General features: G+C 34.4%; 5 protein-coding genes across 5 annotated transcripts in view; 2 read left to right on the top strand and 3 right to left on the bottom strand.

Annotated features, from left to right (window-relative positions):
* LOC132041153 (12-oxophytodienoate reductase 3) overlaps positions 1-5,843 on the top strand; it is a 6,233-nt gene extending 390 nt beyond the window's left edge. Inside the window, exons 2-5 of the mRNA XM_059431971.1 lie at positions 926-1,066; positions 2,270-2,400; positions 3,725-3,907; positions 4,744-5,843. Of these exons, the coding sequence (XP_059287954.1) occupies positions 926-1,066; positions 2,270-2,400; positions 3,725-3,907; positions 4,744-5,402 (1,114 nt within the window). The 3' untranslated portion in view covers positions 5,403-5,843. The remainder of the gene's footprint in view (positions 1-925; positions 1,067-2,269; positions 2,401-3,724; positions 3,908-4,743) is intronic.
* A 5,803-nt stretch (positions 5,844-11,646) lies between these two features.
* Positions 11,647-15,063, top strand: LOC132040728 (F-box protein CPR1-like). The gene is made up of 2 exons (XM_059431395.1): positions 11,647-11,887; positions 13,959-15,063. Exon 2 carries the CDS (start codon positions 14,088-14,090, stop codon positions 15,060-15,062), a length of 975 nt encoding a protein of 324 aa, XP_059287378.1. The 5' UTR covers positions 11,647-11,887; positions 13,959-14,087; the 3' UTR covers position 15,063.
* Positions 15,064-20,898: 5,835 nt separating this feature from the next.
* LOC132040918 (large ribosomal subunit protein P2B-like) lies at positions 20,899-21,370 on the bottom strand. The gene has a single exon (XM_059431603.1). The coding sequence runs from the start codon at positions 21,327-21,329 to the stop codon at positions 20,979-20,981; it is 351 nt and encodes a 116-aa protein (XP_059287586.1). The 5' UTR covers positions 21,330-21,370; the 3' UTR covers positions 20,899-20,978.
* Positions 21,371-24,914: 3,544 nt separating this feature from the next.
* On the bottom strand, positions 24,915-25,379 carry LOC132041035 (large ribosomal subunit protein P2A-like). Its single transcript, XM_059431780.1, has one exon. It carries the CDS (start codon positions 25,359-25,361, stop codon positions 25,014-25,016), a length of 348 nt encoding a protein of 115 aa, XP_059287763.1. The 5' UTR covers positions 25,362-25,379; the 3' UTR covers positions 24,915-25,013.
* Positions 25,380-34,129: 8,750 nt separating this feature from the next.
* Positions 34,130-51,296, bottom strand: LOC132039938 (uncharacterized). The gene is made up of 6 exons (XM_059430498.1): positions 50,872-51,296; positions 46,412-46,498; positions 43,626-43,808; positions 43,432-43,518; positions 43,288-43,359; positions 34,130-36,452 (listed from the first exon to the last, which is right to left on the bottom strand). Exons 1-6 carry the CDS (start codon positions 51,043-51,045, stop codon positions 34,500-34,502), a joined length of 2,556 nt encoding a protein of 851 aa, XP_059286481.1. The 5' UTR covers positions 51,046-51,296; the 3' UTR covers positions 34,130-34,499.
* Positions 51,297-72,089: the final 20,793 nt, after the last annotated feature.

Raw genomic sequence — 72,089 nt, 5'->3', positions numbered from 1 at the left:
ATATACAGAAATACCCTTTTAGATTCTTGATCCAAAAAGTTCAGATAAGAAATGTTATAATTTTCAATTCCCATATACAGAAATACCCTTTTAGATTTTGAAATTTGTTAACATGATCCAAATACATATATACACCCTTTTTAATTCTGGGTCCAAAAAGCTTAGCAAAATCAGTAAATTTTAAGCTCTTATAATGGAACTTGACCATGCTAAAATTCTTTTAGTGTTTTGAGATTTATATCAACATATGATTCATATATATATAGAGGTAAATTTGATTTCGTTTATTCGGGAAGTGAGAATGATTAAAAAATCTGGAAGATGAATTCTTAGTGACGATTTTATCCTTGAGAGGGGATCATATTTACTAGGGGCGGAGCTAGAAGCTCGGATACCAGTTCGGCAACATAGTAATTTTTGCTCAAATAGTGTATTTGTGTCTCGAAATTCATTAAATGTAAGACCCAATTATTACTCCTTCCGTCCATTTTTACTTATCTTGTATATTAAATAATCGTCCATTTTTACTGGTCTAGTTTGGAAAATAAAGACATAATTTACCAAAAAACAACAACATACCCTAAGGAAATCCAACAGGTGGGGTCTGGGGTAAAGACATAATTTACCGTCTCATACATATTTCACCCTTATTATTGGAAATCTCAAGGAATTATTAGTGGTTGTATAACTTTTAAAGTATGTGTAATTGATTTCAATCATTAGATTACTTAGTACTCCATAATTAGGGTGATATAGTAAAATTATCATTCTATTATGGCTTCTTAGGATATGTCAAGTTAAATACAAAACTAGTAAAAATGGACGGAGGACATAATACTTGAGGTTGTTGCTGTTTTGAAATTCAGAACTCTTAAAGTTAAAATTCTGAATCCGTCTTTGGCTTTTTTTTTTTGACACGTGGCAGGGTTGTATTGGCTCCGATGACAAGGTGTAGAGCACTGAACAGTATTCCACAAGTGGCACTGGCTGACTATTACGGGCAGAGAGCAACAGATGGTGGATTTCTCATAACTGAAGGCACTATGATTTCTCCTAGTTCTGCTGGGTATGTTTCGTATATTTGTTTAAATTTTAGGGGCTTTTTTGGTAAACAAAATATTCAATTATTGTTGCTCGTGGCCCCTCATTGCACTGTTAGGAATGTCCTGTTAGCACGAGTGACACGAGTAGATTTGTCACTTACTATTTTCTTTTTCTTCTTTTACAATTATTACTTACTTTATTAGTGGAATTTTGTGGGTCCGGTAGTGTCCACTAGTTATTCTTTTACTCCCTTTAGACTTTTACTTGTTCACTATTTTATAAATAGATTTTCACTTTTACTTATTCATTTTCGAATATTAAGAGAAAATAAATATTTCTTTTTGTTTTGTCCTCAGCATTAATTACTCATTCCAATTTTTTTTTTTCAAATCCAATGCAATTATACGGGTATCATGGTAAAATATGCACTTCATTTATTATTTTTTAAGAAGTGTGTAAAGTCCATGGACACGTAAAAGTGAATGGAGGGAGTAGTTGTTTTCCCTACTCTTTGTCATAAAGAGGCAAATATTCTTGAAATTTATGATGTAATACACATTATAGATATTTGTATGACTTTTTCAGAAAAAGAAGATACTTGTATGACTATAAATCATGTCATAAGGATAAAATGAGAAGTTGAGAGTTAATATAGTTTTAATCAAGAAAGTACGCATTTTTTTTAGAATAGAAATGGAAGTAGGATGGGTAAAGTGGCACAGAGGAAGTAATTTTGAGATTGCATAAAAAGCCATACTCTTCAGGGTTACATTTTTTAGTTTAAAATATTTTAAGAATTTATAGTAGAAGAAGAAAATGTTGCTTTTCAAATATATAGTAATGATAAAAGGGAGTATTTGAGGGTTAAATTTACTTTTGCAACTTCAAAGAGTACCAAAAAGAATCATTCATTGGTTATTTGAAGCATTTAATTTTTGTAACAAAGTTATGGGCCTTTCCATACATTATCATTTTGTTTCCATTGAATGCTCATGAATATTTTATTAGTGAGATCAACACATAGTTTAAAGGGTAAAAACTTACCCTTTAACACTTAACCATGTTAAGTGATATATATTTTCACTTTGATTAGTTGACTTTTAAGGTTAATAATTTAGTTAGGTGTGTACACCTAATGCGGATACGTATTTACCGTCTAAAGGGTCATTATCAAATTTGTTTCTTCAGAAATTTTTTCCTGATATATCATGTGGTTGGGTTTCAGGTTTCCGCATGTGCCGGGGATTTTCACAAATGAGCAAGTAGAGGCATGGAAGAAAATAGTTGATGTAGTGCATGCAAAGGGTTCTGTCATATTTTGTCAGCTATGGCATGTTGGTCGTGCATCTCATGAAGGTGATACATTTTGACCCTATGAGAGAAATTGTCTTGTCGGCATCATTTATATTATGTCAAAGTTGTTACATTTACATTAAATTAGGATCGTGAATATTTCTAGATGTATTGCAACTAATTTGGTACTTGTACTAGTGGGAGGTAGAAGCAGGGGCGGATCCAGGATTTTCATCCAGGGTGTTCGGAAAAAAAAAGAAAGCTAAATATAAACTGTAATTTTTTGCCGACGGTGTTCGAAAGTTAATATATGCACATAAATACGTAAAATTTACCCTATATATTCGGATTTTTGCCATGGTGTTTGGGTGAATAATAGATTGTGTAGATGTATGAATACTTGTGTGAAGTATAATAGATTGTATATTTGTGTGAAGTAGAAAGTATTCTGTGAAATAGTCGAGGCGTGTGCAAGTTTGTCCATACATCACCGTAATAAATATGATATTGTCTAGATGCATTGGTAGGTAGAAAGTACTCGATAAAATATTTGAGGTGTGCACAAGTTAGTTGAGATACCACAATTATAAAGAAAAATACCGTCTAAATGCATTGGTGGTCGGTGAAGGTATTCGATAAAATAGTCGAGGTGTGCGCAAGCTAGTTCAGGCACCATAAAAAAATATTGTATAGATGCGACAGTGGGAGGTAAGAAGGTACTCAGTGAGCGGTGGTGGTAGGTAAGAGGTATTCAGTGAAATAGTCGAGGTACACATGCTAATCCAGACACCACTGTTATAAAGAAAATAATTGTCTAGAATTCTAGATGCATTGATGGGAGGTCGAAGTTACTCGGTGAAATAGTCGAGATGTGCGCAAGCTATTACAGACCCAACCTTATAAAGAAAATAATTGTCTAGATGCATTGGTGGGAGGTAGAAGATATTCAGCTAAATAGTCGAGGTGTGTGTAAGTTTATCCAAAAACCACGGTTATAAAGAAAAATATTATCTAGACGCATTGGTGGGAGATAGAAGGTACATGGTGAAATAAACAAGTTGTGGATTTCACCGTTATAAAGATTGGTGGGAAGTAAAAAGGTACTCTGTGAAATAGTCGAGATGTGCGCAACTTAATTCTGAGACTGCCATTATAAAGAAAAATATTGTCTCAGATGCATGATTTATTAGTGCTTGAAAAACCTGTTGATTGGAGCACATGTTTCTTCCCTCATTTCATTTTGCTTGTCTATCAACAAGTTCTTTTTTTCTATCAATACTGCATGTCCATTCCTCTCTTTATCTCCATTTCTCTTAACAGTTCAAACATAGAAGTTAATAGTTTCAGATGAGTTATCTAACAAAGCTCATATTTATCAACTCATTAGTGTATCAACCTGGTGGAGCTGCACCAATATCATCCACTGAGAAGCCAATATCAAAGAGGTGGAGAATACTGATGCCAGATGGAACTTATGGGATTTATCCAAAACCAAGATCTCTTGAAACTTATGAGATCTCACAAGTAGTTGACGATTATCGCAAGGCAGCCTTGAATGCTATTGAAGCAGGTTAGTTCTGGATATCTCAGTTTGATCCTATTCTCTGTTAAGTTATAAGTGATTCAAGATATGTTCCTTACTATGGTCATAATGTTTCATACTCCTTCAGTTTCAATTTGTTTGTCTTAATTTGATTGGGCACGTCGTTTAAGAAAGTAAAAAAGACTTTTGAATCATGTGGTCTTAAACTAAAGATATGTATAATTTACCAAAATGCGCTTTAATCTTGTGATCTTAAACATGCCACGTGAGATGTTGAAACTAAAGAGTTGCCAAATTAGAAAAGAGGCATTCTTTTTGAACGGACTAAAAAAGAAAGTAAGACAAATAAATTGAAACAGAGGGAGTACTAGTATAGCTTGTTTTTTCTTTTGAAGTAAGAACAGGGCAAGATAATAAAGTTTTCTGCCCAAAAACCAAAACAAGAACTGATTGATTCATCCATCCTGTAAAGTAAAAGCTTCAAACAATTAAAATCAGAGATGGTTCTAAGATTGGACCACCACACTCCTGCTAGTGACATTGTTATCCAAACATGACTTAGTGATTAATCCATGAAATGATTTGTTTGCTAAGCTGGTCAATGCATAGCATGGTGGGAACATATGGACGTTGGGTTTAATCAAGTCTGATGTAATGAGCAAAAACAATTTTTTGAAAGGTAACTGTTATATATTGAACATTGAAAAAAAGTCATCAGCACACTTTTGTGGAAAAATAGATTTTGACTCTGGCATCAGCACAGAATACAGTTTCATCCTGGTAGATATCATCTATTGCTACTTTTTTGTTGTTGTCTATCTTGTTGCATTTATCTAACCACCTGATAATCCAAATATTTACAGGTTTTGATGGTATTGAAATCCATGGAGCTCATGGTTACTTGATTGACCAATTCTTGAAAGACGGGATAAATGACCGCACAGATGAGTATGGTGGATCACTAACGAACCGGTGCAAATTCATTACACAGGTGGTTCAAGCAATCGTCACAGCAATAGGTGCTGATCGCGTAGGCGTGAGGGTTTCACCAGCAATAGATCATCTCGACGCCATGGACTCTAATCCACTCAGTTTAGGCTTAGCAGTTGTTGAAAGACTAAACAAAATCCAGCTCCAATTTGGTTCCAAACTTGCCTATCTTCATGTGACACAGCCAAGATATGTTGCCTATGGGCAAACCGAAGCAGGCAGACCTGGCAGTGAAGAGGAGGAGGCACATTTAATGAGGACTTTGAGAAACGCATATCAGGGGACGTTCATTTGCAGTGGCGGATACACTAGGGAGCTAGGAATTGAGGCTGTGGCACAGGGTGATGCTGATCTCGTGTCATATGGTCGTCTTTTCATCTCTAATCCTGATTTGGTAACCAGATTGAAGCTTAATGCACCTCTAAATAAGTATAATAGGAAGACATTCTATACTCAAGATCCGATTGTGGGATACACAGATTACCCTTTCCTTCAAGGAAATGGAAGCAATGTACCGTTGTCTCGTCTGTGAGAAAAACAGTTGGATTTTTTATGAACTGTGAAGCCTGATTTTGTTGGGAATTTATTATTAAAGAAAGTTGTCTCCGTGTGACCTATAGGTATGGGTTCGAGTCGTAGAAGCAGCCACTAATGCTTGCATTAGGGTAGGCTATCTATATCACACCCCTCGGGGTGTGGCCCTTTCCCGGATCCTGCTAACACGGGATGCTTTGTGCACCCTTTTTAACTTATTAGTAAAGAAGGTATTGTTAGTTGTATATGCATCTATTTGAGGTTGTGAAGAAGCTGATTTTAAGGAGAAATTTGTACAATTAAAAGAGACGGTGTGATCAGCTAGATAAGCTCTAAAGTTAGTATTCTTATAAGCATTGGAGTATTGTATTCTGTTTTAGCCTTCAAAGAAATATTCCATGTATTTTGCGGCATGAAAGAATAAGACTTTTTCTTTCTTGTTTTTCCTTTTCTTCTTTACATCTTTTAATTCATTTGCTTATACAGCGCTCCATATTTTTGTCTTAATAAATTTATCAACCTTTGGCAAATTTATCTTGCATTAAAGGAGGAAATCCGACTTTGAACTTGTACACTAATTTTAGTCAAGTGACAAGTCAATAGTATCAACATCAATTATACTTTTTACGAATATAATATCTCAAACGTCTAAATACAAAATAAAATAAAATAGGAGTGATAAAAAACTAACAGCAATATCAGCTTAAGGGACAATAATACACAGAAGTTGCCACAACAATAAGGATTTTTACTTCGGTAAACCGACAATATTTAGAATTTTAACACCATCAGTGTAGTTTAATTGATTATAGCTGGTTATTTGTTCGATTTTCCAATTTAAGATCAGACTTATAATGAACAATTACAAGTTACAAAATCAATTTAATCTGATGATATATTAAGACTGTCAATGTATAGAAGTTAAACTCATACTCATGTCACAAATTCGGCAAATAAAGGATCCGCGTAAAATTGTATTGCAACTGAGGAAACTGATGCGGAATTAAAAACATGCAAGAGTGCACCTTGAATTTGAATATGTGAATTAAAGTAAATTTTGAACTACCCTTGGCATTACACTAGAATCGTCTCAAGAATTCAAAAGGCTTATATATATGCAAAAAAAAACTCTTTTTTGCCTTATTTGCACATCATAGTTTTTTGAGAAAGAGATTCAGTTGAATCCTCTTGCATCCAACTAGTCCTGCCCTCGACTTGTCAAAATTAGCATATATAATGATGGAAGAACTAGGCAAATTTACTCGTCATGATCAAACTAATCAAGAGCGGAGCTAGAGTGCAGGTTACTAGTTCGGCAGAATTACTAACTTTAGTTTAAATTCTGTTTATGTCTTAAGAAACTTGCGGAATATGTATAAATTATTAATTTAAAACTCGGTAACTTAAAAGAATTAGTTGTGTTAAAATCTACGTTCTTTCTATCTTATGATTTACATTAATGATAGAATTAGAATATTTACTTTCCTTTTAGTCTAGGAATATTCTATAATATTTATTTTCATTCTGTCTATAATTGTAACGACCCGTTTAGTCATTACCATAATTCCGAAAGATTCGTAACTATGATATCCTGGACTTGTTCGGTTCGTTACGTACCCCTGGTGAACATCTAGCCAAACTGGACCCGTCGTGGGAGTAGGAATTAAAATATCGAATTTCAGCCCTCGGACCCAGTTAGACCGCTCCAGCGCTAGGATGACCGCCATAGCAGTCACACCTCAGCGACCCATTCCCCGCTAAAGCGAAGGCGGGAAGAATTTCAGTAGACCGCTTCCGCGGTCTCTATGCCACTATAGCGGTAGCCTTACCGCTGAACCGTTAGACGGTCAGTGGTTGACCTATTTAAAGCCCCATTTATAGACTTGACCTAATATTTCATTTCCCCAAAGTTGCAGCCGCCACAGGGAGAATTTTCAGCCCTAGAGACTTGAATGCTTGGGAAGGTAACACCCTTTAATTCTCCATTTCATCTCTCATTAATTCTTCCTCCCTTCTTACATGATTTATGGTTATGGCAAGTCATTAAATGGAGATTCCTTCTCATTCTCTCTAAAAGGCTAATTGAGATAAAAGAAGTAGTCTTGACCTAGAGTAATTGGAACTCAAAGATGGATTTTTATTTCAAAACCTATTTAATTGCAAGTTCTAAGCCTAAATCCTTCTATTTTCCAAATGGGTTAACTTGTTAGGTTTTAATAATGAGGAATGTGAATTAGTGAGGTAACCTTGACTTAGGTAAACCTTGTTTCCTATAAAAAAAAGGTTAGATAGTGTCAAATGAGAAATGACGATTTTACCCCTATGACCCCAATTCCTAAATTGTTGCTTACTTGAAATTATCCATCGTTTCTAGACCTCTCGGATCTACAAATTCCCTACAAGATGGAAGATGGAGTCCAAGTGGATGGTTGCGCACATGTTCGGCCTTGAGGTAGGTTACGGCTTCCCACTCTTGGTAGACTCCGGTTAGACTTTCATATATGCGTGTTAGATGACACGGAGAATGCATGTATAGGATTTCGGAGATTGGGATGGATACTTTAGATTGATAATGTATAAGAAATAGTGGTTGTTATGTATTACTAATATAGTTGTAGATTTATGATTACTTTATGGTGGGACTTCAATTAGCGAAGCGTATGTTTAGATGATATTGTAGGAGAATGCATGAAAACTTTTGGATATGAAGTTGGGTTGGATATTGTCTTAGGTTAGGCCTTGTTGTATGATATGGGGGCTAGCCACCCCATTGCGTTGTTGACTTATTTTGTTCGATTTACTTATTGGCTCGTCGCCACATTGAAACATCGGATATTAGTGATTAGTGATATATCATGACTATGATATTGCGGTACTTTACTTGATTTGGTATTGAAATGTGAATTGTGATTCCGTTGTGGGTTATTGTGTAGCCTAGTTATTGATATTATTTGTATGCCATGTGTGGTACTGTTTGGGATTGAATTGGTTGTTGATATTACATTGGATCGTAATCATACTCATTTCCATGATACATTGATATTGCATTGCTATGGTACTGAGGATGGAAGGTGAGAAGGGGATACTGATTCATTGAAACACATTATATATCGCGTCATCTCTGAGCTGTGCGTGGGATGACTGATACGAGGCGAATAGGTGGGAATGAGTCATCTGGGCTGTGCGCGGAGTGACTGGTACATGGACTTCGCGAGTCCCCCATGGGTTGTGCTGCCGAGATGTGATGTTCCATCGGTCGGAGTACATGTGTACGATCTTGTATGCATTGCATTCATAATTCAGACATTATTGCGTTGGATTTACTTTGGTTTTTTGTATTATGGTTGTGATATTGTTGTGATATACTGGTGCGGATTCGTTAAACTGAAACTTGGCACAATTGGGTTTAGAAGCCTGATAAGGTTGTGATTTATGGATTCAGAGTTGATATACTGAGACTTGGCATACATTTCTATTGCATATTTTATTGTCTCTCTTATGTGCTTAGCGTGATTTGGATTGTTGCTTAGATTTGATACGGATTGTGTAGGGATCTTGGGGGTGACTAAATGGGGATGGGATGCTTAGTTATACTTAGGTCTGGGATGAATACTCTTGAACTTGAAACAATTGGGCTTAGTGCTATAACCATAGGCTGTGATCTTGGATTGGGAAATTGTGGTGTTAAATGAGCTTAATACGGTGTGTATGACTTGCTAGGTTTAGGTGAGTGATGAATATTAAAACGTGAGGAATGGTAAAAGTGAGACGAATGGATTACTAGAAAGGGCTAGAGCGTGGGGAAGGATAAGGGTTAAGGAAATGGTTTACTAACAGTGCGTTAATGTGATGGAAGTCTTTATATCTGTTGGAACGAGTGGTAGGTCATATGTATAAGTGACTTACGATGGGCAATTATGCTTATTTGTGGATTCTATTCCCGTTATGTTATTCTAACCATTGTTGGCCTATGATGCTTACCAGTATTAGTGTAGTACTGATACTACTCTTGCTACTTCCCTCTCGGGGTGTAGAATTGTGCAGGTTATTGGTTGTTTTGGAGTTTCCGGGAGATGTGCGGTGCATATCTTGAAGACCTCCATCACCTTATTCCTAGATGGAGGTTAAGTCTTTTATTTTCATTGTACATTGTCTTCCTCTTGTACTAATCTAGACCAGGTCATGAGGAATGAGTCAGTGTTTTTAAAAGTTGTTGTAAATACTTTTGCTTTAATTATATAAATGAGTTCACTTCCGTATTTGTTTATGTTATAACTTGAAGATTAATGAATCTCGCTAATTCTTTACTTGCAAATGATTTTGGATTGGGTTAAGGGTTCGCCTACCGAGGTGAGAATGGTAGGTGCCCGCGTGATCCTAAAATGGGTTGTGACAATGATCTACATTAATTACATATTATTTAGTTACCTTTTAGTTTAGTATCTATTTTTTTTTTCCTTTTAGTTATGTATAATTAGTGATGTAGTCTTTTATTTTCAATGTAAGAAACAATGCAAGAATCAATACAAAGTGTTTTCATTCTTTTTTCTCTCTTGTTTCTTCCATTCCATAACATTCTGAACCAATATGCTTCAAATTCTTATTCCGCCCGTGAAACTAGCGCGAGTAAATGACACTTTATATTTATACTAACACAATTTCAATTTCAATTTCAATTTGGTACGTAGTACGTACCTATACTAGAACAAATTGTTAAACAACAAAATCCCTGCCTAAAGTAAGGCAAATTAAACTTAAGACTAAAATCGAAATCTTCTTCTCAGTTCAAAAAAAATATGCTTCATCAGATTCTTCCTTATCAACTTTCTTTTCCTCTTTTTTCTCTTCAACAACAACTTGGGCAGCAACACCAACATTATTTTCAGCAACAACATTATGAAGTAGGATGTATAAGAATAGTACTATTTGGACTGTTTGGTTTGTTGGGCTTAGTTATGCTGACATTATTTTTATGGACTGTTTGGTTTGTTGTACTCCCTTCATTCCAAAATAAATGAATTTTTGAGTTATGACACACCCGTTAAGAAAGTTAATTAAAGACACTAATCAAAGGATGATTTGTCAATATTACCCTTTTACTTCTTACCAAAATTTTCTTAAAACTAGAGATAGTCAATATTGGAATTTAATTATAGTTGAAAAACTCATTAAAAAGAAGAGTAATTTTGGGAAAATTAATTAATACATCTTTGGATTTTTAAAAATTCATTCATTTTGGATAATAAAAAAAAAAATGTCAGAAATTCATTTATATTGGAATAGAGCGAGTATTAAATAACATGCATACAAAAATCTTAGCAAGCAATTTCCAAATCAGAAAGGGAAAAGGACACTATGTGTCCAATGGCCCAAAGTAATGTCACATTTGGCCAATATTTGGGCCTAACACCCCCAGGATTTCGCTCGGTCCAAAATAATCCCAAAAAATGGCCTTTCATTTTACCAAAATAATGCTAAAGCTATGTCGGCCCATAAATTGTGTCACACAAAGATATATACATATGTTGAAATTATATATACACTTTATATACAAAAATTATACATTTTATATACATATGCTGGAATTAATCATACATTTATTTTACATAAATTATACGTTAATTATACATTTATTATACACATATTATGCAATAATGATATGATATTTTTTTATATATACATACATATTATATACCACAATGATACGATTTCTATTATATATTTTTTATACGTATGATACACTTTCTATACAAGATCGTATACAAACTTTATATATACATCGGAATTATATATACACTTTCTATATAAAAAATGATACATATTATATACAAAAATGATTCAATTTTCTATTTTATACAATTGCTTGTTTTCTTTGCCGATACACATTATATATCAATTGCACCTTTGTCGATACACATTATATACACAAATGATACATATTATATACAAAAATAATACATACCTTAGTGATTCATATTTTATACAGTTTCTATATATTACAAATAGGTACTGATATATATTTTATACACAAATGACACATATTATATATAAATAGCCTCAAACATTTTTGTGTTTGGATTTTTATTTGAGAATTATCTTATTTAAGTTTTGGCTAATAGATGGATTAGTTAGAGGGTATAATTTGGGTTTGGGAAAAATGAATTAGAGGATGGGATTATTTATGCCCGACCGGCCATATATGTTCTTTTCCCAATCAGAAAATGTCAAGTCTTGCTTAGCGATACCTAAAGATGACACAAAAGGACAAGTCATATCAATTATTAAAGCTTCGATCCAAATATACAAAAATCCAATGCAAATTCAAAAATGGCAAATCTTATCAATCAAATTAATAGCAATGGATAGCTTAACTCTGCTCACCACATTTTGGTTTATCCTCCTCTATGATAACACCATAAATTAAATTGAATTTCAGGGAAGAAAGTGTCAAATAATACTGCAGTGCAGATGGCCATTGATCAGGTGAGTTCAAGGTGTTACAGTTTAATTGTTGTTAATTTGACATTGAAGATTCTACTTGTGTATGATTGACATTAAGGGTGTGTTCGGGTATGGAGGAAAATGTTTTCTTGAAAAATAAATGAATTTCATACTTATTTTTTTATGTTGGCGGTAAAAAACATCTTTGCGAAATAGCCTTCAACACCCACCCCAAGCAGACCCCCCCCCCCCAAACACACAATCACTTGCCACCCTCCAACCCCCAATAAATGGAGCCGGGAATTTTCATTTAGGGGTTCAAAAATATGAAGTAAGAAATACACCTAAAAGTGTTCACAATCTACTTTTATATATATAAAAAAAAAATTTAACCATGTATATATACTGTAATTTCCCTGAAGCCTACCTAGCTCCGCCCCTGTCCACCACCCACCCCACACCAAATTTAACCACGTAAATTTCCCATTTTTTATAAAAAAATTTATAAAAGTAAAAGAAAATATATGAGGTAGAAAATTTTGGTTGGAGAGGGGGGGAATGGGGGGTCGCAGAGGGTAGGTGGTGTAAAAAATTAAAAAAAAACTTTAAAAAACTAAATTTTTGGAGGGTGGTTGGAGGGGTTTGGGGGTAGGTGGTGTAAAAAACCAAAAAGCAAAAAAACTCTTAAATTTTTTTATTTTTTTTTTAAAACAAATTGTATTTTTTGTTTGTGAGGTGGGGGGTGTTGAGTTCGAAGGTGGGAAGAAGACAATTAATGTGGATTGTTACTTGTAAAACTTGTTAATCCTACTTGGGAAGTCATTTTTCTCATTTTTAAGGAACTTGTTTTTCCTAAAAAAACTATTTTTCAAAAAATTTGACTAACCGAACATGAGAAAATTGGAAATCCAGAAAATGTTTTCCTCCATAACACACCCTAAAGATTATAACAATTCAAATAAGATATCAACAATAATGCCAATTCGATATATTCTTTCTCATCCAAAAAAAGGCTGCTTCATTGGTTTTGCATTAGTTCCTAGTATGATTTTTCGAGATTGAAAAGAAGAGAGTTAAAGCGTAATTATTTTTGTGAGTGAGAAACTACTTGAACTAACATTCATCTAAACTCCTCATAATTTTTCAGAAATCATCGTCTTAGATAGGGCTGGCAAAATGGTTTAAAAAATAAGTAACCACCCTATCCGACCCATTAAACATGGGTTGGATCACTGAATTTTTTAAAATGGACCAAATATGGATATTATCCACTAAAAATGATTACCCAAACGAATAATATGGATCATTAACCATTTGTCTGCTTCTTGTTTTTCATGAGTTCTTGCTTTCTGGGAATCTAAGCTTACTTTGGCTTTTGCTTATGTTCTCACCTGACTATTCCTGAAACCAAGGATAATTAAGGATATCTATATTATTTGTCGGTTAACTCATTTTTTATCTGAGTTAAACAGGGGCTGGTCGGATATTTATCCTCTTTTTTATTTAGCCCATTTTCGATCCTCACATATCCGACCCCACCTGCCCGTTTGCCACTCCTAGTCTTAGATGTCATGAACAATCCTAGTTTTGAAAGCACCTAGTTTAAGTATTCATAAGATTGTCTAGTTTGACTAACTATTCCCTTTCTTTTTTTCTGGAATGGGACAGTGCCTTGAGCTTTTATCTCTGCACAAGGGATTAGATGATTTCTACAACTTCACTACCTAATTTACAATTTCTACTTCTGAAAAGAACTATTGCATATGAGTTTCTGAAGAAAGTTGAACAATTGCTTAAGGAAGTATTTGTACTTTAGATTCTTTTTTACCTTCAACGAAGTTATTAAATGATAGTACTACTTGTAAAAACACAATCACCAGATCAGCGCTAAAACTTTACTTTGAAATTCCACAAGTATTCTTTATTTGGAACAACAATTTGTTGTAATCGTTGGGCGGCCTTCTCAACCAATTCAACGTTGGTTGTACAAGTTGTGCTTGAAAACTTGTTTTGAACTCTAGTTGCTGTAGCTTTCTTTTAAAATATTTATAGCTTGAAAGATTTAACATTTTCAACTAGTGAACTACTAACACACTTTCCTTGAACTATCTAGGCCAGGGGAATTCACTTCCAAGGGGAAATAATTATGGAGATCCTCAGCAGGTTATCCGTGCGGTCTCTTCAATGATTCAAATGTGTTTCACCAGTTTGGAAGGCATTAATCTCTGATCATTTCTTTAAGATGAAGCATCTCAATCGTGCCAAGAATGACCTAAATTCCCAAATTCTTGCTGCCCAACACCCCGCGAAATCGAATTATGCGGTTAAATTCTCTTGTTTCTCTTTATCGTCGGTTCAAGTGGTTGAGGATGAACAAAGACTTGATTGCCCTTCAAACTGCAAACCAGCTTGCACGATATGTTGTTGTTGTGATGGATTGGTTCTTCTCTCAACGTGTGATAGACTTGATAGGCACCTTCTGCTCTGGATCCCCTCCACAAGAGAATCAATAGTACTTCCCTATCCAGGATATTACCTGGGCGATTGGGTATATGGATTGGGATACAACGCAACTAGTGATGACTATAAGATCCTAGCGGTTGACCTGAATAGAGATTATTCTGAGAATGTATCCGCTGAAATTCTTGCGCTAATACGTGGTTCCTGGAGAAAAATTGGTGATTATCCTACTGGCATTGGCTGTGCGGTGGGTTATTTAAATTGTGGTATGGATTCTTTGGCATTTATACATGGAGCATTTCATTGGCTTGGTAAGTCAGCATATTATATTATCGTTTCATTTAATATTTCAAATGAGGTGTACGGAGAAATACCATTGCTAGAGCGTATGTGCAATATATTCGACTTAAGGCTCGACCATGGTGTTTCAGTGTTGAGAGGAATGCTTTGCTATTATTCTACGTCTCCTAAATTATATCATCAAGGCACTTTTAAGTTGTGGGTAATGAAAGACTATGGTGTCAAGGAATCTTGGACTCAATTGCTTACAATACAAGATGCTAATTATATTCGTTTAGCCAAACCAAAATATATGTTTGCGGATGGTGAAGTGCTACTACGCTGCCTACCACCATTACGTATTACTTCTCTATATTGGACATCCAAAAGAGGACCATTTGAACTTTGGCCTGAACCTGTCCTTAGTCAAGGAATTGTTTATACAGAGAGCTTGATCTCTCCAAAATTACTTATTTAATATTTGCTTATGTATATGATTAAGACACTTTTTTTTTTTTTGAAAAATCATTTAACAACCTCCTATTCTGATAAGTTTATCTATTGCTCTTATTTAATATGTGCTTATGTATGATTGAGAGGGTTTTTTCCTTTTTCGAAGATCATGTAAAACTTCTGATTCTGATGACTTTGCCTATTGCTCGACAATTTGGTCCGAAGTGTATTCAGCAAAGTTGTCAGGTTACTTGTTTCATGTTCTCAAAGAAGCGACAGTTACTTGGCTTCCTCTCTTATTACCTATTATTCCTTGCAGAAAATCAAATATAGTAATTTCTACGAGTAATACTGTTTATTCTTCAGCTTTAATCCAGTGGAATGATTCCTGGCTTTGATTCAATAAAGAAAGTTATATATTTCCTTAAAGAAAGCTATATTGTGTCTGGAAACTCTCTCTTTGTAATTGTTCCCATTCATCTTATTATTCTTCAAAACCTTGTTGTTTAGCAGGTACACTCATTCATCCACCCTATTTGACATTATACCTCTCCTCTGTATAATGCTTTTTAATGTTCTACCTAGCTGTATAAAATGATTCAATACATGGTATTGGTAAGCTTGTTTCTTAGGACTTCCAAACTTTCTTGTATCACTAGCTTCTTGGCGCGTATACGACAACATGTAATATACAATTTTGTAAGCTAATTTTGAATATTATTAAACAAAGCGTGGAATTAATAAATAATTAAACATGAAAAAATAAGATATAAGTTTCGATAAATGATCAATGTCAATCGTCATATAGTGACTTGTTTGTCAAGATCAATGTGAACCTGCCAGGATGAACAATCAGTCTATGAGATACAAGTGATTTTCTTTAAGTATTTTGATTTTATGAGGTTATTTGTAATGAAGTGTATCTCCACCTATTACACTTCATTACAAATAATATTCATGGCGTATGTTCCTTAAATCCATTTCGGTTGCTCTGTCATTACCAGAACTTCAGTTGTCAATGCTGATATTCTTCTTGGAAGTGCATCATAATGTTGGCCATATGAAAAAACATGTTGTGTTAGGTTCAATCCAACATTAAAGATTGTTTGATCATGTTCTTTATTTATCGTCATCGCAGCCATAAACATACATGAAATTATTTTTGAACAAATTTGTCCATGGTGGAGATATGTTATCCATACGCCAAATATCACAAGTTGGACCAATTCTTGAAAGATGGGATCAATGACCGCACAGATGAGTATGGTGGATCACTAGCCAACGGTGCAAATTCATAACGCAGGTGGTTGAAGCAGTCATCACAGCAATAGGTGCTGATCGTGTAGCCGTGAGGATCTTGATGCCGTGGACTCTAATCCACTCAGCCTAGGTTGAAAGACTAAACCAAATCCAGCTTCATTTCCAATCCGAACTCACCTATCTTCATGTGACACAACCACGATATGTGGCCTATGGGCAAACCGAAGCAGGCAGACTTGGCAATGAAGAGGAGGAGGCGCATTTAATGAGGGCTTTGAGAAACGCCTATCTGGGGACGTTCATATGCAGTGGCGGATACACTAGGGAGCTAGGAATGAGGCTTTAGCACAGGGTGATGCTGATTTCATGTCATATGGTCGTCTTTTCATCGCTAATCCTGATTTGGTTATGAGGTTCAAGCTTAATGCACCTCTAAATAAGTATAAAAGGAAGACATTCTATACTCAAGATCCAATTTGGGATACACAGATTACCCTTTTCTTCAAGGAAATGGAAGCCATGTACTGTTGCCGTGTCTGTGAGCAGAGGCGGATCCAGGATTTGAAGCTTGTGGGTTCCCATTGAATGATGTCTGCTATCTGGGTTCTCAGCTCAAATTTCTTATATATTGAAAGGGTTTCACATTACAAATACAAGGATCGGATAAAAGTTGTGGGTTCCCGCGAACCCACACCCAATGGTGTGGATCCGCCCTTGTCTGTGAGAAGATCAGTTCGATTTTGTATGAATTGTGAAGCCCGATTTTGTTGGGCAATAGTAAAGAATGTATTATTAAGTTGTATATGCATCTGGTTGTAATGAAGGTGATTTTTCGGAGAAATATGTATTGTTAAAACAATTGGTTTGATCATTCATGAGAAATGCTCTAAAGTTACCATTCTTGTTAAGCATAGCAGTACTTTTCTTATATTCTCCTTCAGTTCTTTGGTCCTTTGTTACTTTACCCATTAGCTACCTATGATGGAACATGGGATCATAGCAACCTGCTTGACATACTTAGGTAGGCTTGGGTAGGGAGGTCTTCCCACTTCCTCTTCTCGTTCATTAAAGGGTACTAATACGAACTGAGGAAAGGAGCGGAGTTGAGGCTTGAGCAGTACTACTCCTCTTTACTTCTTAGATGCTTGCCCGTCTAACAGGAGAAAGACAAGATCTCGACTAGGTGTCAGAGGGAATCTCTAGCGGATCTTACCTCAGCAAGAAGATGACTCTGATGCTAGTCTGCTGAAGTAGCAAATATTGGGGTCTCAAAACTGACATTTCACTATAAAGTAAAAAGTAAAAAGTAAAAAGGGCTTTACCAGATCGAAAGCATCTTATACTAGCGAACGGGATGGTTCCACTTCCTTGCTATTAAATACGTCGCTCTTTCTCTCTTTCCGATTCCGAACTCTAGGAGGAAAGTAGCTCAGCCGACTAAAGCTAAAAGCGGAGTTAGAGCTTGGCAATGTAGTTGATCTTCTTGCAGCTGAGAGAGATGTGTTGGCATTGGGTGAAGAAAATTCTCCCGTATTGGACAGAAAGAACCTTCCACAATGAAGAGTAGGATGTGAGGCCAAGCCATCTAGTCGAGTAAGAGAACTGAAGTTTCAAACCAGTACTGTCCGTTAGGAGGGAGTTAACCCGGAGAATTCTCTTTCTCCTGAAAACGACTAAAAATAGCAGGCCCCGTCCAGGGGCGTGATAGAAGCAGGTCGATTCAGGTATGTGTTTGCACCATAAATAAAGAGCAAACAAAGAGGAATCCCCCTCCTATAACTAGTGATCTAGGCTTGTCGGGTTATTCATTGGGAGCTTGGCTGGATCGAATTTGCATTGCACATATGTTTTTTTATGTACATACCACTCTTTATCACCCTTTTTATTCTTTTTTCTACGTGGTGGAAGATCTTCCTGGGAACAATTGAAGAGATTAACGACTTCTTTATCTTTTGAGTTGTTCACGGATTTCGCTCAAGATCTTTGGTCTTTAGTTAACGGGTTTTAAATAGTTTTGTAAATTTTCTCATTGGACTATTGGTTCGGTTTTTGATTTTGTGGTTTTAGTTAATGGTTAAACCGATAACCCAATAGTTATATTGAAAACATATTTTATCCTAATTATATTAGTGGTTTTAGGTTTTAAATACAAACTCTATTTGGTAAAATTTTTACTTTCGTTCCAGGATTTTATTTCCACTGGTGACACTTTAGTTCTCTCAAACTAGGGCTCTCGCCTCTATGCCTCTTTCGACCAGAAAGAAAACAAGTTTCTTTAAGCAATAACATCTTTGAATTTGCTTCTGCTTGTAATTTATGTAGACTTTTATGCATGAAGGCTGTGTATATATGAACAAATGAAAACAAGAGAAATCAAAACAAAACAAAAAAATAGAACGTCTTCTTATCGGTTTTGGATTTGTAAACACGCTAAATCTTAGCCGTAGTTTGAAGCTAAACCAACGCCTTCCTTATAGCCTCGGAGAGAGAAATTGATTCTGTTTTTGCCTTTGATAGAATAAGACATTTTCTTTGTCAGTTTTCCTTTTCTTCTTCGACGTAGTTTAAACTAAATGGTTAAGCATATGATCCATTGTTTTTCTTAGGAGTGATACATAAATTACCATCTAAACTTGTCTAAAATCACATATACACCCTAAACTTTGTGGGAGTCACCTTATCCCCTAATTATGCTCAAAGTGATAATAAAATCCCTCCGAAATGTCATAACCAGATCAATCGATTGTCACTCATCAGAAATCTGAGTTTTGGAGACTATAATATGTAACTTCGTGGAACCAAGTATTGGGATTGAAATAACTGGGTGTTGTGCGGAACAAAAATATTGAATGACAATAAATAAGACAGCAAAGATAAATATACCAAAAGAAACATAAAAATTTATATAATTTGGTCAATTGACCTTCGTATGAGCTATTCACTAAATATAAAACAGAAGACAAGAAATTCAAGTGCATCATGAATGTTGTAAGTGAGCTCAATTTATAAAGGTCCAAAACATTTTCTTTCCAAGAAAAGAATTAACCAAATATGGAAGAGATTTCTAGTCATCTTTTTTTTAGCAAAAAAAAGTACTCAATAAAAACCAATTATTATAATGCTTTCCGGTCCTTCAAGAAAGAAGAAAAATTCGAATATGGTAAGAAAATTAGAGCAAACATTTACACCAAAAAGGTACACAAGAGATTCCAAGCATTCTGTTTCACCAAGGCTTCTTAGAAGTTTAAATTTAATTGCTAAAAAAGGATTATATGGGTAGTATACGTCACAAATATATGTCGTACTTGTTCGAATTAATATTATGCAAATTATTACTACTAAAAGTAGCACTATATAACAATGGAAGAACTCCACAACGTTCATCTTTTGTCAAAATAACTAAATTCTAGTACTATTGCTGAAGCTACAACATAATAAAATTTTATTAAAAGAAAAAAAAAATGAACCTGAAAAAATTGATTAAAAAACACGACTAACTACTGCATGATAATAACAGCGAAATTAAACTCCTAATCAAAGAGACTAAAATTGAAATTTTACAATTACCGGTTTCACAAAAAAGAGAGAGAGAGAGAGAGACTAAAATTGAAATCGTCATCAGACTCTTCCTTCTCAACCACATCAGCTAGCATTATATTACGAGCATAGGAATTCAAGTTTTTGCTGAATTTGAGTGTCTTAGTTAAATCATGGACAGGAATTTTGCCATAAACCCAACAACAACATGTTAGGGACTAATAGGGACTTAAATTTCTTAAGAACATGGATTGCTCTACTAATTTTTTGGGAATTATAAGAAGTATTAAGTAAAACGCTCCGCCTCAGGCCTACTTTATTAGGGTTGCAAATTATTGCTAAATTAGTATATATAATGATGGAAGAACTCTGGAACTTTTCTCCTTATTGTCAAACTAACTACAATAATTCTTATACTGACACAACAACGTCAATTGAATTTAGTAGCTAAAGGAACTAAAGACAAAACCTTTGCATAAAATAACAGCAAATTAAACTCAATTCTAAGACTATATACCTCACAAATATGGTGCCACCAATAACAATATCATACCATGTCGTTGGGAAAATCCAAGTTTTTGCTGAAATTGAGCCTCTTTTGTAAAATCCTATGTAGGAATTTCGCCACATTAGGGACTTAAATTTCTTAAGAAAGGAACAATATTTATGGTATTTTGTTAAGCTTTATTTTACGCAAATTGTTGCTAGATTAGCATATAATATAATGATGGAAGAACTCTGCAACTTTTCTCTTCACGATCAAACTAACTACGCGCAAATAATATTTATATCGACACAACAAGTTCAATTGAATATAGTTTTTGCAGTACTAGAAAATTTGTTAAACAACAAAACTTTGAACCTACAAGGATTTAAAAACAAAACTAGGGGCGGATCCACGTTACGATATCGGATTCATCTGAACCAAGAGTATAAATTTATGTTTAAAAATTTCAATAATATATATATATATATATATATATATATATATGAACCCATAATTTAAAAAATTAATGATTTCAATGCAAAAGAAAATAACTAAAAATTGAACTCATAGAATTTAAACCCTGAATTCGCCTACAAAACTAGTGCATAAAATAACAGCAAATTAAACTTAACCCTAAGAAAGAATGACTAACTAATTCTAATCAAAGAGACTAAAATTAAAATCTTCTTCATCAGATTCTTCCTTGTCACCTTTCTTTTCTTCCTTTTTCTCTTCAACAACAACTTGTCCAGCAGCATTATCAGTAGCACCATTGGCAACAACAGCAGTACCACCACATCCAAAAGACATAGAAGTAGAAGCCAACCTTTGTTTACCAGCAGCAATTAATTCAGTAATGTCTTTGCCTTTGACTTGTGACAAAAGTAGTTCAATTTTGACTTCATCAATTTCAGCACCAACAGAATTTAATATTTTCTTCAAATCATCAGATGAAGGGTCATTGTTGCCACCCAATTTGGCCAACAAATAGGCTGCTATTACCTTCATATTTAATTAAGTTTCAAGATTCTTGAAAACAAAGATTTTTTTTTTTTTTTGTTCTTGAAAACTATGAGACATATGTCTACTTATAAAGGGTATATATAGGCACCATTATGGGGGATTATAGTAAGTCAATACGAATTAGAATAGGTACACGTAATTAAGACCATTGTTTAGTTGGATTCTGGAATTTGACTCTTACTAGTAATGGTATTTGGATAAGTAAAAAAGGAAAATTTTACTTGCCATGCGGATGTTAGAAAATTTGGTAAATCCCACCTTGACAAGGAATTATTCATATTATAAAAATAGTAATGGAATATCGACTATTACTCGTTTGGTAAATTGAGCTCATGTTTCTGTCCTATAAGTGCTAATAAATTAGACATCAAATAACAAAACATTACTACCATTATTGATGCAATACAATCAATTCTCTCTATAATTGTCATTCGTTATATCAGCATTTCTCTATAGCGGCCTGATTTTCTCCGGAACCCATTTCTCATGTTATAATTTACTTCTCTATAAAAGCAGTGACATTCATTATAGCGGTTCACTCTTTGTAAAATTATCTTTCTATAACAGCAATACTCAAATATTGTATAATAATGTTTTGTAAGAAATATATTATGTATAAAAATAAAATATTGAAATATTTATGGTAATCATCATTAATGTCACGCACATGGTAAATTTCAAGAGACAGCGGATGCAAAAGGTGACAACGAAAGTGCTGATGAAGATCCTCAACCTACTGCTATTTGGGATGAGAAAGAAAAGTCAACTATTAAGCTCTTAGACGACCTTCAAGGAAAAGCTATTGAACTTACTGAAAGTTTGGACAAAATTTTCGTCAATTCAATTGTTATATTATCATTAAGAGACTGGAATTTACGAAACAACCTACAATTGTAGAATTGTTACGTTAAACTTGAAATATTTAAATTCTCAATTAATTTTAAATGCATATGCTCCTTAGATTTTAATCAAACAAACAAACACATTCATATGACAAATCGAAAGAGGAAACCCTTCTACAATATTTAAATAACTTCTCTTTGCGTAACTAGGCTCAAGTTTATTCGCATATATACGGGATTAATTATTCAAATGAATCTCTGAACACTGTCAAGCTCAAACATATAGTATTAAAAATGGTACTACACTTGAAACTTCTTTCAAAATCTCAGTAATATGTCCCAGACAGCAGTTTGGAACTACTTTTAATGGAAGATGCACGAGTAAAGAATACTAGAAATAATTCAGAAAGCACCAATATGTACCATTCCCTGTATCTAGGAGCTTAATTTGCCATAACTAAGGTATCCAGTTAAGTAAACAATTTATTAACTAAGTTTTTAGCTTGGCAATTAGTTACTGAAGATATACAATTCTGAATATTTCTGATAATTTTTCTTTGGTAAGTGTATTCTAAGTTGTGTTCTTTGTGGTGACAGTCAGTTACAGGAAATAATTTCCTTACTATTTACTTGTAAACTGTGAACAAAGATGATATCATTAGGCATAGATTGTCCAACTTGAGGCATAATATTGATCTTTTGTTAATTCGTAAATCCTGTTTACTAGGTATAAACAAGTTCCAATTACTCCTGTAAATATAACATTGACTAAGGGTGACGGAGTTGTTGTTCTAGTTCGGTTATGTTGTTTGATTGTGTTCTTAAATTGTCCTTTGATGTTGGCCTTCTTAATTAGATTAATACGAACTGTTTTTAGTACACCTTTATACTAAGAAAATTGTACTATGCTTGAATATTAAAAATGAACTTTGTTAGTTACATATTTAAGTTGGATCATTATGTGTTCTATCTAGCCATGCCGATTGATAAATCTTGGATTAGCAAATCACAAAACACACCTGAGTATGAAAATGGCTAAGAAATTTTTTGAATTTTGCTTTCGAGGATGGGTCTATTGATGGGCATGTAATTAAGTGTCCATGTCGGATATGTGGCTTTAAGAAGTGGCAAGAAAGAGGTGTAGTTGAAGAGCACTTGACATGTAAGCCTTTTCCAAAAAATTAAAAATTTTGATATATGCAAGGTGAAGAATTAAATGCAACTGTGCCAAAGTCCTTTCAGAGCACAAATTTCACATAAGATACATTGCAGCCCCAAAATCTAATGGCAACCATGATTAATGATACATTTGGGTTCACCAGAGACGACGTCAATGAGCCTGATGTGTCTTGTGAGCCTATAAATAGAGAAGAAACATTTAATGAAGGGCACTTTGAGGGGAATAATGAAGATGATGCAAAGTTTTTTGAATTGATCGAAGATGGCAAGCAACCGTTACACGAAGGGTGTAAAGGGTGTAAGAAGTATTCCAAGTTGTCCTTCCTAATTAAACTGTATCATATAAAATGTTTGTGCCAATGACTGACAAAGTGATGAGTATGATGGTTGATAGAAAAGATAGTTAATAGAGACTTCAATGATTGGTTTCCACTAAAGGTTAGTTACAAATGTATTATAATTTTATAAATTTAAAACTATGCCTAACATTTTAGATTCTTATTTCAGATTAAAAATTCGGACATTGTGAATACTGTGTCAGATTACCTAAGGTTTCTAGCAGATGGGCCAGCACCACATGCTAGAAGGAATTTGTGTAGCAAGAAGAGTTTTGTGAGTATTACTATTTGTAATTTACTAATCATGTGTTGTACCCTTTACTAATCTGTATAGATGTTTGTGTTTAGCAAAATTTCAATTGGTTAAAGTTGTTCATGTTTTGATTCATGTGTAGTACATTGTTTATCTTGGATGCATGTGTTTGGTTAAAGTTGTTCCTCCGGTCAAAATTGACAAACTGAGGTTTATTATATCTTCTGCTTATTGTCCAAGTTTCTTGGGTAAAATTTGAGGAATATGGAGTCATGGACTGAGGTGTTAAAGTCTTGGCTTTTGTTATATGTTGTTGTAGACAGTGTAGTCTTTTTCTATTAAAAAATATTTATCTGTAATGCTCTGGCTTGTAGCAATATAAGTACTGAGTACTATTAAATATTGTTAGATAGGATCAATACTGGTCTAAGACAACTTCTATAATTGCTAGATGCATTATTCCTCCTCCATATCATAATCTGGCTGGAAGTTTGAACTTATTTAGGAAGCACTCCGTCACCAATTGGACCAAGAAGATCCTCCGATAGAAGTAACAACGGAGATAGAGCTAGTGACAATTTGTAATCATCATTAGGATCAAAATTATGTTTTTTTTTTTTTTTTTTGGGGTATTGTTGATCCATAAATTTGAAACTCTAACTTGAATCTGGATGTAATTTTGGGATACGTTTGTTTTAGATATTGAATATTTTGCTCATTTAATCCTTTCAAGTATTAAATTATTATAGTGTTTGATTTCATACAAGGTGAAACTATTCTGAATGGTGTTTGATTTAATAAATTTGCAATAAATAATAAATAGTACTACAACAACAACAACAACAACAACCCAATGAAATCCCACAACGTGGGGTCGAAATAATAAATAGTACGAATAGATAATAACCATTACTTTAAAAATTGAATGCAAAAAAGCTTAAAATTAAACTCCTAGAGTTTAAATCCTGAATCCGCCTCTAAACAAAACTAGTGCATAAAATAAAAGCAAATTAAACTTAATTCTAAGACAACATGACCAATAACAATATAACTAATTCTAATCAAATAGACTAAAATTAAAATCTTCTTCATCAGATTCTTCTTTGTCAACTTTCTTTTCTTCCTTTTTCTCTTCAACAACTTGTCCAGCAGCATTATCAGCAGTACCATTGGCAACAACAGGAGTACCACCACATCCAAAGGACATAGTAGTTGAAGCCAATCTTTGTTTACCAGCAGCAATTAATTCAGTAATGTCTTTGCCTTTGACTTGTGACAAAAGTAGTTCAATTTTGACTTCATCAATTTCAGCACCAACAGAATTTAATATTTTCTTCAAATCATCAGATGAAGGGTCATTGTTGCCACCCAATTGGGCCAACAAATAGGCTGCTATCACCTTCATGTCTTTAAAACGGAGAATTAATATTTTCTTGTTATTGTGTTGTAAAGAATATTGAGGAATATGTGATATGTGTCTACTTATAAAGGGTATATAGAGGAAGTCCAATTTGATTTAGAATAGGTACACGTAATTAAGACCATTGTTTAGTTGGATTCTGAAATATGATTCCTAGTACTAATTGGACGGGAAAAGAAGAAGAAAAAAGGAAAAGACCTTTGTTCCATGTAAGGCGGTTCGGAACGGGACATGAGAACTCTTCATTTAGATTTTAAAATTTTATATTTTAAAACTATACTAATGGAATATCAAGTATTACTCATTTAGTGCGTTGCACGTGTGTACAGTGGTGGGGCCAGGAATCTAGCTAAGGGTGTTCAAAATTATTAAGCAAACATATTTTTTCATGAATGGGTGCACCAAAAAAATTAAATCGAACTAGATAACATTTAGCTTTGCCATTTTGCATTGTTGTTTGTCCTTAAGCATAATCCAAGCTTTAATTTGATATATAGTTTGAAATTTTCGCTAAAAATTTTAGTTGAGCAAAGAAAATCACTTAAGAAATTCCAATAAAGAAAATCACTAAGCACCAATGAAGAAAAAAGTTGGAAAGGTAATAAAAGAGAATAAAAAAAGACAGAGAAGAATGAACCGGGCGACCATCTTTGGTAGCGTCCAACGGGTGGAGACGATGAGGTTTTAAATAGATTTTTTAGAGTAACTACAAAGCAAATCAAACGAACTTTATTTTTACTTGAGATGTTTTCAGGTATATACATATAGAAAATAATATTATATATTAATAAAATCACAAATATAAACATCTTTATTAGAATTAAAGTTTACATTGGACTGCACTTTTCATTATCATATTTTCTTAAAAAAAAAAAAAAAAAAAAATCACTATGTGTCTAATGGGGCTAATACATAATTAATTTATAATTCGTATAAATAATTTATTTATATATCTACTTTTCTTCTTTCATAGGATGGTAAATGTTTAGAGGCTACTGGTATAATTTGAGATATTCAAGAAGATTTGAGTGAAACCTTTTTAAACATATACTTAAGACTAATATTTAAAAAGAATACTTAAAGAAAAGAAAGTAGAGAATTGCCTTTGACTGAATCCTATTTGACGAAGTGCAATGCTTGTCAAACAGCGTATGTTTTCAATTACAAACCCGCGAGATGAGACCCAAATTGAACACCCTTAACCGTTGAGCCGCGTCATTCAGTTGTGACAAGGGTGTTCAATAACTGGAATATATCAGCAGACTGCCATATTTAACCTGTATACCCGACATAATTTTCCGGCGAAGGGTGTTCGGCTGAACACCCTTGGTATAGTGTAGCTCCGCCCCTGCGTGTGAATCACGTTCGTCAGTAAAAACGTATATAAAAAAAATAAATTATTACGGTGTATTACCATTGAATACAATATTAAAAAATTACATAAATATTATTAAATAATAAATTTGAGTTATATAATAAATATCAAAAAAAAAAAAAAAAAGTGAAAGTTCTTGAAAATAATGAATGTCTATTACTACCAACATACAGAATCATGTGATACTATGTATCGCATACAATAACAAATAGTTAAAAACTAATTATAAAATATGTGTTATAGTATTGACAATAGCTGTGAAATAATACCATAACAACCGAAAGAATACACCTAAAGAGCGCCCCATTCTTTATCAGAGATGAGGCCTCAGGAAGACTCAGACTAATTACAGTATATGTGTCATAGTTGTTGCATGTAAAGAACAAATAGTTAAAAACTAATTATTAAATATATGTGGTACAGTTAAAGAATTATTTCTTCAAAGTAAAAACAACTCATAGCCAATAAAAAAGAAAAAAGAAGATATTCATATTAATATACTATTAGGTCGGAGGCCACCAACTTTAACTTGCAGTATATGTAGAGTTACATGTTAGATTTTAGTTTCGATTCATAAAAGCACGAAGGACCTTAAAAATGTTAATTGAATTTTTGTCCAACGTCATTAAAAGAGTCTACAATATACAAAATTGTTATTTATTAACTGCCTTGTATGCAGGACTTTAAAATCCTTACTTACTTATTTAAACTACTATTAAGTAAGTCCAAATATTTAGATATTAAAATAAAAAGTTTTATCTTTTATAGGCCAAAAATTATACGTATTATACATGTAAACTACTAAGAGAATAAGAGATTGATTTTCCATCTATCTTATTTAATGCTATTATTATTTGATCCCTAATAATGTGCTAATCATAAGATTTAAAACCGTTAGTATTGACTTTGTACATGTATGTCCAATTAAGATTTATGCTCTATAAATTTTTAATGAACTAATATGTAGTAAATCCTAGAACGGTCGAAATAATTTACTATAAAATTATTATTTGAATTTTAATAAATTGTTACTTCCATTTTGTTTTATACTTTAAAAGCACGATATCCCTTAGTGAAATGTCTTTTCGCCTTTTTTACCCTTTAAAAATATATTTCACACAAGACAAAATATTCATGTAAATATATATATATTCTCCTAATGTTTAGAACTTTGAAATGTAAAAAAATTACAAAAATTAGAATGAACTAATATTTTTAATTCAACTAAAATATGTCAATTTGGGATTCCATTTATAGAATCCAATAATTTAGATCAACAAAAATAAAAAATAAAAAATGGCTCTCAATTACTCCTTTTAGGTTTTTTTTTTTTTTTTTTTTTTTTTAAAGCAAAGTCCACTAGGCTTTTTGGGCCTAGGGCTAGTTTTATTAATTTTCTAGAAAACAAAAAATTGAATTTAATGAGGCAAAGAACCTCTAAGCTAACGGGAATGTAGAAAAAATGAACTCGAAATGATCAAATAAGCTATGATCACCACGAGTTTATAACACACTTTATGATGATATTACACATGATAATGCTAAAATAATGAGAAAATAATACAAGAATAAAGACGAATCCTTAATCTCCGAACTTGTAAAATCTTCTATATTCATTGAAATTTCCACCTTGTCTTGTTCTTCATGCCTTTCCAAAAAATCTTGAAACTTTATCATTTCTTTTTGGATCTTGTGGAAGTCGCCGGTCTTCTTTATATTGGGACAAATTCTTGATCATTTTCCCATGTTGCCCTTCCTTGCATGAGTTTTGTGTATTTTTACACTTTCCACACTAGGAGACGATGATCCCCATCCCTTGCAGATTGTGGAAATTTTGTGCAATCGACTTCATATAGGAACCGGATGGTATTGCTACTTGTAAGTTAGTTTGATATATATATGTCTCCTAATGTTTAGCTACTATCATCTTGTTTGATTGCCCGGTGTGTTTATGCCCACCTCTTGACAATTATTATTGATGGAAATAGCCAAACAAAACTTCATTAGAATGAACGGCAAGCTCTTTGGAAATATTTTTAGACAGCTATTTGGAAACAAGTAAACTTTGCTTGTGTTATCCGAAAGCCATCTTCCACATCAACGTCAAACATATTGTTCTTGAGAAGATTACGCATAATGGAATTCATAAATTCTATCCATCTTCTTCAATCGTTCACTCCATTTAGTAGCATTTGAAGGAACTAAAAAATAACAAATGACTATCTTTCATAGATAGCTTCTCTCTTTATTGGAGTGAAAGCTTTAGCATTAACATTCCTTTTAGTTTGTTTAGGAGGTTTATTTCCAATAAGCAACATCATTCACTTTTGCAATCTCGCCTTCTTACCTCGTTCTTCAACCTCATGGCAAGGCTCATAAATTTGAGCTTGGAAAAGAAGCTTCAACCCCCGCTTAGTGTTACCTGTGTGAGTGCTTCGCTTCCAGAGTGACTATGCCTTATGATTCAAAGTATCCCAAAGACCAACCGAAAATATTTGAGAATTGCGATCTTTGCACCATGATTTTGACCATCACCATTACTCTTAGACAATTGTTTCCCATCATATAGGATCTTTTTCCACAATTGCATTCACATTATTATGATCATGAAGATTAACCATCGCCTCCTCATCAATAGAATACTCATTATCATCCCTCCGTCACCTAATGCGGGTGACTTAGGAATTAAAGGCTTATATTTCATATATTTCCCAACATTACCTTTCTTATTCTTCTTTCCTCCTCGAGTTTGCCATTTATGATAATCATTAACTTTGCCAACGACTTTCCCACCGGATAGAATTGTGTGAACACCATCATGAGGGTTTATATTGCTTCTATGGTTTCCTTCTTCATTATTAAGGTTTGCCTCCTTATTTCTTTGAAACCTTCACCATTGTTTTCCTTATCTAGTAACAACTCGGGATGTAAATTCCAACACCCATTCACATCATGTCCTTGAAGACAACACTCTTTACAATATTTGGGCATGAAATCATATTGGATTTTTAAACGAGATTTAACATCACCCTTAGCATCCATAACATTAATTTGCACTCGTGTAGGATGTTTCTCCAATAAATCAACCTCCACCTTCACACAAGCACAACTAGGTCTGTTTTATTTTTTGTAGCTAGGTCAAGTGTCAATGGCGCCGAAGCTAATGTCCTCCACAAAATAATGAGGTGCAAGAGTTGGGGAAGAAATCCAAGCTATAGAATACTTGTTTCTTCCTCCGAGTAAACCAAGGATCCCACTTCAACGTTCTCATGGGATAACATAAATTTTTATCCTTAATCCAAAATGAAGACTTGGACATAAGTGCAACATAATCTTCAAATCTCTAATAAGAACATGTCTATTGCACAAATATCCAATAATAGGCAGTTCACATTGCTTTGGAATGGCCGTACGTAGTGCATTAAGATCATTCCAACCATTCGTGAATTTTCCAACAATGCGTATTGGAGATTTTCACGTACTATCATAGCATTAATCTCCTCCTTAGCATATTGAATTGTGGGTTCACCATGATGGTAAACTATAGGCTTAATGGGTATTGAAGCCGGCGGCTTTTTGCTAGAAAGGGTTTTGCGTGGGGTTTTTGAGGAGAGTAATCGGGGGTTGTAAGAATTGTTGTAGGTGGTGGTGGTGGGTGGACAACCTCGGGGAGGAGGTTGTCCATTCTTGGGAAGCCATGGAAGCTCCTCTCTCCTTTGTTCGCCGTCTCCGAGAGAGAGAAATGAAGCCGATACGGGGTTTTTCCTTTTAGGTTTAGGAGGTTTATTTTAAGACTTTTTTTTTAGTTTAATTACGCTTCAACTCTAAATGGTCGATTCCGCCGCTAATATTTAGGACTTGAGCACTAATATTTGAGAGTTTGAAACTGAAAAGATCACTTACTTTGATTCATATAAGGATTGATATTTCGGGGCAGGGATTAAAGGCGTGTTTATAGAAGAGAGAGATGTCATGTTACTTCATTAATCAAAATATAATAGAAAAATATTATATTAAAAAAAGAAAACATAAATCTTCATATTATTCTGGAGTAATTGCTCAACATTTTTAGCGGAAGCTATGTTATCAAAAGACAATGCTGCAAGTCAAGTAAAATCACAGTTTGCTCCAATTCTGATTAATCCAATCTCTAGTTAGAAAGCATAAGCTACAATTAAAAAGATGCATGACTGTCGATCTTACTTAGCTAACTAAACAAAAAAAGAAACTCAATCCCAAAATTCATGCTTTAGAAATTTACAAAGTTCAACTTAGAATAATCAATTACATTACTTACGCGCTACGACGTCAGGGATTATTCGCAACTTTCAATTTAACATCAATATATTGTCATAGAAAGAAAAATCAATTCTCACAAAGTTGATGAATTATGCCAATGAATGCACCGCAACAGAAACAAAAATCACATAATTAGAAAACAAAGAAATTTAAATAGATATACATACAATCATGTCAATAATACACAGTATTCCACCGCCAACATCATGAAGTTGTTGAAAAACTAAGTGAAGCAACTGATGCTACGAAGGCCGAAGGGCATGCCAATTGAAATAATAAGGCATGAACAATAGAAGAAACGTAAAAGAAGTCTAAAGAAAAAGTGGGAATTAAGTCAATTAACATACCTCGTTAAACCTAATTTTATGAAGAATGTAGGCAGCACAACCATTTATATAGTTATTGGTGGTGGTGTAAAGTGTTTAGAATTAGCATTTAATTATTATTACTATATAGGGTAATATTTTAAAGACCTAAATACTATAAAAAAGACGGCAGTTGCACAAATTTTTCTAAGTACACAAAATTCCAAATAAGGAGAAAGAAATATAAAGTACAATTTACATGAAGCTTTATTTATGGTTTATTACTCTCTTCTGACAAAGTTTTTAACAAAATTATAGGAATAAGAATCCTTACGTGGATGGAAAGTAACAGAAATGTAGGAATCTTTTTTTCCTTTTTGTTGATTGTCCAAAACTCTTTTAATGAAATGTTTAAGTGGCAAGAATTAAGAATATAATTAAATATTAATTTGTAAAAAAATAGTAAATTACTATTTTATCTATTGTAGAGTTTTTTAATTAAGGACAAAAAGTTCAATCAACATTTCTAAAGCCCTTCGTGCTTTTAATATAGTACTAGTATCTCTGTACGCGCGTGTACCGCAACTCCATTAGGGTAGTGCTTTTTAAAGAAACAGATAAATATTACTTACTAAAAATTATGTTTTAGACAGAGACTATAAAAATAAAAGAAAAGTTGTAAATAAAAGAAAATGATGATTGTTTGATTATATTTAGCTAACTCAATTAAGAATGAAACCTTTTTCATTCCTGTATTTCACTCCACCTATAAACACCTTCTATAGTTACATGATTATAGACAAAGATATATATTACATACTATTAATCAAGGTACTTAGATTCATTGGTTACCCTTGAAAATCATGAGAGTTGCAGATATCTTTCTAAAGTTTTGCAACTTCTTCAATTTTTTAAAAATTTGTCTATTTCATTCCTAAACATTTTTAATGCTAATGATTATTTTGACATCTTTTTCCCTCACGTGTAGAAATGCATGGGTAAAAATCATACAAAGATCATACGTATCTCTCTTTTTAAATTTTCAAATTAGACCCAGAAAAAAAAAATCACAACTTATCATTATGGTTGTAATCTATATAAGGATTCTAAACTAAACCAGCATATGCTATTGCACGGAAAGAAGTTCAAAATCGTACTTAAGCGGACACCGAGTAACGTAAGCTACTTCCAGTTAACCCACATGAAAAGTAGTCATCATAAACAATACAAAATTACGGACATGAAAAAAAAAAAAAAAAAAAAAAACAAAAACAAATTGCCCCCTTGTATCTTTTTCAGCCACAGAAAATAATAAAATGTCACACATATATTTTGGAAATATAATTTGAGTACTAAAATATAAATTAAAGTATGCAAAAATGTGTTTTTTTTTTTTTTACTTATTTTTATTTTATTAGGTACAAACATGTATGAAGATCTTAATACTTCCTTCCAGGCAATATTGTTGATGTATGTTCCTACATAATTAACCAACTACATGACCCTTGGCAAATAAGCATTTGGAAATGTCATACAAGCCATTTCTGAAAGGCGTCGAATTGGAAATGTACTTTGATTTGGAAGAAGCATTTCCCAAAATATAAATAAGTAGAAGATTGTTGTTGAGTGGCCGAAGCCAGAATGATGCTTCAAGAAAAATCAAAGCAGAACCCCTAAAAATGTCGATGTATTTATCACGTGTTTTAGTTAATAGCTAAGTTAGCTGTTTGTTTGTGTGCATGTGGCACACCATCTTTCTGTACAATTTACATGTTTTTAGAAGTGTGAGTTTCGTGTTCAAAGAGTATTTTATCAACTTACTCTCTCCCTTTCATCAACTAGCATATATAGTAGGGTATTTACGTAATTTAATTTTTAAGTTAGGGAGTTCATACTTTTAATATAATATAGATATAGATTGAGATCTTATGTATCTCCTTTAAATGATAAATTAGACATCAAATACTAAAACACTATTATTGAACGGCAGTGCTACCAAAAAGAAAAAAGAAATACAAACCAAGTCGGAATGTAAAAGGCAAAAGAAAATTGGGATAAGGCTTAAAACACATCTAAACTATAGTGAAATCACAAATTACACACCTAAATTATGACCCCCTAAACTTATTTTTTTCGTATTATTTTTCTCCTTCACTAATTACCTGGTAAGAAAAATAAGTTAAGACACAACATATGCAAACACGTGCTTATTCAAGACTACAAAATATCTCTTTTTTCATTTTATTTCTCAGACTCAAACAACCGGACAATCATCCTAAACCGACTAGGAGAGAGAGATCTTTCATTTTTATTTTTATTTTTAAATAATAATGGGCATCGACTATTACTCAGTTAGTCAATTGAGATCACATTATTCTCCTTTAAATGATATAATAGAAATCATGAATCGGCGATACTACAAAAAAAGGAAGAAAAAAAAAACACAGATGAAAAGTGAAAAATAGTGAGCCCAACTAAGACCAAATTCACCTGTCTCCATCCAAAGCCTTAAATCATCACACGCATCCTCCCTTCGAATTTTAACTTTTATCAGTCTAGTATAAAATAAGTTCTACACTATCAAATTACTACTCCACAAGGTCAACCATAAAGAATCAACCTGAAGACTAGACAGATTATCTGCAACAAGTTAAAATACACTAACAATGTATAAGTTATTCACGATCGTATACAAGTTAAACTCTAAAAAATGTAGTGTGTGGTTATACAGCAACAGCTCTTTCAAACTGCAACTGCATAATGAAAGCCATGTGTTGAGTATTAAAATAAACTTATGAAAGAAATGATTAAGTTCATGATTCATCTTCATGAGAGCACATAAAACCTCTATATATCTCTAAAGGGAACTAGACTAAGGCTCTCTATATTGAAAATAGATCTTGAATCTTTTAAAGGTGGCATCTTCAATAACCAAAATAATCTCAGCCACACCACCCCAACGACTTCCTGAAACCTAAGACTGCAAAGTTAAGGGAAAAACATAAAATTTTGAAAAACGAAAACTTATTCCTGAACTGAGCTATATATATGGTACATATCCTCTGTCAAGGTTGTCCTGAACTACCTGCTAACTCATAAGTGAAGTTGGGCTGGACAAGAACAGTAAAAACCACCGATACAAAATCACGATGAACCATCTAAAGTTGGACTGCCTGGTAGGAACCTAATACGACTACAGTGTTTCAACTTGGTGATAGCTTCTTGTGCCCTCCCACGCAAAAGATCCACATATACTGCAGTAAGAATAGCTTCAGGACGTTGAGGTTTTGTTGAAAGTGCTTGTACTGCATAATGTTGGGCCTGTTCGATGTCTCCTTGCACAGCAGACATGGCAGCTAAGTTTGAGAAGAGAATTCCACGGGCCTCTTCTGGCTTAACGAACACGAATGCTTGAGATTCCTCTGACGGAAAGGAATTCAAAGCTGCTGATCCACCACTAGTATCTTCAGAATCCAATGTTTTCTCCTGTTTCCACATTTCAGAATCCGCTTCACTAAATGGCAGATCAACACCCTTGCCACCGGAGATATACGTTGACAAATGTTCTGCAGCTTCCTTTGGCCGATTTAGCAAGCATAGAGCTTCAGCTGCATACACATTGCCAAGAAAGATGTATATTTTAGAACATTCTTGGACTTTCAAGAGAGATTTTGCAATTGTAAGGGCCTTCAATGGATTTCCCAATTCCAGCTCTACAAAAGCCAAATCAGCCAATATAGCTTGCTCAATCATCAGATTCTCTTTTCTGCAAGTGGTTTGATACTCGCTAACAGAACTTAATAAGGAGGCATTTTGACTGCTGGCACCCTTGTGCTCCTTCACCTCCCCATTTGCACTAACCTGACCTGATGCTGCCACATTCAGTGCCTTAGGGTCAGCAGTTGATCCATTCTTACAGTTTGCAGTCTTGGATGGTACTGCTTCTCTTGTTTCACTTTCTTCCAGACCAGAAGCATGAGGCTGTGTAGACTTCTTACCAGAAAAGTTCAATAAATGCAACGCATTCAGAAGACACTGACGAGCAAGTGATACTGATAACTTAGGCTGTCTATCCTTAGTCGCCAAATCTTCTGTACCTGAAAAACTTTCTTGTCCATTTCTTGATATCCCGTCTTCCATAACAAGTTGCCTCCATTTTCCTTTTCCAACAACATGAACTTTAACTTCAGACCTATCAGAAGCAGCAACACCGCTCGACTTAAGCAGTCCTTGCTCAAGGGCCATTAGACAACATTCTGCAACTCGTAACCACAAAAGAGGCTTATTGTAGAAAACCTGGCTAGCCTTATAGAAACAGCTTGCAGCCTGTAATGGTTTCCCACAAGCCAGGTACTGCACACCACAGTTATATGTTAAGAGAAGAGACTTATCCTGTGAGATGGTTGAGAGCTTTAAAGGCCGCTCTTTCCGGAGAGATGAACTACTGCTCAGAGCCTTGGCAAAAAATACAGAAGAAGTGTGATGCTTGCCAAGACGATAATATATGCACCCCAGATTGTTGTAGTATACGCTAGAAATTCCAGTTTCTTCCTGATTACTTGATGCCATCAAGAGCTTGATTGCTTTTCGATGGTTCCCGCGAGCATATTCAAGCTGGGACTTTAAATAGAGAGCCATAGAATGATCTTTGCCCCGTGCTGTGTTCATAGCCATCTTAACTTCACGCTTAGCTGCCTTAAGATTCCTGGTAAGGAGAAGAAACTGGACCTTGCAAAGGTGCAGTTTAATCCTCATATCAGCAGTTGAGATAGATTCATCAGCGTGGCTCCTTGTTAGATCATTTGAAGATTTCAAGCCAGACTGGCGCGGTAGATTCTGCCCACCAATCTCCATGGATGATATTAAATGCAGAGCATCATCTTCAAGTCCATCGTCTGATAATGTCCTAGACAAAGAACCTTCAGAGGTAATTCCAGCAGCAGGTGAATCTGGATTAGATGCATCAGAAATAGTTGAATTGCTAGGAAATGAAGCCGATTTCAGAACGGCTGAAGCTGGTGGCTGTGCACTTCCACTGTCAACTTGACTCAATAAACTACTGCTACAAAAGACCTTCTCCACATAGCTGATCACATCCTGGGAGCAAGAATCACAATTAAACTATTTGGAACAAAGATTTTAAGAAAGAACGCTACATAAAGTCAAAAAGGAAAAGAAGCAATGTAACAGAAGTAGAAACGAACATGAGATTCCAACACAGATTCCACCATCCTAGAAAAAGTACGGCAAAGTTTCAACAATTGGAAACAAAAACTAAAAATAGCTATCCTTGACAAAATTAGTAATCTTCATTTTTCAATAAAAAAATAAAAATAAAACTACAAATGGAGCATGAACCAATAATCAACCTTTTAAATAGAACAATAATGACAGAACTCCAAGGAGTTTTTCCTGTGCTGGCATAGAAGGGGTTTGAACAAGAAGTTAAAGAAGACTTAGTACATAATGCCTGCTTGCATTTGGTGGTGCATATGGAAAGAAAGAAAGAAACAGAAGATGAACGAAACACTCTACTGAAGTTTGAAAGTAAAATCTGGTTGCTTTACGTTGTTATCTTTTTGGTGTAGATTAGAATGGGTAATTGAACCTGAAACGCTGTTACAGTTCATAGAATCATTTGTATAGGCAGTCGGGTCTTTTCTTTTATTCTCTCCGGTAATGTTTTGGACGTAACAACGGCACCTTCTTAGTGCTGACATCAAATACTACTTACCTTTTCAAGAAAACAAAAACTAGAACAATAATGACAAAAGCTAGTCCATAGTAACAGTTACTCCAAAAAAAAATGACAAGCTAGTCCAAAACCATTAAAGGTGGCCATATTAGTTCATTGAAAAACTACTGCAACAGATGCAGGAAGGTGCAAAACAAAACTACTGACATTAAACCATCCATCACAAACTTCAAAGCCTGCAATATTTTATTTAGATGTGTTAAACCATAACTCAAGAAGTTCACCACCCAACAATCGCCTAGGACCAGCCACTTAAAAAAATAGAAAGAAGTTATCAAAAAGGAAGAAAATAGAAACATAGGGCCAAAACTTAATCACACAGGAGATGGATACAGCAAATACAAATGGTATCCAAGTATAGATGATACTAGGTGAATTGATTCCATCTTTTGTAGGTTACAGATAGATTGTTGATTAGTTTATGTGTTCGCAAGCTGGCCTTGGCACCATCGTCATTATAACAACATACCCAGTGAAATCCCACAATGTGAGGTCTAGGGAGGGTAAAGTGTACGCAGACCTTACCCCTATCTCGAAAGATAGGGAGGCCATTTCCGAAAGACCCTCGGCTCAAGAAAAAACATGACGAGACCCTCGGCCTTGGCACCATTGTCATTACAAAAAAAAAAAAAAAAAAAAAAAATGTAGAGCAAGTGTAAATGATATCCGATCTTGTTCTTTAAAATTGTTATAGGAAACTCTAGTAACATCAGCTACTTCTGTGAGTGAATTCACTTAATATGAACTTTGAGAAGCAGTTCTTCAACTTCAGATGTCTCATCTTTAAGGTCTTCGGAAATTGCAACAGCATCAATGTTTCTTACCTTAGAACAAAATGAGGAAAGAAAACCATTATATCCCACATATGGCGTCCTGAGAGAAATGGATCTTGAAAACCCAGCATTCTAATAAATTACACTTCAAAACTTAATGAAGAATGAGACTACCAATACAACAACAACAACAACAACAAGTGAATTCACTTAATATGAACTTTGAGAGCTTACTCTTCAACTTCAGATGTCTCATCTTCCGAAAGTCAATAAAAGCATAAAAAGAAGTAAGATAAGGTTAAGAGATTCGGAATAGAGATTCAAAGCGATATGGAAGAAATAATGAGGAAAGATAACCATTATAATCACCACGGAAATATGGTATAATAGAGAGAAATCGGATCTTGAAGAACCCAGATAATCAAAGCATAGGAAATAAATTACGTAAACGGAGCACAAAAAATTATATTGCAATAATGCGACTACTACTAAGAACGGATAACGAGACTATCTACTAGGTTTACCTTAATTCGGGTCCTCCAAACCCCTCCTATCTAAGGAAGAGATATTGCGCCATGTCTTGTCTAATTAGTTCTCCCCAAGATTGGCCTTATCGTCGAAACCATCCATGGCCAACCTCTCACACCTCCCAGGGAAAAAACTTCTCTTCACATGCCCAAACAATCAATCTCGCTTCTCGCATCTTGATCTTTGTAGAGGCCACCTGCACCTTATCCCGAATATCCTCATTCCTAATCATATCAAAGAAGTGGCCGCGCATCCATCTCAACATTCTCATCTGAAAAAGAACGTGAGAGATCTTAAAAAACTCCGTGAAAAACATAACCAGCACATGTAGAACTTGCCCTTAAGTTTTGTGGGATATCTGTTCTACTTAAGCAAGCTTCTGCATTTCATCCACCCTCGCCTTTATACGATGTGTGACATCATCGTCAATCTCAAGAGACTAGTTGGAGGGCAAACTAATCGAGGATGGCGGGTACCAAGTTACTTCCAAGTCGGAAAGAGGGCTTCACTCGAACTTACACTCCAAGTACTTTCACAGAGTCCTGCGGTAGCTTAAACCCTTTAGACTCGAGGTATGTCTCTAATTGAGTCTCTAGCGTTAATGCTACGAGTCTTCGATCGGACTATGTCGAGGAAAGGACAGGACATGGCACCTCACCTTGAATTTGCCGTGTCAATCCATCCATCATTTGAAAATAAAAAGGACTAAGAGCCGAGAGACCAACCCCATCACAACCGGAAAGTGCTCGAGTCTCCTTCCGTCCTCAAATTGGGGAGGGGATGATACATGTCCTTGATCACCCTAACGTACGCCATAGAAGACCTTTTAGCCTCCAAGATTTCCAGACGGATCCACCTTGGAACTTTGTCATAAGCCTTGTTGTCAAAGGTCGATGAAGACTACCAATAAGTCATATTAATGGTTTGCCATGAATTCATTTAAGTACCACTAGATGAAGAGATATCCGTTGGATAAATAAGTTATCACCAGATTGGCCTTATAGCTTCAAAAGAAAACCAGGGAAAAAACTTCAATAACAATAAGCTGATTTTGTAGAAAAACTCATTAATCATATCAAAGAAGAGGCATCATCAAACATGAAAAAGAAAGAAGAAAAAAAGGTGAAAAACATATTAGCACATATTGCAAAAGTTGTGGATATATTCTACTTAAGTAGCTTCAACTGCTTTAGCGTTTTAGCGGCTGCTCAAGAGACTAGTTGGAGGCAAAAATCGAGGGCGCTGTGGTTGAAAGAGGGGGACTCTAATACAAAATTCTTTCACAGAGTTGCGGTAGCAAATAGGAGGAGGAATTTCATTGAGTCTCTACATGTGAATGTAGTGTTCGAGGGGGAGAAGGGAAGGGGGCTATTGTAGGGTATTATGATCATTTGTTTAAGGAAGGTCTTAGGTGAGAGACCAAAATTAGGGGGATTAGTTTTCAGTCAAATTGGGGAGGGGATGAGGGAGTGGTTGGAAAGGGCTATAGAAGAAGAAGAGCGCCGAGACCGGACGGATTCACCTTATTGTTGGAGGATAGTTAAAGGTGAGTTGATAGAGACCATTGTGGAATTCCAAGAAACAGGATAGTTCGAGAAAAGCCTCAATGCTTCTGTCATTACCATCGTGCCGAAGAAGGAAGGAGCGACGAGTATAAAGGATTTTAGTCCTATTAGTCTAGTATGAAGCATTTATAAGATCATATCAAAGGTGCTTTCCAATAAACTAAAGAAGGTTCTGGATGAGACAATGTCCACATCTCAGAATGCTTTTGTGGAAGAAGGAAGACAAATTCTGGATGCTGCTTTGGTGGCAAATGAAGTGGTCGATTCCAGAAAGAAGAAAGGGCAGCCAGGTATTTTATCTAAGTTGGACCTTGAGAAAGCTTATATACTGGGAATTCTTAGATTTTATCATGCCGAAGATGGGTTTTGGGGACAAGTGGAGGAGATGGATCATGTTTTGCATTTCTACTGCTAGATTTTTTGTATTGGTGAACGGGAGTCCATGCGGTTTCTTTGGGAGTTTTGAGGGTTTGAGACAAGGGGATCCTTTGTCTCCAATGTTATTCATTTTGGTTATGGAAGCTTTGGGCAAAATGATGGACAGGGCAGTTAGTGGAGATCTGTTGAAGTGTTTTGATGCGGCTTTTCGAGGGCATGGCAACCTGACAGTTACACATCTTATATTCACAGATGATAAATTCGTTTTTTTGTGATGCAGAGGTGTCCCAGCCAGATCATTTGAGACAGATTCTTCTTTGGTTCCAAGTTGTGTCAGGCCTCAAGATCAATCTCAGAAAATGTGAGACCACCCCGGTGGGAGAAGTGGTTGATATTGAGGAGATGGCGCAGGTGCTGAATTGCAAGCTGGGTACTTTACCTACTACTTATCTGGGTCTACCTTTGGGTGCTTCTAACAAAGACTAGCGGTATGGAATCCGGTGATCGAGAGAGTAGAGAAAAGGCTAGCAGGATGGCAAAAAAGATATTTGTCGAAAGGAGGAAAGGAAATTTTGATCAAAAGCAATCTGTCCAGTATTCCTACGTATTTCATGTCCCTCTTGCAGGCCCCTGGCAAAGTGATAGAAAAATTGGAAAGACTTCAGCGTAATTTTTTTATGGGACTCAGCAGAAGGCTTGAAGGAAGCATAATATTGTGAATTGGAAAGTTGTCACTTCTCCAAAGGAATGGGAAGGACTTGGTGTGAAAGACCTCAAGGTGTTCAACAAAGCTCTGTTAGGAAAATGGATATGGTGATTTGGGGTGGAGAACGCTTTTTGGAGGGGGGTGGTAGCGGATAAGTGTGGCATAATGAAAGGGGGGTGGAGGACTAGAAACATTACAACGCCGTTTGGGTATGGTTTGTGGAGGAGAGTGATGAAGGGGTGGGAAGATTTCTAAGGTTGGCGATGGAAGCCGGATCAGTTTTTGGGCACATAAGTGGTGTGGGGAGAACGAGTTAGAGGAGAGTCTTCCCTAACATATATCGGGTCTCCAGCCAAAGAGAGATGACAGTCCAACAGATTTGCAATCTCATGAGGGGAATATTCACTGGGATTTAAGATTTAGAAGGAACTTGCAGGATTGGGAGATGGGAGAATATCACAATCTAATTGAGCTTTTGTATGGGCTTGCCTCGCCTAACATTCCTTCGGACGTGTGGATATGGCGGGAGAGTGGAGATGGTTTATTTTCTGTTAGTTCTTACTAGAAGAGGTCACTAGTTACTAGTGAGAGAGGAGTGTATTTTCCCCCATGACTCTAATTGGATCCCTAAAGCGCCGAGGAAATCAGAGAAGGCAGCTAGAGGTGCGATTTTAACAGCGGAAAATCTGAGGAAGAGAAGGATTACTTATGTCAGCTGGTGCTTTATGTGTAACAGTACGGGCGAAAACATTGATCATCTTTTATTGCATTGTAAGGTGGCTAGTCGTTTGTGGAGAGGGCCCTAAATTTGTTTAGGACACAATGGGTGATGCCGGGCACAGCGAAAGAGGCTATGTATAGTTGGAATCAGAGAAGGGGGCAGAGAAGATCAAGGGCATGGACTGTCACCTCTTTAGCAATCATGTGCGTCATTTGGAAAGAGAGATAGGAGGGCATTTGAAGGGGTGGAGCAAGATTTTGTAAAGATCCAAAGTAGTGTGTTATGTGTTATTTTTAGTTTCCTTTTGGTGTACTTATGAGGTCCCTATTTGTATAGAGGATTGGATCTCTTTTGTTGAGAATCATATTTTGGTATATGTTCTCTTCTTTTGGTATACGGCTTGTATACGGGGCTGCCCCATTTGTTAATCAAATACTTACCTTGTCAAAAATAAAATACATGAGCTACATTCCAAGAATGATACTTTTACTGATCAAAAATTGAATGGCTTTTCGAACAAACTCCTGACAAGTTATACTGCCTTTTTATCTTTTTTGCATGGGTCCGCAAGGCAGTGAAAAACATCCAAAAAACCATTCCAGATAAAAATGTTTTCCCAGCTTATCAGAAAATCTACAAGGAAAAGATCAGAGCATCATTCCATAATGTGGGAAGAATAGCATAAGGGAAATGATAATTGTTGCAGAATTTCCACTTAAGAATGAGAATCACAAGATTCATCACTTTCCTACAATACATATTATTGGGACTGCACTAGTTTCTTGCATCTGAGATAGTCACAAGAACATTCATCCTAGTCTCTCGACATTATAAAGAAACATAGAAGTTGCAATATTTTTTCTGAATCATTAGAGTAATGCTCCACTGAAGTAATCCATCCCCAATCATAATTCCAAATGCACTTATGACTTAACATCATCACATTTTGACCTTTTCATCCGTGAAGATGCATAAGATCATCCAATGCAGTCCTAGCAGAGCCTATCCATATAAGAATTTTATGTTTCTGTCTTATCTTCTTATCTAAAGTTAATTGCCACACGGAAATAAAAGGAAACTAAAGATATCTAAATTTAACCTCTATGGGTTACGCACCTATTCATTACAATCACACAATATAAAACCATCAGACAATGAAACTAAACTCAAGCATATTTCCTTTAATCAAAAAGTAATTGCGGCCATCATACATTGTTGGAGCGTCAATAGTTACTACAGTATATAATCAGCTCTGATCTATAATGTTATAGTTTGTCAATAGTTTCATTATAGCATCAACGGGAATCATTCCCTTGATAATTTGTTTCTTCAAGTTTTTTTTTTTTTTAAAAAAAAAAAAAAAGTAAGCAAGCAATTCTAAGCCCAGACAGACACTGGAAAGATAATTTCAAATGTAGTAACTAAATCATGATATTGATAAGACAGTACAAGAGATCAAAAGATACTAATTTCTGAGAAACAAACAGTTGGGCATGTACGACTTACGGCTGATCTTGCTGCATTTCGAGTAAGTAACGCCACATCCAACAGTAAGAGGCAAATGCGCTTGGCTATTTCCTGTGTGCAAATTCATTAGTCAATAAGTAGATTTGAATATCTAATATTTCAGAATCTGCAGTAATTGTTTACCTCGTCTATTGGTTCAATGTTCTGAAACAATCCTTCCAAAATTGAAAATGCTTTTGCATGTTCATGCAAATGAAACCAGCAAACTGCCTGTATAATTCAAATGCAAATATTAGCACACATAAAGGTCCTTAACAAATAAATAGGCCATTTTTCTGGAAAAAAGAACCAGCCAAGCCAGTATCAACTGAACATACTAGATTGTACATGGTCACTGAGGGGTCAAACTCATCAGCATAAACAAGTTTGGAACTATGTTGAGCGGATAGCTGCCGTGGCGCACTGTTATTTCCGTTATTTCCTGTCACAGTTTTGGCTCCACCACTGCTAGCAGGCTCTGCCTGGTCGCCAGCAGCACAAGCAAGCTCTTCACTTCTTTTCTGAACATTGAAAGCAATAACAATGTATCACACCAAGGAGATAAGAACACTGTAGTACGGCTGTACAGGTATAATACCACAATAAGAATTAAAACAACCAAAGTAGTCAGAAAGGGAAGAAAAGTAGAAGGAAGAACTGAGAAAGAACAATTTTGGAGCTACTCTATAGTGTTGTCAAAGGCGCACTTAAGCCTTCAGCGAGGCTCAAAACACGATGAACGCTTCAAGAACTCAAGATTCTAAGGTCCCGTTAATTATTCACTTTTTTCGGGAATATTTTTTCACTTTATCGTGTTTGGCCATAAAAATTCCAAATACAACTTTGGAAAACAACCAAAACTTGTTTTTCACCTTTTTTTTCCACTTTCAATACATTCAAACAACCAAATATTCTTTGCAAAAACTATAACAAATCCAACTCCAAAATACCAAATAAAGTGAAAAATATTTGGTTTTCATGGCCGAACACCTACTAAGACATATTTTTCCTTGCCAATGAGCATTTCCTGAAGAGACGACGCCTAAACAACTAATATTTCACTTCATTGTTAAATTTTTTTCCAATTTCTTTGTCCATATAGTTGTTATTAATGCTTATAATTATTAGTCTTGGACTAAACATCTATATTTGTATTTTTGTCACCATTGCACCTTTTTCCATTAAAGCCCACGCTTTATTTGCGCTTAAAGCCCCGGCGGACCTTAGAGCTTTTTTGCACTTTTCGCTTTTGATAACACGGCTCTATACCACACATCTGGAGACAAATTAACTAAGGCAAAGGCTTCCCTTCTGCTAGATAGCTATCAGGTGAAAAAGAAAGTTCACATAATAAATGGAAACCAGGATGCCACCACAAGTGTCAAGACCAATAGATGAAATTTACTCTGGGAAAAGAAACAGAAGAATAAACTGCAGAAATCCAAGTTCACTACAAGGCGGCAAACAGGAAGACACCCAATACTTAGGCAGATCGATATCCATAACCAAATAACATTTTTTATATTTCTAGCTTGTTCAGAAAGTCAATATTCTAATCACTTAAAGAGGAAAAACATCTAATTGACCATTAAACACCCTACTGCTGCTAGTCATAAATGCAGTAAATATAAAATGACCATTTTCACTGGGATGCTACCAAATTAAGAACTGCAGAATCTGTTCAACGAAAAAAGTTGATTTTTCTCCAAGAAGAATAAATCAACAAAGAGAAATTTAACTAAATTAGTTGAAATTATGTTACTAAGAACTTTTTCTTTTTTTTTTTTGAGTCAAAGGTAACCACATAAAAATTATGTTACTAATAACTTAGACAACATTGAAGCATTATGAATGAAAAAACACAAGACAAAGACCAATTTTGTCCAGCAATCTGACTCTATGTGATCAAATTTGATTAGAAATAGGGATTAACAAGTTAGAACAGGTCCAAATATGTAACTTGTAATAGTGGAAGTAGTTTCATTCTTAAATTCTGCTATCTTTTACTTTATAACTACTAGTGGAATCTTATGCTCATCAAAAGGAGATATTAAGCCTGTAGCTCCTCAATCACGCCAAATTCTTAAACAAAAACTTCTAGAAAAAAGAAAATCCCTTCCGAAAGAAAATGAAAAGCAAAAGTTAGTTGATCTTTGTATCTAGCTTTGATTTGCATCTCTATGACTGAAAAAGTAGTACAATCTATTTGGTATGCCAAACTCAAATCATGCCTTTTACAAAATAGAGCAGTAATTTGATCCATTGGAATAGGGAAAACTTCGAATAGATAGACCTGCAAGAAATTGTGGCATTCTTCTCTTTACAATTCACATCTTTCTCTTATGATTCACAAAACTAACCAAGAATTCTAGTGCAGTTTTCATCCATGCCCATACAAGAATGAATGACAAGAGGCAGACTTATAGTTCCGGTTCAACTTAGTGAGAACCTTCATTCACATATTTTCCTCCAAAAATGTTCTAAAACTCTTTGACCCCCCCCCCCCCCCCCCCACACACACCAAAACCAAAAAAACCACACACGCAATCAATTAGCAGTAATATCCTACTTTGAAGCAATTCACAAGGCTCCACAATCTTTATTTTACGATAAGGATGTTGACCACTTTACTGGTGTCAAGGATGGCTCCTTACCTTTAAAAGGTTTTTGACTGTTGGGGTGCACTTATGCTAACTAGAATTATATTCCTTTTTTTATAAGTAGAGATACTAAACTAGAATTATATTCCTAAATATCCTTTGACTTTATAACTGTTCTAAACGGTGGAGGTAAATGCGGATATAAAGAGCGCGAAACAAGCATAAATTTCGCTTCTTGTAAAAACCTAAGCATGTAAATTTTTTCCACAGGTGAACTTCTGCAGAACAAACAAAGCCCCTCCTTCTGCCGAGGTCATACATCATGCAGTAGGCTTGCTCTCGCAACTGAAAGTTTGGCAACGATAGAGCTCTATGATTGAATCTGCCTCTTGGAGCTCACAGCACATATAGAATCATTTAAACATGCATAATAGGAGCAACGAAGCAGTACCACAACCACAGCAATGATGAACCATAGAGATAATTATTATACTTCAACATCTCAATGATACAGCTTTACGTACCTTAGAATTATTAAGTTCATCAATCAGCTTCTTAGGATTGGAGCAACCATCTTGAAAGTTCACAGCAATCGCAATGTTATGTAGAACCTAGCGCAGGAGGAGCAAAGAACAACATAAATAAAGCAACTACAAGTTAAAGTGAAAACGACAGAACATCATCATTTTTTTTTTTTTTAATAATGGTAACATAAAAAAGTAAGCAGGAAATATGCAAAAAGACGACTTTAAAAAATGACAGAACATCATCATGAAACCAAACAAGAAGAAATATTAACAAATCCAACAGCTTGATAACTCGATTAACATGATTATGGTGCATTTAGCAAATATATCAACTATTCCTAAATCCCATATGACTTCGGGCCAATAATATAAACAATCCATATTCATTACGCTCTACTCAGAACCAATTTGCAAATCTCAATGCTGGCAAATTTTTTGTTTTTTATGTCTTGGTTAGTGTTTCCTAATGCAAGTGTAGCAAAAAAAAACTAAGTCCCAACCAGTGTTATCAAAAGCGAAAAGCGCAAAAAAGCTATAAGGTCCATTAGGGCTTTAAGCACAAACTGCAAATAAGGTCTGGGTTTTAATGAAAAAAGCGCAAATGGAGAAAAAATACAAATATATATGTTTAGTCCAAGACTAATAATTATAAGCATGCATAACACATATATGGAAAAACTATTGGAAAAAAACAATAAAGTGAATATTAATTGTTTAGTGTCGCCTCTTCAAGAAATGCTCATTGGCAAGGAAAGTATGTCCTAGAGAGCCTTGATGACGACACTGAACGCACATTAAGCGAGGCGAAGCGCTCAACATGTTTTGAGCCTTGCTTCAGGGCTTAAGCGCGCATTAAGCACACCTTTGACAACACTGGTCCCAACTAGTCGATATTTTCTACATAAGATCATTTGTTCGGTTTCTTTTGTTCTTAGCTGATATTGCATTTTCCGATTAAATATAGGTCTTTCGAAGTAACTTCTCGCTATGGTTTTAGGCCTAACTCGTCCCATTTAGTACTTTCAACATATAATGGCATACCTCCGAACTGATGCATTTGAAGGTTTATGTAGGAAATGGTCAAAGATACAATTATTAATGGACTCGCAAGTTCCAAATGAACATCAAATACTTGACCCGCTCAAAGTGAAATTTAAACCAAAGCTTCTCCAAATTAAATATAACACCAGTGCCTATAAGGTATCTGATCGATACAAGATACATTTCATTGTTTTGCTACAAAAACTAAAATCGGTTGTGGCATACTCCGTTTGAACCCCCACTGTAGTTAAATTAAAAACATCTTAAATACCTCTGTTGCAGCAAGCCTTGTTCTTCCCAACAAACCAAACCAGTAATTCATATTCCAATGCAAGTACTACCTATAGTATAATGAGCTCAGAGCTCTTTAAATGATTACATCCACAATGCCAGTTAAGATATTCCAACCAGAGGCGAAGCCAGGATTTGAAGCTTGTGGGTTCGGGATTCTAATTCTTTAAAGTTACTGGATTCTAAATTTAATAACTAGTACAAATTTGACAAAAAATTTAATACAAATATATGGTTCGGACCAAAGCTACTGGATTGCGGCCGAACCCACGCCCGAAGGGCTACCTCCACCCCTGATTCCAACACCAACTTCAACAAATGAACGGATGCCTCAGTTTCACTGAACTCATTTAACTCCCCACCTATCAAAAAATCCTCAATTACCAACACAGTATTTCACAGAAAATCCTCACCTACCACCTACCAGAAAGGACCATAAACATATTTTTATTCACCTCCATAGACACTTAAGAGATCGAAACGGAAAACATCTATTAACGAGGCAAAAGGCTGATCTTTCGCTTATGAAACATAATTACAAAAGGATGTAATATAACTAAGTAATACAATTTGAATCGGATTTGAACATGAAAATTGCATTTTCCATCAAAAATCACATGCAAATTGAGCTCAAAAGCCATCAATTCAAGTAAAAGTACTAGAACTATGCAAACTACAAATAACCATCGCTTAAAATTTAGAAGCATAAATACACTAGAACAGGTTGAAAAAAAAAAAAAAAAAAGAGAAGGGTGGGGGGGGGGGGGGGGGGACGAGAATGAAATAGTATAACTGAAGTAATTACAATTTGAATCACAAATTGAACATGAAAACTGCACTTTCCATCGAAAGTCACATGCAAATTGAGCTAAAATCAATCAATTCAATTAAACATAGTAGAAGAGCGCAAACTACAAATAAACCATATATACACTAGAACAGGTAGAAAATGTATAGAGTTACCATACACAAAAATGCAAAAAAGAAAAAATGATAGAGAAATTAGTCATCTTTGGATCACCTTCCTTTTTCTCCAACAGTCGACGCAAAACTAAAGTAATTACAATTTGAATCGAGTTTGAACATGAGAATCACATTTTCCATCAAAAATCACATGCAAATTGAGCTCAAAGCCATCAATTCAATTAAATTAAACATAGTAGAAGAGCGGAAACTACAAATAAACCATATATACACTAGAACAGGTAGAAAATGAATAGAGTTACATACACAAAAATGCAAACCAAAAAAAAACGCTAGAGAAATTAGTCATCTTTGGATCACCTTCCTTTGTCTACAACAGTCGACGCAAAACTAAAGTAATTACAATTTGAATCGAATTTGAACATGAAAATCACATTTTCCATCAAAAATCACATGCAAATTGAGCTCAAAGCCATCAATTCAATTAACAACCCTAGAAAAGCACAAGCTATAAATAACCATAAATCACTTATACAGTAGAAAAGGTTTAAAATGTATAAAGCTACCATAAAGAAAAATGCAAAAAAAAAAAAAAAAAGGAAGAAGAAGAAGAACGATAAAGAACTGAAATTGAACTTGAAAATTGCATTTTCCATCAAAAATCGCAAATCGAGCTCAAAATTAATTCAATTAAACATAGTGGAAGAGCAGAAACTTCAAATAAACCATAAATACACCAGAACAGGTAGAAATGCAATAATCAAAAAGCAAAAAATCTGATAAAGAAATTAAGCACCTTTGAAGCGCCTTCCTTTCTATGCAACAGTCGACGCAAAACTAAAGTAATTACAATTTGAATCGAATTTGAACATGGAATTTGCATTTTCCATCAAAAAAACACATGCAAATTGAGCTCAAAGCCATCAACATTTCAACTAAAAGTACTAGAAGTGCGCAAACTACAAAAAACCATAAATCACTTAAACATTACAACCAACAAAAATGGAAAAAAAAAATCACCTTCGGATCGCCTTCCTTTTTCTGCAACAATTAATGCAAAATTCTAACAATCCGCGAAATTCAAAAAGATGTAATATAACTAAAATAGTTACAATTCAAATCGAAATTGAACTTAAAAACTGCATTTTCCATCAAAAATCAGGTGCAAATTGAGCTCAAAACCATCGATTCAGTTAAAAATATAAGAAGCATGCACAAACTACAAATAACCATCTTATAGATTAGAAACATAAATACACTAGAACAAGTTGAAATGTAAGGGGAGAAAAAAAGGCTGGACCTTTGCTTACGACACCTTTAGATTAATCGTAACTGCATTTTCCATCAAAAACATGCAAATTGAGCTCAAAATCAATTCAACTAACACGACACTAGAACAACGCAAACTACAAATAAGCCATAAATCACATAAAAACACTAGAACAGGTTAAAAAAGTATAAAGCTACAATATACAAAAAAATCAAAAAAAGAAAAAACGATAGAGAACTGAAATTGAACTTGAAAATTGCATTTTCCATCGAAAATCGCAAATTAAGCTCAAAGCAATCAATTCAACTAAACATAGTAGAAGAGCGCAAACACAAATAACCAATAAATCACATAAAAACACTAAAAGTTGAAAATGTATAAAGCTACCATACACAAAAATGCAAAAATCGAAAAAAACAAAAAACAAAAAAGAGAAAAATCACCATTGGATCGCCTTCCTTTTATGTTAATTAGGATTAAAAAACATAATTATTAAAGAAAATGTAATAGCATAACTGAAATAATTACAATTTGAATCTAAATTGAACTTGACAACTCCATTTTCCATCCAACAACATGCAAATTGAGCTCAAAATCAGTTCAATTAAGCATAAATACACTAGAACAGGTTTTAATGCAAAAAAAAAAAAAACTGATAGAGAAATTAGTCAAACTACAAATAAACCATAAATACACTAGAACAGGTTAAAATACACACAAAAAAAAAAAAGGAAAAGAAAACTAATCACCTTTGGATCCTAATTAACATAATTACAAACAAAAATGTAATAACAATTTGAATCACAAAATTGAACTTGAAAACTGCATTTTCCATCACAAACATGCAAATTGAGCTCAAAATCAATTCAATTAAACATAAATACACTACAACGAATGCAAAAAAAAAAAAAAGTGAAATAAAATTAATCACCTTAGGATCGGCTTGTTTTTTGTGCAACAATTGATACAAAACCCTAACACAATCCGTATATTTCCCCGATTGAAACAACACCGCCGCTTCCTTCGCTAATCCCGATGTAACCGACAACGCGCCGTCGTCCTCCGCCGCCACCTCCTTCGCTACTACTGACGACGTCGTATCCATTCAAATCAACACAGATCCACACAAAAAATCACACAAATTCTAGGGTTTACACAACTGTTAATTCACATTCAAATAACAAACAAAAAACTAGGGTTACGACATGTTAGATATACGATATATACGAAGTGTGTATACAAATGTGTTTTGCGGTGCGTGGATTTAGAATTTTTCTTTTTTAGAGAGAGAAATGGGAGAATTTTTGGATAGAGAGAGAAAATCTAGAAAGAGAGAGAGAGAGAGGTGGGGGACTATGTTATACACTTCACTGTATTATATATGAAAAATTATACTGTATTATATATGAAAGGAAAAAAGGCAAATAGACCCTCAACTATTTAAAATTGATCAATTTTATCCTCTGTTATATTTTTTTTGTTCAAAAATACCCTTTAACTAACGAAATAATTTTAAAAAATTGTTTGAGAAAATTTTGTGCTTAAACTATTAGAAATACATTTGATTTATAATTTTAATTTTTAGAGAGAGAAACAGAGAGATTCTTAAATTTGGGAGAATTTCGGATAGAGAGAGGTGGGGGACTTTGTTTTACTGTACTATTATATGAAATGGGTCATTTCATCCTCTGTTATATTTTTTGCTCTAAACATCCTCATAGTTATATTTTTTGTTCAAAAATATCTTTTAACCAGCGAAATAATTTTGAAATATTCGTCTTACTAATAGTTGTTTCAAAACAAGCAAAATTGGATCAATTTTTGTTCTTGAACTATTTGAGATATGTTCGATTTATAATTCTAATATTTAGAGACAGAAACAAAAGGGATTTTTCCAAATTGGGGAGAATCCGGAGAGAGAGAAAATCTAGAGGGAGAAGGTGGGGACTATGTTGTACACTTCACTATGCTATGGAAGTACTCTCCTAACATAGGAAAATCTTAAAAAGGGAGCGTATTGGAGTTATGGTGGGGTTGAGGACTACTTTAAAACAAAGGGAAAATACATAATTATCCCCTAAAGTTGCAGAATATGAGATAGTTGCCCTTTTACGATTTGAATAAAAGAAAATGGTCTTTTCAGATCTCTTATGTGTAAAAAAAATAAAAATCTCTCGTTATAAAACTAAAAAAAGTTCATAAAGGGCTAAAAAAAACATTTTTCCCGTTAGTTGTCCAGACAACTCGGTTTGACATATTATGGGCATTTTTTAACTCTCTATTTTTATTCCAAGTGAAAGTAATACACCTTAAAAGGTGATGTGGCAAAAAAATGATTCTGCTATCCAATAGGCGCGTGAAAAACAAAACAAAAATAGAAAAACGAGTTAAGTTATACATATGGCATTTTCTTATTGGAGATTATTGATTTAGTTACACTTAATATTTTTTTCCTTTTTCCACGTTCTCTTTCTTTCTTTTTTCTCAAACTAGACCTCCGGTAAGATTGTATAAGAAATTGAGAATGTTTTGATAATTTTCACAACTTGTGGGTTTTTATGTCTATAAGAGAAAATACAATTTAAGATATCCAAATTGTATGTCCAAACATGATTTCAAACCATGGTTTCAAACCATGTCCAAACGGCTCCTTAATATATATATTCTTAAAAGTAAAATAGGCCAGTCTAAATTTTGTGCATATTTTAATTTATTTTAAATAAAAGTCATAACTAAAATTATATATATTCTTAAAAGTAAAATAGGCCAGTCTAAATTTTGTGCATATTTTAATTTATTTTAAATAAAAGTCATAACTAAAAGTAATTATATTGTCATCTAATTTTCTGTAAGTCTAAAAGTATTTTTTTTTTATTCTTATCAAAGAATTAAATTCTAATTTATCATGTAGAAAAAATAAAATTTAAAAGTATAAAATGAGAAAGTTAAAACATTAAACATAAGTAAGGAATTTGAATTGCATGAATCTGCATCACCCTTTCTTTTTGCCGTTCTATGTCTTTCCTCCTTCCCCTTTTCCCTTTCGTTTTCCTTTTTTGTGTCTTTCCTCCTCCCCTTTTTCCACAGTAATGTGCTTTTTGCAATAACTTGTACTCACTAACTACATACATGCTTTTAAACATTCCATTAGTAATGCTCTATCCACCATATTCATTTAAACATATATGGAGTGATCTACAATAGAGATCAATACTACCAACTTTGTTACATTTTCTACAACATATGGCTTACAAAAATGAAAGCTATATATCACCTGGTTCTAATATATTTTGAGCAATGTCCTCTATTCATTTCTCTGTTTTCTTTCTTCTCCCCCGTTCCTTCTTTGTCACAACACCATACACAATATAAATAAGAGGATAGTTGTAGATAAATCTATTTCTAATGATCTATTTGTTACTGGATATAATGATAAGATTTTACTTACTGAAAAACGATTATTGTTCCTTAAATTTGGTGACATGGCCGATTGATGGTTTCAATCAAGATTTTTTTAATAATGGTTTCTCTTGATGTATAACGACCCGTTTGGTCGTTATAGCGTTCTTGACCTTTTTACACCTGTTGACCCTTCCCCGAGCCTTATGAGTACGATTTGGACCTGCGGGGATGGGTGGTACGGTTCCCGAGATGATCGGGCGAGGTTTATGATGACTTGTGTGAATTAGAGCTTTAAAGTGAAAAACATTTGACCAATAATTGACTTTTGGGTAAACAAACCTTTTTCGGAAATCCGTCGATTCTGAGAGGTCCGAATGGTTAATTGTGACTTGGTAGGATGTTCAGTTCGGCACCTAAGGCACTTGGGAGCGTTTTGGGTTATTGGTTGGAAAGTTGTTCTTTGGCCATTAGGTGTTGACCTTGTCAAATAGACCTCCGTTGGGAATTCTGAGACCACGAGTGAGTCCGTAGCGTGTTTTTATGTGTGAATGCATGTTTGGTTTGTATCTGTGAGGTCTCCGGTGATTGTCGAATTTCGAGATTGGACTTGTGAAAAACTATAATTTTCTGGTGTCTGGTGTCCGTTGTAGCAGCACCAGACCCATCCTAGCGGAACCGCTATAGCGGGCGATCGATGTTTGGTTGGGGCGCCACAGAGGACAAGAATCCGCTATGGTGGATGCGCTATAGCGGACTCGTGACCATTGCAGCGGGATTATGTGTTTCCAGAATGATTAAATGCTAGAATAAAACTAGGGGTGTACAAAGTAAACCGACAAACCGCACCAAACCGATAAACCGAGTCAAACCGAGAAAAAAACCCGACTAGTGGTTTGGTTTGACTTGGTTTGGTGTTGGAAAAAAAAACCGACCATAATTGGTTTGGTTTGGTTTTTTAACTAAAAAAAGTCAAACCGAACCAAACCAACCCAACATTACATGTATTCAATTTTTAAAATATTTTATACATAAAAATATTTATTTGTAAATTAATTTATAAATATTTCTTAAATTTTTCGTAATTTTTTATCTATTATCATATTATTCAAGCTTGAACTTAGAATTTTGAATGCCAATAAGTTTTATATCCTATGGGATGTTAGTAACTAACTGAAGTCCAAACCAAAACCAACTCAACACTAATCCTAACAAAGAAATTCAATTTACCACTAGAAATGACAATAATGTTGGATATCTATTCTTTAGTTTTGCATAATTGATTTAGAGAGTAAAAATACATAACTTAAATTTTTTTTTCTTTGTCATATAATTAATACTTATTTTAGCATGACTTAGAATTTTAGATTATGGTCATTTTCTTTTATGGCTTGTTAATTAGCAATATTTATTTTCGATTATATTAGCTTTTGTTGAATATTTTAATACAATGTCATCACCCTTCTCACATTTTGTATTATTTTCTTAAGAAACACCTTAATTATATAATTATATCTTACTAGGACTAAAGAAATATTTAAAGTAAAAGTTATATATTTTGTATCAAGACTATTCCGAAAAAAAAAAACCGAACAACCCGAGAAAACCCGAGGTTGAAAAACCCGAATTTTATTGGTTTGGTTTGGTGTATAAATTTTAAAACCCGAGCAATTGGTTTGGTTTGGTGTTTAAAAAATCCGAACCAACTTCATCTACATTATAGATAAAACCCTTAAACCCCTATCATTTCATTCACTACTTTCTAAAACATTCTTAAGGCAAATTGGAGAGTTCTTGGTTGATTCTTCCTTGTGGTAAGTCTCCTAACCCAGCATTCATTATTTTAACCTTCCTAAGCTTGAATCCATGCTAGAAATCCATTAGAATCTAGGAGGAAAAATGGGTTTTGATGATAACTTCTTGAAATGAATTCTACTCTTTCTAAATGGAAATTGTTGATGGGTTTGACTAACTCAATCATAGAATCTGATGATATCAAAGCTAATTGGCTTGAATCTTCCATTTGTGTTGATAAATTTGAAGGTTGAAAAATACCTTTTAACCAGCAAAATAATTTTAAAATATTCGTCTTACTAATAATTGTTTCAAAACAAACTAAATAGGATCAATTTTGTTTTTGAACTATTCAAGATATGTTGGATTTATAATTCTAATATTTAGAGACAAAAACAAAGGGATTTTTCCAAATTGGGGAGAATCCGGAGAGAGAGAAAATCTAGAGGGAGAATGTGGGGACAATGTTATACCCTTCACTATATTATAGTATACTCCTAACGTAGGAAAATCTTAAAAAGGGAGCGTATTGGAGTTATGGTGGGGTTGAGGACTACTTTAAAACAAAGGGAAAATACATAAATTATCCCCTAAAGTTGCAGGATATGAGATATTTGTTTTCTTACAATTTGAATAGAAAAAAATGGTCTTTTCGGATATTTTATGTATAGAAAAATAAAGATCTCTCGTTATAAAACTAAAAAAAGTTCGTAAAGGGCTAAAAAAAAAAATCCCGGTAGTTGTCCAAACAACTCGATTTCACATATTATGGGCGTTTTTTAGCTCTCTATTTTTATTCCTGGTGAAATTAATACACCATAAAAGGTAATGTGGCAAAAAAATGATTCTGCTATCCAATAGGCGCGGGAAAAACAAAACAAAAATAGAAAAACGAGTTAAGTTATACATATGGCATTTTCTTATTGGATATTATTGATTTAATTACACTTAATATTTTTTTCCTTTTTCCACGTTCTCTTTCTTTCTTTTTTCTCAAACTAGACCACTAGACCTCCGGTAAATAAATTGAACGAAGGGATAAAATAATTGTGATTACTTCTCTTCCGTATTTATATATTATTTCTGTCGAACTAGTAAAAGAAATTTACTATATTTTCTAAACGAACTAGTTTTTAAGAGATAAAATCATTCCTAAAAATCATATGATCATAAATATGCTAACGCGTCTAAAATATATTTTTAATTAATAGGTATTACCTATATTGATCATTTAACTAAGTGGCGTTTGGACATGCGGTTTGAAACTATGAGATGAAACCAGCGTTTGGACATACATTTCATCTCATGGTTTCAAACCATGGTTTTAAAAATTTTAAATAAAAAATTTGACTAATAAGTTTATATTTTGTAAAAAAAGACACATAAATTGGTAGATATCTTTAACAATTACTTCCACCAACCATTTACCAACCTCATTAACTTCCATCAACCTTTATTTATGTCTATCAACCTTTATTTATCACCTTTTTTGTTGTGTCTACCAACCTCATTCTATTCATGTTAAAGCTAGTGAAGTTTATGCTGCAACAGGCTTCACGCGGTCGAAAAAAAACAATAATAGTTTTAATAAAGGATCTATCTTGTAATTTTTATTAATATAAAATATATAACAAAATGTTTTTATATATGCATATAAAATTAATTTGTAAATTTAATAAATCGCTAATAAATTATTTTCAACCACACATATGGGTGCGATTTTCGTTCATCAAGGATCATATAAGTGTGTAAACGGTTCAATTTTTTCAGATAGGCTAATCAGCAGCAGGCATGAAACATGGCTCTACTATTTTCTTTACCCTTTTTTTTTCCTCTTTCCATTCTCCCTCTTTAATATATTAAGGAAAATAGAAAGAGAGGAGTTTGGTCTAACAGCTATTATCATTAGTAGTCAACAAAATAATTGTTGATATTCAATCAATATTGACATTAAATATGCATATGTATACAAGAAGTGATACATAAATGTATTATTACATATAGTGAGATATTTTTTTCCTTCTACATTTTACTTTGATTTATTTATTTTAATTCCTCTAAGGTACTAAAGTTTGTAGTTATTCACCTTCTGGAATCAAATGGCTATGTTCTTACAAATATCTTATAATCTCTCTTATAACTTTTTCTTGAAATAACCCTTATTTACTCTTCCAATTTTTATACTAAACTTTAAAAAATGTGTTTCTTTCTGTAAATACCTTCTGGTATGCATTCCATCACTTTGTTTAAGTTGAAAGCAGAATTCTCTTAGGAGACATACAATCCCACTCTCTCTCTCATTATTCTCTAGCCAAAGTCAAAAAAACCTTCATTTTGTATGTGAATTTTTTTCAAAATCCTCTAAATTAAATTTTATTTTATTTTCTATCCAAAAATGTTTGCATAAAAGTTGATTTGTATGGTGATAAAATGTACTTTCATAATACATTACACAATATCGATAGTTTTTACAACTAATCGACTGAAAAAAATTCTCACCATGTGTTATTTACTCACATAAAAAATATTAACATTGTGTGATTCATGAAATGAATTATAAAAAACTCTAAACGAATTACATGCTTATTATTTGATTGGCTTCTAATGTGTTAGACATGTATCATATTTCACTCTGGCTTTAACAATCGATAGCTATGAAAAATATGTTGTTGGCATGGTTTCCATCACTACTAAGATTTTCAGGATATCGGTTCTAACATAATTCGTGTGTTACGCCATTAAAAATTACTGAAAAGAAAAGAGGGATAAAAATAAATATAGTCAAATTAATTAGAAGCTGACAAAAATGATATACAAAAATGTAGAAACACACTTTTTCATTCTGTTACAGAAAGAGAACGTGAGAATCCGTCATAGGACAATAATAGAAAAGCAATTTCCTCAAGGCTTTCTTATTTTCTTATGATATACATAACTATTTTATTTTGTAACTAAATCTTTGTCCGTAACATAGAAGTTCTCATCTTCCTCTCCCAACGACTTCCTCAAGGCTTTCTTATTTTCTTATGTTTTACATTGTATCTTCATCCATTCAATCACACGGGAGTCCTTTGATCTGATGAGATCAGTTTTAGACTATTTCATGAAATAACTGAGTAATAACTTTCAACAAATAAGAATTGAAATATTATATAAAAAAAAATGTATTGTTCTGATAAACTAAATGAGAAGAAGAAAGAAGAAAACTTTAGAAATAAAAGATTAAACATCTAAATAAATAAAATTAATCTATTTAAATATGTTGATCACACACACACAAAACCACACACATAAAATGAGAGGAGGAAATAACAAAAATATAAATAGGAATATTATGAGACAAAAAGATGGTGAGAGGCAGCTAAAATTATAATACCTTAACAAATTTGCTTTCACTACCAGAAAACTCATACCTATAGAGATCAAAATAGAAAATTCCACTTCCAGATCCTAAAGCATAATGAAACCAAAAAAAAAGAGCACAACATCATTTGAAAAATATAATTATCAATCAAAATAACACATGAATAAATAACCAAAAAAACATACACGGTAAGTAAAATTACACTCATGCACAGGTATCAGAAAAATAGAAGAGAATAAATAATTAAAAAAATAATTATCAAGCGAAAATAACACATCAATGAATTACCAAAAACGTAAAAATAAGGTAATAAGAATTGTATCTAAAGTAATAAGTTAAGAAAGTCATTTAAGGGAATAGAAACACAACAATAATAAAGTTGGCTGTTTAAGAAGAGAACCAGAACCTAAAGATCAAACAATCAAGAAATGCGTCAGAAGAATAATGTTGTAACTGCTTTGTGATGGAATATAATTCTATGAATTTGTAGTCAAGGATACATATCTTACCCAACTCAAAATATATTAGCAGATGAAACTATGCTTGCAAACTGTTAAAAGGAATGACAAAGTACCAGATGGTAGAGTGAAGAACAAAAAATGATTGTTTGAAGGAATTCTTTTGGTGCCATATTATCACATTAGGAATAGTAATTCAGTCTTCTCAAGTAGTTGGCCAGAAACTTTAGCATCACAATTCCATCGTCCATGGATATTTTTGTTATTTATAGATAGATTAAACCATAAAAATTTAGGTAAAACAAAGTGGAGGAGACATGTTATTTACTTAGAGAATGCAAATAGATGGAGGTTTTTTATAACTCATGAAATGATAATGATGGTCTTAAAGGTTACTAAAGAGAGTGAAATGCATTAAACAGTATTTAATATTGAGTATTGCAAAAAGTGTGTTACGTATATTGAGAATTATCTTAACAACTGAGTTTTGAATTTTTTTTTTAGTAGCATATAGGTGTAGAAAAATAGGAGAAAAGTCAAAAAATTGAGAAAAAAGATAAATGCCAATGGAGGCCATAGAGAGGTGCCACATAGGATTATCTATGTCTAACTTTATATTATATATAGATTTTCATTTTTATTGAACTAAAGTTTGATCAATTGGTGTTGCATTTTTTAGAAAGGTCTTCTAGTAGCGTATTAATTTTGTTATGAACTATGATTTGCTCATTTGGTAAGATTGTATAAGAATTGGGAATGTTTTGATAGTTTTCACAACTTGTGGGTTTTTATGTCTATAAGAGAAAATACAACTTAAGATATCCAAATTAAGTATCTAAACTTGTGATTTCAAACCATGTCCAAACGGCTCCTTAATATATATATTCTTAAAAGTAAAATAGGCCAGTCTAATTTTGTGCATATTTTAATTTATTTTAAATAAAAGTCATAACTAAAAGTATATATATTCTTAAAAGTAAAATAGGCCAGTCTAAATTTTGTGCATATTTTAATTTATTTTAAATAAAAGTCATAACTAAAAGTAATTATATTGTCATCTAATTTTCTGTAAGCCTAAAAGTATATCTTTTTTTTTTTTTTTTAATTCTTGTCAAAGAATTAAATTCTAATTTATCATGTAGAAAAAATAAAATTTAAAAGTATAAAATGAGAAAGTTAAATTATTAAACATAAGAAAGGAATTTGAATTGGATGAATCTGCATCACCCTTTCTTTTTGTCGTTATATGTCTTTCCTCCTTCCCCTTTTCCCTTTCGTTTTCCTTTTTTGTGTCTTTCCTCTTCCCCTTTTTCCACAGTAATGTGCTTTTTGCAATAACTTGTACTCACTAACTACAGACATGCTTTTAAACATTCCATTAGTAATGCTCTATCCACCATATTCATTTAAACATATATGGAGTGATCTACAATAGAGATCAATACTACCAACTTTGTTACATTTTCTACAACATATGGCTTACAAAAATGAAAGCTATATATCACCCGGTTCTAATATATTTTGAGCAATGTCCTCTATTCATTTCTCTGTTTTCTTTCTTCTGCCCCGTTCCTTCTTTGTCACAACACCATACACAATATAAATAAAAGGATAGTTGTAGATAAATCTATTTCTAATGATCTATTTGTTACTGGATATAATGATAAGATTTTACTTACTGAAAAACGATTATTGTTCCTTAAATTTGGCGACATGGCCGATTGATGGTTTCAATCAAGATTTTTTTTAATAATGGTTTCTCTTGATGTGTAACGATCCGTTTGGTCGTTATAGCGTTCTTGACCTTTTTACCCCTGTTGACCCTTCCCCGAGCCTTACGGTTCCTAAGATGATCGGGCGAGGTTTCTGATGACTTGTGCGAATTAGAGCTTTAAAGTGAAAAACGTTTGACCAATAATTGACTTTTGGGTAAATATACCTTTTCGAGTCACGTCGATTCGAGAGGTGGGATGGTTAATTATGACTTGGTAGGATGTTCAGTTCGGCTCCCAAGGCACTTGGGAGCGTTTTGGGTTATTGGTTGGAAAGTTGTTCTTTGGTCATTGGGTGTTGACCTCGTCAAATAGACCTCCATTGGGAATTCTGAGACTACGAGTGAGTCCATAGCGTGTTTTTATGTGTGAATGCATGTTTGGTTTGTATCTGTGAGGTCTCCGGTGATTGTCAGATTTCGGGATTGGACTTGTGAAAAACTAGAATTTTTGGTGTACGGTGTCATAGATGGCACACAAACCTACATTTGAACCGTATAGCGAGTGATCGATGTTTGGTTGGAGCGCCACGGTAAGGACAAGAACTGGTGGCGGATGCGGTACTATGACGACATTTATAGCGGACTTATGACCACTGCAGCGGTATTATGTGTTTCCAGAATTATTAAATGCTAGGATAAAACCCTTAAACCCCTATCATTTCATTCACTACTTTCTAAAACATTCTTAAGGCAAATTGGAGAGTTCTTGGTTGATTAACTTGTGGTAAGTCTCACAACCAAGCATTCATTATTTTAACCTTCCTAAGCTTGAATCACTGCTGAAATCCATTAGAATCTAGGAGGAAAAATGGGTTTTGATGATAACTTCTTGAAATGAATTCTACTCTTTCTAAATGGAAATTGTTGATGGGTTTGACTAATTTAATCATAGAATCTGATGATTTCAAAGCTAATAGGCTTGAATCTTCCATTTGTGTTGATTAATTTGAATGTTGAAAAATTAGGGTCATACCCAAATTGGGGGTTTCTCTTGAATCTCGAAATTGACCCATTCTTGAGTTATTTTAGCAATTGGTTGGTAGGATTGAACTCCTAAAACATTGAATTGCATTTTTCACTTTCAAAATGACTGTTTTACCCTTGTGGGCCCATTTCCCCCTTTCTCCATAGTTGAATTTGATTCAAAAGATAAGTATAGCAATATGGGTGTTGTTCTTTATTGTTTCTAATCTAGAATTCGAATATGATTAGACTTTGAGTATTTGGAGGCACTATGAAAAGGCAAAAGCTAAGGTGTGATTGTTCGTGGCTCCTGCTTGGCTACCAGGTAGGTTATAGTTTACCTTATGGTTAAACTTCGGTTAGCGAGGCATATATAGAGTTAGTGATTATTGGAGAAATCATGTTACGCCTTCGGGTATGAAGTTGGGATGGATTTCTTAGGTTGGTACTGTTTGATTATGGCTTGTTGCCTTGTTGTGATCTATTGGCTTGTTGATACGTTTGTGATACTAGACTTGACTATTAGTCATTTATTCATGATTGCGAAATCATATATCTCATTTGTTGAGTATTGTCTTGTAAAGAGGAAGGAATTTATATTGAGATTATTATTGTGATACGTGTCCATGCGTGACACGAGTTGGCATTTATATATTCTTGTTGATATTGATATCATGCATGCATTCATACTTATATATTGGGATAGGGTTGCGTGCCGCAGCATATATATTGGACCTGGTTGCACGTTTCGCAACACATATATTGGACCTAGTTGTATGTTCTGCAACATATATTGGATTAGGTTGCACGTTCCGCAACATATATTGGATGGGGTTGTGGCCACAACAGGTACATAGACTTCGCGAGTCCCCATGGGCCATGACTAACGAGGCGTGGAGGTATTCCGCCTGGAGCGTGTGTGTATCATTTCATTGCATTGTATTCGTATTTACATATTCGTACTGTTGGATTTGGACTTGGTACTTGTACTTGTGATGATATTCGGACTTGGTGATATAGTCTTATGGTGGCATTTGGACTTGGTATTATGTACTTGTGGTGACATTTGAACTCGGTATTTAGTGATTGTGATTCCGTTCTTGGACAGTGTTGCTTGTACTTATTGTGAGCATGTCTACCTTTCGTCTTTTTATATATATATGCTAGCTAAGCGTGTCGGCCTATGATGCCTACTCGGTACGTGTTGTTGTGCGATTCTACCTTGTCGCATTCTTTACGAGTGCGAGTACATGGCTGGATCGACTTCTTCCCCTCGAGACTGACTCCCGAGGCATTACTGACGAGCATCTAGGGTGAGCACATGGCCAGATCTGCAGCCTGAATGACTCCTCCCATTTTGCTTATCTTATTCGCTACTTCTGAGACATCATTTCATTTTGAGACTATGTATTCCGACGTTTAGTTATGTAGTGACTCTTGTACAGCCTAGACCAGATTTTGGGATTGATGTAATATTTCCGCACTTATTTACTTATCTATTTCAGACTTGTTAGATATTTGTGTTGGTTGAGTTAATTTATTGTTGTTTGAATGTTGATTTAGGAACGGGTTCGCCTACCAGGTGGGAAAAGGATTGGTGCCCGCACGTTCCCCGATTTAGGACGTGACATGATGGGTCATATCGAAAATGCGATGATTTGGTTGAATTGAGGTAAGATGCACATGAGACTAACTTAGAAGCCTAAACGATATTTGATACTCCTTCAGCTTTGTGTCGCCGCCAACATCACCATCGTGATAGTCGCTAGGATCTGCATGGATATTTTGGGCAAGTTCATATTTTTTTGTAGAGGATTTTCCGGATTAAGCCAATCTTCACTTACACCGAAAGGATATACATTATATTTGATGGATTTTTTTTTTTTTTTGGTAATAAAATTGTGAGTGATTTGTAGAACGGGAAGGATAAGCGAAGTCAGTATGTTAATTCCTCATTCGCAAATCAGCCATTCCCGTAGGTTCTTTTGTCAAAGAATAAAGAATTGGAGGACAGAAATCTTGATAGAATTTGAAAAAGAAAACGACAAGTCGAAGGAAATAAAATATGAAAAATTTATTTATTTTTCACATTTCTAAGGTCTAAGCTAAGATTAAACAAAAGGATTTGAACATAAAAGTGCTAATGCTACAACCAGCCCATAAATTGTTAAAGCTTCCATAGAAGCTAGACTAAGCAATAGCGTACCTCATATTTTTCCCTCTGACTCAGGCTGTCTCTCAACCAAATGAATACCATAATCATCCACGTCCATTAGTATACATTGAATTCGAAGAGAATTAATTTTGAGAGCAAACATGAGTAAGTTGACTGATAATTTTTTAGCCTTCTAACAGAATACAAATGAATTGTTCTTAAATTTTCATTTAATAGAGAATTTTAGGAATTTTATATTGATGGTCTGAGTTTAAGGTTTGTTTTAAAGATACTACTACACGGGCTTTACTTCAGCATTTATGTTCTGAGGCTTTTGTTAAGCCATTTATGTATAAAAATGGAAAAAAAGGAGAAAAAAGGAGAAAAAAGATAAATAGGAATAGAGGTCATAGGAAGGTGTCACATCACTTTATCTATACCTGGATTTATAATATATATTAATGATTGATTGATATTGATTAAGTTATGTTATCCTACATTTGATGTACAATCTATATCTATATCCATATCTATCCATAGCTAGGCATAGACAATGTGATGTGACACCTCTTTATGACCTAGAAAACCATTTCTCCTTTTTCTCCTTTTTTTGGAGTTTCCCCTCATTTTAAAATTTATTTGCTATATATTTTAAATCTAAAAGTCATCTTGTAATTCTCTTAATTACACCTCTTACATACTTATATGTTTTCATCTTCCTCTATAACCGTATCAAATAGTCTAATACGAATCCAGCTTTTCCCCTTTCCTATTTAATGTCCCTATTAAAAGTATATAATTTTACAACAATCCTTTGAAGTTTTAACGTCAAATAATATATCCATATATCATTTGTGTTTTTCCACAATTTCATACTCAAAAGTAAAGGTTGGCTCTTATGCACCGTTGCCATAATGAGAAAATATATATCTCCTCTTTCATTGATATCTCGACTATGAAACTGGTCACCCAAAGGAATGGAGATCTTTTCCTATCAATTATTTTCTTCTGGTTACAAACTTCATAAGTGATTAATTTGGTAGTTTTTCTATAACAACATATTGCTCTACTTTTGATGAATTCGGTATATTTATAAATCTTTCGATTTCTTTCAGTATTCTTATTTTATTGTTATTTTTATTTGTGTTGGAGAAGTATCATTATCTAATAGACGTGATGTTTTTCTATTTAAATAGATTCAAAACAAACTAATATCGTTCATGACGTTTTATCATATGGAGGTTTGATGCCAAAGAAATCGCTCTCAATATCAAGCCAACAAACCACAATATCAATCAAGGTATGGTTTCTTAAACTATTACAACATATTTTTATGTTTTCTTTTCCCTTTAATATTTGGGTCACATAAAAGTAGCAAAATATAATATTAGGTGTTTGAGGGTGAAAGATCCAAAGGATTCAAAATTTTGAAAGTGCGTAACTAACTTTGCATGTGTATTTCTGTTTGAAGAAGTGAGGAAGAGAAATTTGAGAAAATAAGTGATTCTTCCGGTAAAGCGAAACTCTGAAGAGATTTAGACAAATAAAAAAGTGTCCAAGAAGATGGTGCATATTTGAAATAATTATGGCATTTACAAGGTGATGTGACACTTCTCCAAGGGCTAGAAGACCATTCATTTTTTTTCTCCTTTTTAGGATTTTCCCCTCATTTTAAATTAATTTGCTATAAAAGTAGCAAAATCTGATATTAGGTGTTTGAGGGTGAAAGATCCAAAGGATTCAAACTTTTAAAAATACGTAAGTAACTTAATTAGCATGTGTATTTCTATTTGAAGAACTGAGAAAGAGAAATTTGAGAAAATAAGTGATTCTTCTCCAAGGGCTAGAAGACCAAGTATACCTCAAGGTATGAATTTACTAGTGAAATAGGCTGCGTTTCGCGCAGTTATAAACTCCATTAGTAAACTTATACTAATTGACAATGTTGTAAATATATTCAAGATAGAATAGATTAAAATTTTCAGTGTCTTCATGTGATAATTAATTTTATATGTTTAATTAAATTATACTTACAAATATTTATGTTAGAAGTATAAGGTGAACTTTATTTCTTATTAAAATATCTATAAAATGATAAAACAGAAAAAGAATGTGCACATATGCTAGCATAATTTTAATACAAAACTATAGATCTCTTAGTGTACTTATTACTTTCTCTGCCCCAATTTATGTGGTACAATTGAAATTTCAAGATTCAAACTTCTAAACTATGATTGAAAATTCAATCATAGAAGCTTTAAGTTTTATATATTTAAAAACTACATAAAAAGTAATATAAATCACAATAATTAACAACTTAAACAGTTTAAAAGACATATAAAGAATGAAGTTTAAGTGGTGAAAGCCGTTAATTAATTGTGAGCTTGCTTGCAACTTCGTGGATATTATTATGGTAAGAACTCGGGAAAACGACCAACCGTTATAGGGTAAGATGAAAAGGTATAATTTTGAGGTGTAATTAACAGAATTAACAGAGTGACTTTTAGATTTTTGAATATATAGCAAATTAATTTAAAATGAGGGGAAAATCTTAAAAAAAGAAGGAAAAAAAATAAATGGCCTTCTAGCACATGGAGATGTGTCACATCACCTTGTATATGCCATAGTTATTTCAAATATGCACCATCTTCTTGGACACTTTTTTATTTGTATAAATCTCTTCAATGTTTCGCTTTACTGGAAATCACTTATTTTCTCAAATTTCTCTTTCTCAGTTCTTCAAACAGAAATACACATGCTAATTAAGTTACTTACGTACTTTCAAAAGTTTGAATCCTTTGGATCTTTCACCCTTAAACACCTAATATCATATTTTGCTACTTTAATAGAAAATTAATTTAAAATGAGGGGAAAATCCTAAAAAGGAGGGAAAAAAATGAATGTCTTGAGCTACCATTAATGCCCTCTCAAAGCTTTTCAAAATTTCCAACAATTTTCTCTCTCATGTCCCTTCACTAAGAGACTATTTGGATTGGCTTATTGCAGTTGTTTTTAAGCCAAAATAGTTCTTAAGCACTTTTATAGTGTTTGGATAAAATTAAATAAAAATGCTTTAAGCACTATTTTTAAGTCAAACTAATAGAAATAAACCAAAAGCTATATGTTAGGATTCCTAATTTATAACTTATGTTTATAAGTGAGCTATTCGCAGTAATGCCCTTATTTTGGGGTGGTCTTTAATTTTGCCCATCAAAATGAAAGTATTGAACTTTTGCCCTTCGTTTAAAACCTCAAACCTCGGTCTGACCAGTCAAAGAGAATTTTAAAAAAAAAATCGCTAGGCTGAGTTTGCCTATAAACTTCTCATCGGGCATAGTTTGCCCTCGCAAAACTCTACCCTTAAGGAGTAGCTTTGCAAAAATTATGCCCGACGGGGCAGTAGGCTTTACCGCAAAATATGCCTCAAGGTAGAGTTTTGCAGGCAAGCTATGCCCGATGGGGAGAGTTTGTAGGCAAACTCGGCCTAGCGATTTTTTTTTTTAAATTCTCGCCTGAGCAGGGGTTCGAACCCGGAATCCTGAGGTTTTAGGGCGGCGGCGACCGCGCTTAACGTAGTTTGAAGGCAAAATTCTGCCTTGCGAATCCAAGTTATACTTAGTGAATTTTTTTAAATTTTTTGACTGAGCGGGGGTTCGAATCGGGAATCTAAGAGTTTTAGGCGAAGAACAAAAATTAAAGACCAGGGCAAAATTAAAGACCTTGGTGGCACTCCGCACAAAAAAATATTTATAAGTCATAAGTTATAAGCCCATCCAATATAACGATCCTCCCGGTAGTTATGGGAAATGTGAGATCACCCCACCAAATAGAACCTTCCCAAGGGTAGAACGAGCTAATAGAAACTCGGTCAGATAAGTTCAAGAACTGAAAAATCCTCTGACTTGTTTGTGATTGTTGTTTGATTTTGTTGAGTCCATCGGGGGTGACGTAGGTAATTAGAACTCCGTTGGGAATTTCGAGGCCACGGGTGGGTTCGTATGATGTTTTTATGTCTATGGGCATGTTTTGTTTGCGTTTGTGAGGCCTCGGATAAAATGTTGGGTGATAGGATGAAAAACTGGGCAAAATTCGAGCCATCGCCTCAATTTGTACCGGGGCCGCCGCGGCGGGTGTGTACCACACGGCGCGCACCGCATGCGGGTGAACCCCGCCACAGTTGGGGCCGGTCGTTGTTCGTCCGTCCGCCGTGGCGGGCAAATGTCCCGCTATGGCGGAATACGGGGCCGCCATAGCAATGGTTGATTTTCGTCCGCTAACGGGCCCCCGTCGTTATATAGATCGCTCGCAAGCGTAAATCGGGATGGGCCGCAAAGGGTCGAGGGGGGCGTAATACCGTGTTTTAAATGCTTAGTTCCACATTCTTTATTCATAAAACTCCAACACAGCTTCCACAAGCACCTAAAGTAAATTCCAAGTTGGGCAAGAATACTGGGAGGTAAGTCTCATCTATCCCTTTCAATCATTCCGTATCATCTTCATGATTATCATCCCTTTTATGGGTTTTCAAAGGTAAAATTAGTAATAGAACTCCCTAGAAATTAATAAACCTTCTATACTTGATGGGCTATGATTGTTATCACTTATTTATCATCTAATGGCTTGGGTTAACTCCTCTTAATCATGAATTAAACCTTTAGAGCTATGAACTAAGTGAATTGAGACTTAGGGTTCCATAAAAATGGTGGCTTGACCATGGAAACTGCTTGTAATTGAAATGTTGATTAAATATTATTATAGTTGCTGGTTAGTGATTACTAAGGCCCTTGTTAGGTTATTTTACACCTAGAAATCATTCACCCCTTAGAATGGGGCTAAAGGGCAGGGTGTCTTGCATTGATTTTGTGACTAGAATAAAGTGACTCATTGTGCATTCTAATTTTTAGACTTTGAGCGTTCCGAGGCTTACTTAAGGAAAAGTCAGAAAGAGTGATTCGAGTTGTTCACCTACGTTTGAGGTAGGTTACTGCTACTTCTAAGTTAGACTTTCATTAACATACGTGTTGGAATTTATAGGAGAAATCATGTCTAGTCTTCATGCATGATTGTGTGTTTGAACCCTATATGTAAATGACGACCGCGTAAGCTTCATGCCCCTATTCGTGTGTTGAATCTACAAATGACGTTGCTCGGGAGCAGGGTTAACGTGATCTCTTTATGAAATCGTGATACGGGATTTGATGATTCGAGCATTGATAATGAGAGAGGGTAAGAAATACGGTTATGTATAGATATATGGAAAGGCACAAATGTGAACCTAGATTATGGCTCGGTCGTATGTTCATTCCCGAAACGAGAGACAGCACACGCTGCCCGCGTCCGAGGTTCTTTTCGAGCGGGAGGTTTATGCTCGGTCCGACGAGTATCCGGAACGCATCAGGGTACATGGACACCGGGTCCCGGGCAGTCATGACTCACCGAGCAATGACATCATCTAGCATGCGTGTAAGCGTAGCATGGTTATTATGGTAGACTTGTTTTTTTACACCCCGTATCTTCTGCAACACTTATCAAATTTTGAAACATAAGTACGTTGAATTATGGTTAAGTAAAACCACTTTGGAATATAAGCAAGTATTGTTAAGTATATTTAATGAGTGAAGGATGCATATAAGGTATACCGGAAGGTTTTATAAGGAAATGAGTGGAAGAAATGGAGTAGTACGACTTTAGAGAAAGGATATGTAAAGTTTCGTTTGAAAATTTTGGTCCAGCTTGAGAGAAGAATATCTCTTAGCATATGAAGTGTTTTGAAGTGAAACAAAAGCCTAAAATGAATTTTGTCGAGTCTATTTTCCAAAGCAACAAACCGCTCGTCGATAAGACATCGTAGCATAGAATTATGGACGTTACAAGTTCGGGCCGACAGAGCAGTAAACGCGTGCTACAAAGAATCGCTACAAAGAACTCACCGTACTACCACATAGTGACCCGAACCAGAATTTGAACCTTATAAAAGGGGGAAAAACCTTATTTTTTCCACCAAAAATCAGATTTAGATCTCAAAGACATATAGGGGTATTTTGGTAATAAAAAATTAAGAGAATTGAGTGATTTTAGCTAATCAAGGCTCTATTTAAAGCAACAATATGATCACTTTGTAGATTATTTTGCATTGATTTGGCTTGGATTCAAGGTGGAATCTTGAAGATATTATCGTTTTAACAAGAAAAAGGTATGAATCTTTTCTGTGGTATTGAACGCTTATTTACCGAGATAAAGTCATAAATTATGGTGTAGCGACTCATATGAAGAAACGGGATAAACACCGTGCGAGGTGTTTTATGGAATACTTTGATGTTACCAATGATGTTATTGACGTTGTATTGTTGTTGTTGTTGTTGGTGGTGGTTGTTGAATTGAGATTTCTGCCAGGGCATATAAATAGGGGAAATGTACCAGCCTCGATTTTCTATAGATATAGAATGCTTTAACTTGAAAGCTTAGCACAAGTACATTGGTACCCAGTCTAACGATAGTGCGAATCCTTCTTCGATGTAGATTACAAGACCGGATAATAGGTGTCGAGACGTGACCTTGAGGTATGTTAAGGCTCGTCCCTTTCTTTCAAAGGCATGATTCCTATGTTATGATTCCATAAATATTTCCATAACCTTCCTACTTCCGAAAGTTAGACGTTCGTGATTCTTAATAAGTTTCTTATGATACCAAAGAAGAGATGTTTTCTATGATGATTATGATGACGATGATGATTTCATGTTTAAGGGTTTCAAACTTATGGTTTCAATGTGAATATGAATATGAGAATGTTGAACTATTTCTTGATCCTCAATTTTATTTACTGAGCATTAATCCTTTTCAAAAGGTTCCAAAGTGTATAATTTGACGCTTTTTTTATGAGAATTATGATCATATTCTATGTCTTCCCTGATGTAATCTTCATTGATAGTCTCACCTCATAATGCTAGTTCCTTCATAAGGGCAGATATGACGGTCACATTATTCCATAATATAATCGGGAGGTTACCACCTTTATTACCTGACAGAGTCATAGCTTTTGATTGGGCTCTTATGACGCTTTTTTATGTTATGATGATTACACCGCTACTTATACGGCCGGGCAGCACCACCACGATGAGCGACGGGCGCTTACGGATGATTAATCCGTGCCCATACGGGCCGGGGCAAATTACCTACCACGCGGGCAGAATGGCGGCTTATGGATAATAATAAGTAACACCGTGTCTATACGGCACTGGCAAGCACCACCATACGGGCGCGTAGCGACATGAATCGATTCGGCTAATGATGTTATTTGATTTAGAAAGCTTATGTATGTACGTGTAATATGTTTAAAAGGTAAAGGTATGCATGATTCCGCCCAAGACAGGCAAGCACATGCGCTTACTTTCTTCCCATGTCTTCTATACTTATTATGTATCATACACGCCTTTACATACTCAAGACATTACTTCAGATCGATCGCCCTTCTTAGACGCTATGCTCATGTCTGGCAGTTCGGTTAGCTAGCCGAGTGAGCCGCACCGCAGACCTTCTTTCCGGGCTTCCACCAAGAAGTCTATTCTCGACCGAGCCTAGCTCGGGGTATGCCTGGCTACTTAATATATACGGGCACGCGCGGCTCCTCGTCTCCGTCCTTTTTTGTCTATAACGAGCGAGAGGTTCTGAGACAAAGGTATATATACCGGGGGTCGTCGACGTTTTCGTTTGTCCCTTAATTTTAAGTAACGTACGTACGGGGTGACCGTTGGTCCGCGTTGTCATCCTTCGAAGCACACACCCCACACACATATCCACACGCACGTTTCATGTGAATTCCCGAGATAAGATCTATCGTATAAATGCTACCGCGACCCGGCATCAATGGAATATCACCAAAGCTGGCCACCAAGTTGTTTAGTACGTAGCGGGAGTGAAAGCCATGGTGTTCGATCGTAGGCCTGGGTGCTCGTCGCGGCTCACTTCCGTCTGGGCCGGTGACATTTCCTGGTGCTGAGCCTGCTGACGAGTCTCCTTGATATTTTGGATGACTCGATCGGTGCTTATCCTTGGTTGACTTGTTGTGGTTTTATTTATTTCTGTTTGTTGTTTGTTTATTTTTTATTGACTTTATGAGATATGCATGATACTAATCTTAGTCGGCCTATGATATCCAATTTACATAATGTTTGTCTTGATACTACCTAGCTGCAATCTTTTGAGTGCAAACAGATACGTAGACTCAAGCATTCTCCCTCGCACT

This window comes from Lycium ferocissimum, chromosome 12 (genome assembly GCF_029784015.1).
Source record: "Lycium ferocissimum isolate CSIRO_LF1 chromosome 12, AGI_CSIRO_Lferr_CH_V1, whole genome shotgun sequence".
NCBI classification, from domain to species: domain Eukaryota; kingdom Viridiplantae; phylum Streptophyta; class Magnoliopsida; order Solanales; family Solanaceae; genus Lycium; species Lycium ferocissimum.
Note: the sequence above shows the minus strand (reverse complement) of the source record. Positions and strands in the feature narration are given on the sequence as shown.

Excerpts from the sequence above, each read along its gene's own strand:
- LOC132040728 (XM_059431395.1), top strand. The coding sequence starts at position 14,088 with ATGAAGCATCTCAATCGTGCCAAGAATGACCTAAATTCCCAAATTCTT.
- LOC132040918 (XM_059431603.1), bottom strand. The coding sequence starts at position 21,329 with ATGAAGGTAATAGCAGCCTATTTGTTGGCCAAATTGGGTGGCAACAAT.
- LOC132041035 (XM_059431780.1), bottom strand. The coding sequence starts at position 25,361 with ATGAAGGTGATAGCAGCCTATTTGTTGGCCCAATTGGGTGGCAACAAT.
- LOC132039938 (XM_059430498.1), bottom strand. The coding sequence starts at position 51,045 with ATGGATACGACGTCGTCAGTAGTAGCGAAGGAGGTGGCGGCGGAGGAC. Across the intron at positions 43,519-43,625 it reads CAGTGACCATGTACAATCTA|GCAGTTTGCTGGTTTCATTT; the intron begins GTATGTTCAGTT and ends TGAATTATACAG. Across the intron at positions 43,360-43,431 it reads ACATTGAACCAATAGACGAG|GAAATAGCCAAGCGCATTTG; the intron begins GTAAACAATTAC and ends ATTTGCACACAG.